This window comes from Styela clava, chromosome 15, assembly GCF_964204865.1.
Source record: "Styela clava chromosome 15, kaStyClav1.hap1.2, whole genome shotgun sequence".
Classification (NCBI taxonomy): domain Eukaryota; kingdom Metazoa; phylum Chordata; class Ascidiacea; order Stolidobranchia; family Styelidae; genus Styela; species Styela clava.
The window spans coordinates 10,580,364-10,644,396 of NC_135264.1; the positions used below are offsets into that span (position 1 = coordinate 10,580,364).

Consider the following 64,033-nt stretch of genomic DNA (forward strand, 5'->3'; position numbering starts at 1 on the left):
CAAACTTGTTTCTCCAATTTTTTCTTCTCAAAATGAATTTCTTTCTTTTTTAATAATATTTGAACTTTTGTGCAAAACCATCTGATATAGGCTACCTACTGTAATCTCAAGTTGACCATGGCCTTGACTTTGGTTCGGTCGGCCAGTAGGCCTCTATTTTTTTCACCAAACTAAATTTACACTTGGTACGAACAATAAATATGATTCTGTAATTAGTTTTATTTGGTTTTTATCAATTAATTTATCGCCTTTCATACTGATTATAGAGTCAAAATCTACTTATCCTATGGTATTTCAGGGTGAAGAGAGACGCGAAACACCAATGTTGGTTATCGAGAAGCGACACTAGTGATTAAGTCTAACTTTGATTCAGGAGTAACAGAAAAAAGTCGAACGATGTAAATTTAAAAACTATTGTCAAAGAACCTAATCCGTTACAAAATAAAAACTCTGAGCACCGGCAAGTACCGATTCCCATTTCTTTTTGTCTTATTTAATGTATAACTAACCATTCAGGTTTGAACACACGATGTGCCAATTAGTACCTATTTCCTGTCATGGTTTCATCAAACGTTAATCATTGGCAAGTTTATGTCCCGATCAAATCTTCAGTTCAATTATGTTTATTGTAAAATTATCAATTGGCGATTTACACCCCACTCCCATCAGTTTTACATCGGACGCTGGAACATGTACCTGCCATAAACATATCGTTGTTGTGCCATAATAGGAGAAATTGTACCAACGTTTTACTCTCGTTATTTCATTATGTTTAACAATAATAACGTAGCAGTTGTATAGCTGTGTCTTGGGCCAGTAAGGTTTTATACATATACATTTTTATTTTATACATTTTATGTTTCTTAAAAATCGATTTGTGTTGATATTTGGACACTATAACATATGCTGATTTTGGTACTTTATCTTCTTACTGCCACATACTTCACAATGATAAGTAGTATCATACATTTCGACAGTCATTAAACATCTAATGACATGTGAAGTACCATCACACCGAAATCAAACGATAAACAACCATTCACATTCACAAAATAAATATGATATTATATGACTTCAAATAAACTGAGTGAAATTGACAAAATTTGATTGTAATTAAGTTAATTTGCGAAAGTTGTAACAACTTTTAAACCACACATACAATTGCTTACTTAGATGTGATTCCTTTTTTAATCAAATATTATCGAAAATATTATGTATTATAACAATGAAGGCATTTCCAACCTTAAAGGGTAATTTTTTTTTATCTTATTCTATTTCTAATAAATAATGTCGTACATACCACGTAAACAATATGATACTTATTGCGTTAAATATGCGAGAATTAGATACCAGGGATGAAATGTTTGAAGGACTGTATTACTATCAACCCGAAAAATGGCACCAAGACGTCAAATGTGGGAAGTGAATGCAGATTTGTTGGAAATGCAAAAAGGTAGGTCACAGTTTTAATGGCTTTTTATACTGTATATATCAAAATAGACATACATAGCACTTTTCGTAATGCGAAATATCAGATTCTTTTATAACTTACCATCAGTTGATTTTTCCAGTCGCTAGGCTGGTCGATGATTTCAAATATATATATATAGATGGATAAAATGAATTACTTGCTTACTTTCAAGTTTATTTCAGGAAAACTAATTCCGTAATAAATTTGAAGATTTTTGACTTGCGCTTAATTCGAAAATTTGTCAACTTCGAAATAAATAGTCTACATATTATGTTACATTACATTTTTCATCAACCGCATTTTCCTGATGATAAATTTGATTGATATGCGAGTAGTACACTATTTTTACATCTATACTAATACGCTACCTACTGATCGTGATTTTATTATTTGCAGAACCCATTCTTTGTTAATGTAACCGGTATATATAAATAAAACATCATAAATGAGTAGAAAACTTCTCTATTTGAATTTCAGACGTAAAATAATAGGAATCGTCATCATTTCTTTTATAATTTTTTTGGTACTCCAACCAAGATGTCGCATAATCTTAACCCTAACCTGGTAAACAACCTGAGTTCAGGTTGTGCGCCATCTTGGTGCGCATACTTTAGGGCAGGGGTTCCCAAACTTTATTGGCCGCGGGCCAAAATTAGAATCGGAAGGATGTTTGCGGGCCGGAAGAATGTAGCGCCCAAAAGTGGATTCACTTTCATTTGACATTTTTTGAAACATGTTGTATTCCTCAATGTTGTATTCCTTCAGAACTGGAATAGTTCGTTGGCAAAGTAGACAAATCTCTAAAGTTTGATACTTTTCAATGGAGAAATACGAACAGTACCATTTATTCAAGAAACGTCAGTTTTCTGAGTCTAGTTTTTGTTTGATTTCTGACATCTTTAAGCTTTCCTATATGGCTGATAACTAAATTACTGCCCTATTTAATCCTAACACCTATAATTGATTTCCTGGTTTAATTGAATTGTTACGATAAACACGTGCTTGACCTCTGATAATGACATAAATTAGCGGTATCTAGATCGCAAAAAGGTAGAAATGAAATCTGTCGAACACTATTTCACTTAAGCTCGTCGGGCCATTTTAAATTGTTACGCTGGCCGGATTTGGCCCGCGGGCCGCGGTTTGGGAACCCCTGCTTTAGGGGGTCCATTTTTTTTCTAACGATGCGACAAGTTATTACTTGTAACTAAACCGAAGGCACTTCCATCAAATGTTGGAAAACAGTAAAACTTAGACAAAGATCAATGTAATTTGGATTGTTTTATCAGGTTTAGCGTAACTCGCAATAAGACCTTAATTTTCTTTTGTTATAGAAAATCACTGCCGGTATATTTTGGCAAGAAACAGTCTGCCTTTAGCGCCACGAGTGACAGCAAGTAACTGTTACATCAATACTTTGCTTCAAATGCTTATTTTCTTTCTATCGCCATAGTAACCGTTCGTAATTCTTAATGAAGCATTATACGGTTAGGCTGACAACCTCTTACACACTTTTGAACTACTTAACAACTGTCTTCAACATTTCAAAATATTCGCGACGATTAGGCGAAGGACTTGTTAAGAGTCGAGTTGTAGGCACTTGGGAAACTCATCCTATTCATTTTGACTGCGGTGGTTTTGCTTTCTGTGAACTGTTACCGAGATCAGTGGGATAAGTGAAAACTGTTTTCAGATTAATCGAGTTCCAAGGAATTCGTTTTCCTAGTTTATAGTTTGTGACTGTAAAAGATGAGCATATTATATACACGTTCTTTTAAAATTTCAATGTATTTTTGTGTACTCGATTAAGAATTTACTAAAGACAAGCAACGGAGTCGACAGGTATGCTGGAAAGAGAAAACAAATAATGATCGAAGCGGAATCAATAAGGTATGTAACTTATGATGTTTTGATTTAAGGAGAACATTATTTGGAAATTTACTAAATTATTGTATTGTTCATATCTCAATCCTGAGTAAATAGATTGAATATTATCATTTTTCTGCATGGAAAGCATCATTATTACCAGGTTCAGATCAGCAATTTTCAGAGCCAGAGAAAACGGATTTGGAATAATTGAATCGCAGATGTCAAAACCTGAAAATCCTATTTCGTTTTTGCTATGCACAAGTTTACTTTTTTGCTAAGACATTTTCAATAATATTCAAACAAGCTTCTTTATATATTTCAGCCTTACACATAACTTGAGTTAAAACATATACATGCAATGACTTGAAAAAATTAATGAAACTGAACACTTGTTTCGATCCGACAGAACTTTTCGATTTAAATTACGAATGTCCCAGATTCAAGGCATCCTGATCGTTTTTCTTATTTAATCCGCGCAACTAATTTATGTGTCCCATTTTTAGCAACACTTCATATTTTAAGGAGTTGCTTATTATTTGTAAATTTGGAGTGACAAGACACTAGAATAAATGTACAACATTGAACCTGACTTAGATGACAATATTTGTTTATTTATTTCAGGAATTTATAGGATTCCAGAGAAACAGTCCACATCTGAGTAATAACCAGAAGAGATATTCAAACACAAGCAATAAATGTCCGATAATTTCTGAAATAGCCAGAAAGAAAACAACTGAATTCAAAAAATGCAAGAAAAGCTCAGACGGAAGACAAAGCTCCCTTAATTTATTAGAGTCAGTATCGCCTGTTGCTAGCTTCAAGCTACGACAACGATCAAAATCGGACAATATCTTATTGAAAACAAACAAAAATGAAAAATTCAAAATAATCAAAAGTGTAGAAGTAAAAACTACACGCAGTATAGCAAAAGAATCCCACTATATTATTCGTGAGGCTACAAAGGACACAGCTCCGACACATAATACGTCATCTACTAAACGGACAAGTGTTGTTGAAAAATCGACAAGACGAGGAAAAATGATTGTATGTCAAAAGGTTAATAAAACGATCACTAAGTCGGTTATCACCGATGGCAGTTCTCAGCAGAATCTGTACGATAAATCCAAAAAAATAAATGAAATCGACAAGACTGAAAATCGTTTTTCGCCAAAACTAAAACCAGACAAACAACACGAAGAAGAGAACAATAGACAAATTGTAAAACAAAACCATCGAAAATCGATAGTCAAAACTTCATCTGACGAACGAAAAAGCATCGAGAAAGATGACAAAAATGACATTGCTTTCAATTGGAAACGACGAACCAAAAAACCTCAAATAGAAAATTTCGACATTGATGCGTTTTTCATTGCAACAAAGTTACGAAGGGGAAGCTACCAGAGTGACGCCATTATGAAAGAACTGAAAGAAAAAGACAAGTCTTCTAGCCAACGACGACAATCTAATGCATCAAGAATAAAGTTAGATGAATGTATATCGCGGAATGCAAACCGTAGGAGAGGTGAAAGCAATGAAAAGGACACGACAAGACGCAGAAGAACTAATACCTTGGACATGACGGTGAGTACATATTTCATTTGGCTTTTCATCATTCGATGCCCAGTATGAATTACCATTGTGTAAATTTATTTTTTCTCAAAAGCTTTTTGAAACTGCATCCTACGACGTTTCAAATTCGTCTCCGGCACAGGAGAAATCAAACAAGTCTCGTCGTACAAGAAAAAGATCGGAATGCCGGTAAGATATTGTTATTGGTGAATCTAGTCAGTAGCAAGATGCTTGTATTCCATTTTATATTTATTCGGCTGAAGATTTGGTGCTTCAGATTCTGTTTTTTTTAGGAATCCAGCCTCTGATGATCCTTTTGCAATCAAAATGCGAACCTTCAACAGCAATACTAAATCCCCAAGAGGAGCAAAACCGCAGATGTCGACAACAACTAAAGAGTTTGACGTAAAATCAACAACAAAACGTCGCGAAGGGAAAAGAAGTGATTCTGGAAGCATAATGACTTCTGACCCAGTCACACCCAATGATTCGGAGAATAGTTATGATGCTTTGACATTAGCATCATCCAATTCAAGGACAAGGCTTCAAAAACACATGGATGACGCTACATATCAAATTGGTGACAATAGTGGACAAAACATGGATGTTATCGACCTCATAACCGGTTCGGATAACATCAGGCATAAAAAGGAGTCAATATCAGAGTCTCACAAATCCGGAACTTTCTCTTCGAATTATAGTATAGAAGATAGTACAAATTCCAAAAAGCTTCAACGACCAACTGAAGTGTTAAATACGGAAAAACATAACTGTGATAAATTGAAAACGTCTATCGAGGAAAGCATTTTGAGGAAATCGAAAACGAACATGTTAACTAAAACTAAAGTAAGCTCAACCGACACGCTGCAGAAGTCAAAAACAGAAACTATGCTACCAAACATTTGTACAGCCAATGAGAAAGACTCCATGAGAAAAATTAACGTCCCCATGTTTAGTGTTAAAAAATTGGAACCTCTAGCAATCAAAAGTTCAGTAGAAAATGAATCAAAGTTATATAGTTCCACAAAAAATCATCAAAAAGGCATCAAAGAATATACCGAAAAGAATGAATCACGACAAGCATGGAATATGTTTGAAATTAAGTCGTCCGAGAATAAAATAATCTTGGAAAATCCAAAAATTTTACCAGATATTGAAGATCATACCTTCAGAATTACGAAGCAACCTGAAATATTTTCTGTTGCACAAGCGAGAGAATCTGAATTTACTGTCGACAATGATGCCACGTCACTTTTAGCGAAAGGCAAATTTTTGACTCCGTGTGGTAGACGAAAAAATTCAGTTGCTAATTGGATTGACGAAAGTGCACCGGGAAACCTAATTGCACAGATCATACAAATTGCAGAGCAGGGTCAAAACGATACTCATATCCAGGACAACACTATTTCAAACGAATCAGACAGTTGTGAAATGACTACAGAAAGCAGTTTCAACACAGTTCTGCATGAACTTCGAGGATCATCGTCTACCGAGTGTACATCCGAATTTTATACAGAACAAGCATTAGATGAAACAATATCAAATACAAGCGATTGTATTGTTCAATTTGATTCTAGTTCAGACTCTAATTTTGTTTCAATCTGTTCAAACAACCTACAAAGTAAAACGGATGAAATTTATTCCGTATCGTCGACTTGGTCAGAAGCAAAGGTATCCGATGAAGGTAGTATTTTCACTTTACAGAACTATTTGGTAAAAACCCCGCCTATATTTACACCACCAAATACTGTGTGCTCTGTAATCACTTTGACATCTAAAGAATTTGATAGTTCTGAAAATACAAGGTCTAAAACAACTTTATTTACTAACGATAAAGATAATAAAAGTGAAACATCTTCCGATAAAAGTAACATTTCAAATAATGAAGAGAACTGTGCATCTTCACTACAATCAATTGTATTGATTCAGCCACACAATACTCCGATAACCTCAACAGAAAGTCAAAATTCCGTGTACAAAAATGATGTGGTGGAAAATGTCCAGGATGGTGACAAAGTAATGCAATTAAATCAAAATTCCTATTTATTACAAGTCAAAGAACGAAGTCAAGTCTCATCGCATGATTATATGGATGAAAACCGGAAAAGAATATTAAAACCTGACTCTAACTTAATTAGTCATGACCAGTCGTCTCAATCTGGAATTTGTGAGCCAGAGCATTCGGACCATACTAATGCTATTTTTTCAGAAATTCCAGCGGACATAATTCCCGAAATTCGTCCAAAAACATCCTTATCTGAAGTTTCCTACGATAATCCAACACAATTTCGTTCTTTCACGGAACCTAATATATTAACAAACCGTACAAATGAAGACCCATTCGCCAATTCAGTGCACTCACATTCACAAAATCAACGGGATAAAAATTTATCTGTCAACGAACTTGTTACATTTCCCGATAAAGGTGAGGCTTTCAGAACTATTGAACCTGATGATAGATATAATTTGGAAATTAAGCAATTGTCTTGTGGGGAATCTGAGCAAACGTTGGAAAGTCGACAGAAGGATGTAAATGACGTAACAATGCAAAGTTTAGCAATAGGGAAAAATGGCCTCGAACATCCACCAAAGGGAGACGATGACGGTGGAGAACAGAAATTGGCCGCCTCAGAGAATATGTCCATTAACGAAATAATAACTGAACAAATAACTCACAAAATAGAGCCCAAAAATATGGCGCCGAATGAACCACTACAAAACGATCCAACATCGACGAAAAATAGACTATCGGAAGATTTGAGCAATCCTGTGAACATTTGCATATGCAGTCCACAAGAAGATGACCTGACAGAAAATGTGACGTCAACGGTACAAGCAAGTTCGACGACACCATTATCAAATGTCGAAAAAGAAGGCTGCTGTTCAAAATGTTGGAGATATGATAAAGATGTTTCGTGGTACATGTGCAGTGGAAAGGGTTTCTGTTGGAAGGTAGTTTTTGACTATTTTTGTATTTACCATTCAAAAAATGCTCATCGATTAATGATAATATCGTTTTCAGATCCTTTTAGCTCCAATACTTCTCGTCATCGGTCCGTTTGTGTGGATAATTTGCCTCTTCAAGATAAACGACAAGGCATCAGAATGCTGGGGAAATTGCTGGAAATGGGATAACACCGAATATTGGTTTAGTTGCAAGGTAATTTTAAATGAATACAATTTTAAGTCTCGATTTTTTTTTACAGTTTTCAAACTTCTCTATACACTTATTTCTTAGGGAAAAGGGACTGGCTGGATATTTCTACTGATACCAATTTACATTCTTCTTGGTCCTCTAATCATCATCTTCACTATGCTGACTGTATTTGTGTTAGCTTGTTGCGGCGATTCGGTGAAAAAGAAGTCAGCTTCGACCAGAAATAGAAACTCTATGCACAGAACTGTCAACGCACCGAGTCCCGTAAGGATACAGCAGCCGTCAACTCGTCTCTATGGCAATGATCCAACGTTAAGGGTCCAAGCCCACGACAGGTCAAGTCGGAATTTACCACCAAGAAAAAGCAATTCTCGAAATGCACAAAGTCCACGGACATTTTAGGCTTCATTATCTATATATTTTAATCATCTAACACTACAGCATTGATATTTTAACCTAAGCGCTTGATTCTCGTTCCTGGCAGAGATGAATACATTTCAAACCACAGAACTGCTCTATTCAAGATCAGCTGGAAATAGTGGACTGCAAAAACCAACTTTAGACTACGCTCAACGAGGAGGTTTTGCCTATGTAGCATCCCTGATTATATTCAACGTTTCTAACGTGTTTTTTCATGAAAAGGTGTATCTTAGGGCATATAAAAATAAATATATATATATACCAAAACTAGCAATTATTCAACTTTCAAAATGTGTTGAATGTGATCACACTGATGTCGCTAGCAAATGTTGTGCAGTCATCGTTTCGATACTACTGTACTTTTACTGTAGTCTCGCAGAAGCCTCGTTCCTCACTGTTTTATGATGCCCAGGGCCAATTTTTGATAATGATGCCCCTCTCATCTAACTTCTAAAATAATTCGAGGGTCGAGGGATGAACAAATTATAGATGTAGGTAGGCTATATATATATATACATGAATGAATAAGTAATGGTCAATTAATAGTGAAATCAATCAGTTACAGGCTATACACGTATTGTCAGTTTTTACTTAAAAAAAAACATGTGTAATAACGCGAGCTACACAAATTGGGTCTGTTGCCCCTTACAACATGCTGCTTTGTCTGGCTACCCTTATGGCCCTCCACTGCCTAACAGGCCACGAGTCTATGGACAAAGCTTATATTTTAGAAGGCAAAAACAGCGTACTCGACATTCGCTAACAAGTTTACTCTGCAATCTCAATCACTTGCTTAAAAAATAACACACGGAGCGGATGGTTGAACTTATCATTTTCGAGAGATAAAAATCAGTATCACAAGTAAACTGATGAGTGTAGAATTAATTTGAGATTTTCGCTCAACTAGATAGCCTTGCACATAATATTCAGAACTCGAACATTCAAATAAATTGATGTAACATGAATTCTTTCGTATTGATTCTGTCTGATGGAAGGGATTCGAAACTGGGGGGACACGGGTCGTCAACCTTTAGCATTAAAAGAGCCATTCGGCATCATTTCCACCATACTTAAACCTACTGGGAGCCACAACATCCACTCTAATGTGGCCGTCAAAACCCTCGGAAACCACTTATCATGCAATAATGGGACCTCTTGAAGTATGTGCATCAAGATGGCGCACAACCTGAACATAGCATGTGTACCAGGTTAGGGTTCGGATTGTGCGCCATCATCTATTTGACGGACTTGTATCGCCTTAATGGGATCCATTTTTATCGCTCCCGGCTTATACTTTGATAAGTATTTAGCCCTACGCCCCTCTTTTTATTTAATCCGCTGTTAACAAAAAATGCTGTAACCACTTTGATTCACGGGAGCCAGAACTACGAGAACAAAGGGCCGCAGGTTGCCGGGCAGCGCCCTAAAACAAGACTGACCGACCACAGCATTTGCGATAGCAGTCGGCCTTAGACCACAACTCAATAATAGCACCCCGGATCTGGGCATTGGTCACAACCCGTCCTACCTCGAAGCAGCCCTATTTGAAAGCATTTTATAAGCAGAAAATTTTATTCACAGCTATAAATTTGTGAAAAAGAGTCATCGGCGTGTGAATAAGCAAAGTATTTCGAAACAAACCAGTCACAAGAAATACAGAAAAATAATGTCGGAATACAGCCATCGGCAGTCACGGTTAAGAAAATTCCACTGTGTAAAAAACCAATTTTAGTTAATTTTCAAAATTGCAGACCATAAGACTTCTACAAAATATGCAACAACACAAATAATTATTATTAGAACTCGAACAAGATTGCGCAATACCATACAAAAATGAATCAAGAATTAGAAAAGACCATCCATTGATCAGAGCTAGTAACAGATGGCACTGTACATTATTATTTGAGCTTACCATTCTCAATATAGGAGACAAAACAAGGGGGATTGTTACAAAATGGAGCACATTCCTGCCATTACCGAACTGCCCATTGGGATTTTTATCATGTCATGTTATTTTTCTTCAAATTTTAAACAATAACAAAAAATTATGTCACAATTTTTTTTCTACATTTTGATGGAAAATGATAAATATTTCACATTAGATATTCATTCTGCTAATTTCAGCAAAGGATGAATTAAATAATTCCATATATTGTCATAACAACAATCCAAAATTTTTTTTCATCAACAGCACTATGTCGGAAGTGTTATGATTTACATGATGTATTTAGCAGTAATTTACCATTTGGAGAAACTGAAAAAATATCAATTGTACCTAATTTTTCGTTCTAATCAAACCATGATGGCAAATTAACATCAAAAGGTAGTGTTTTGATTAAAACAGATGACTATCAACACCAAAGTTTAAATATTATATTATCAGTATGGCCAAAACAAAAAATGGATGCCATATGATATTTTTATAAAAGTAGACACACTCAGAATTAGTAAGAACCAGCGAATCATAGGACAGAAAATCGCTTTTTCACTTTATAGTAAATCAAACAGACCATTTATAACAAATAAATGCATTTTTGTATAACAAATGCTGTTGAGAAGAACAAAATTAAGTAAAATTTACCTGTTAAGCTGCGGTAATCGCGTACAGCAAAAAAGAAAATTGATGCGGCAGAGAATTTAAAAATGAAAAAGCAAAAAAAACAACGAAAGCGACATTCAAAATATGTATTAGAACTTTCAGTGTTAGCTAAAGACGAGGGTGACAGCAAAAACGCGAAGGAACAAGATCGTAGAAAAATATATTTTTGTACCAATGGGGGTGATGACGTGTAACTGCCTCATCAATAGCGATGTTATAGATATAGATAATGGCACGCGCACCCACAATAAATAATAGGAATGGATGAAATCGTTGCGACAAAATTCTCCGCTATAATTTTTTGGCAATGATGGAAATAATACAGTAAAAATAAGAACTTTGTACTCAACTAGATGAAATTAATATCATTGCATATTGCACTTTTAAGGGGATAAATTTACAACGTGATTGAACACGGTCCAAACAAAATCCGAACAACATCTATGGAACTCGACTGAATAGATCCCCTAGTTTCACACAGAATTACTACAACACATAGAACTAATCATTATTCACACAAAAGGCAGGAAAAATACCATATACGGGTAGGTAGCGATGTTTTTGACGACACCAAAAATAGGCGCATATTTCCGCTGCTGGGCTTTTTTATTGTCCAGCGAGCGAGAACATTTGCCACGTGATTAGCTAACACTGTTTTTGCGAGAATAATTCGAAAAAATATACAATATCAAAAAACAGATCTCGATTTTTTCTTTTGTGAGTATTTTTATTTATTCAGTCATATTGTGCCATAAAGACAGATCGAAAAACCAAATTTCGACTTCGAAAACAACCAAATATGCAACATTGTGAACTTGAAATCCACAATTTCATATTAGGTAAAAGCAATTACCAATACAAGCATTATGCTTCGTACTGTTATGCTATATCATCATTTCACCTTCTGAACACATTCACCCGATATGATTTCATTTACATTTTCATTTTTTAAGTCTTCTTCTGGCTTGTCTTACACGTCTACCCCCGGGGGTGGCACCAGATGGTGCAGCATTGAATGGGTTTGCGTTTGGCGTACTTCCGGTGAACGCTGCGTTTGGCGCACTTCCGGTGAACGCGTTCTGAGATGCAGCCGGTTGAGAACCACTAAAACAAAAAAAACTTAAATTTACCATTGTTACTGAAACTAAGTTGGCATGACGGCTAAAAATCTGGGGTTCAAAACCTATGCCCTTCACCCCAACCCGGGTGTAATAAATTGGGTAGGTAATGTCGGAATGGGAAAACTTCCAAAATTAGTAGCTCACAACTTTCTTGCGTACAGCCTTTGTTCAGAGTGAGAAGGACCACTGGAAGAGGTGAATAATTAAAATTCAATCTCGTTATTACGCAATGCCGGATGAGAAGGCCTCATTTACTCCAAAATATAGTAGCCTTATACCCCGACATGTACCAAATCCGGCTCGCTGGGCAATTCAATCCGGCCCGCCTGATGCCGGCACAACCAAACTAAATCCAAATTTTGATGTTTTAGCTAAAAATAGCTCAAAGAATTTGTTGAGTTTGCGATTAAATTTTGTTTTGGCTTGAGGCTTATTGTTTTCCACTTTTGCTTTTGTAACAATGTAAATATTGTTCCGAAAATGCAACTTTTTACTTCGCACATGGCCTGCCAGTCCAGGTGGGCAAAATTGTTGGCCCTTGGTTCAGAAACCTTGCTCACCCCTGTTCATACCTATCAGTGATTGCTTCTGTAAAGCCCAGTTCACAGGAAAAGACGTACATACGAATATGTCCTATTTTAGAGGTGAAGGTGAATAAAAAAAATTGCATAAAAAACTATTCAACTTACGAAAAATTGAAAGACGATGGGGCTGTAGAAGCTCCAAAATTAAAACCAGTTGATTGTTGCTGTTGTGTGTTATTGCTTGCTGGATTATTTCCACCAAAAACAAACATTCCTGACTTGTTTTCAGCAGGTTGTTCTGGTTTCGACTGGTTAGATCCGGCTCCAAACTGGAACATGCCATTGCTTTGATTGGATGAAGAGTTGCCAAACTGAAATCCTGCTGCTGGGGCAGCCGAGGCTGGTTATTTTAAAAAAAGTTTTTGAGAGTTAAATTTGAAAATCTTATGATCAGACTGGGGTATCAGCAAATTTGGTCAATATTTCATTGCGCTCTGGTGAAGATTAACATGGCGCCCTTGTCAGTCTTTGCGTTTACTTGACCCCTTGACCTGAGTTCGCGAATAAATTTTTACATAATTACAACCAAGCTTTATAAATTGCTTAGATTCTGCAAAGCCAAAAAGTTACAATACATTAAACTAGATAGCGATCAGAGACCGCCGACTTATCGATCTTGCGGTTTTGATTCCTTCGCTCAGACTTCCTTCGCGACACTGCATGTCCCATCAATAATTAATTAATAACTCGCTAATTATACGACATAATTCATCCAAAACCTCGCTTTCGTGAGATATCGCGTAACATACGAAAGTGGAACAAACAGACAAATACCTATCAATATACTTAGCGATTGATCGAGATCGATAAGTGATGAAAATCTACTTACTGGCATTAAAAGCTGGCGGAGGTTTATTAGGCGTTCCTCCAAACACAGGGGCTGCACTGCTCGCACCAAAATTGAAGCCGCTTTGTTGTGCAGGTGCAGCGTTCTGTTCGTTGTTTCCTCCGAATTGAAATCCACCAAAAGCTGAAGTAGGAGGAAAAAGATTTAGGGAGAGAAGATTTGTTAAACTTAGCCTGTGAAATTATAAAGTTTAAAAAAGCAAAACTTAAAAAGCTCGATTTCAAAGTATTTATGAGGGTTCACAGTGCTTCGAAAAGGTTGGAAATTACTGTTATAAAAAGGGTCGTTGAGTCGTGAGTTTGGCAACTTCTCATTGATTCTAGAGTCCGAGTCATATTTTTAAACTCTTCCAGTCAAGGGTCAAAGTTGAGGTAAAAATTTCAGATTTTTCAAGAGTCATACCTTCAGACGAAGCCAAAAATACTGCGAAAAAATGAGTAAAGTTAACTAAGCATTCGCAGAAAGCAATTGAAACTGGATCAGAGCTTGTCGAGACGTTTGAAGACGAAGATATATTGACGCCCCTAACAAAAGAATTTAAGAATCGGACTACCTGGCGTTTTTTGTTGTGATGGCTCATTATTAGAAGATGCACCGAAAGCAAATGAAGGTTTTGGTATTCCAGGATTTGCGTTGTTTGTCAACTGAGCTCCGAACGGAGGCGGCGGATTACGGTTGGTGCCAAACATTCCGGTAGATTCTGTAGAGCTAGTCTGTCCGAACGGAGACGGCTGTACAGACGCCGAATTAGAACTTCCAAAAGGCTGAGAATTACTTGACGCTGTACTCGCCCCGAACGGGGTACTTCCAAAAACCCCACCTAAAAAAACAAACGAACACTAAGAAAACTATCATTTACTTTACCCTACATTTTAATGTAATTTTCAAATACCTGATGGTAATGAAACTGCAGGAGCAGGAGATCCGAAACCGAAACCCCCAAATGTCGATTTTGGCGGTTCAGCTGCTGGTGCGTTAGTCTGTTGGTTGGTGGCACCGAATCCAGAAAAGGTGGATGGCTTGTTTGCATCATTAGCTGAAAATGGTTATTTTCATTTTAGTGAGTAACTAACATAAAGAGAGAATGTGATATTTAAATTTTGTCAAAATGACAGAAATCTATCAATTATTATTAACACCTGGAGCATAACAAATTGGATGATATAGCCTACGAAACGGAGAGTAAAAATGACGGACACATTCTCAAACATTACAAAAATTTCATCACACTCTATACTCCTCTCCAAATGGAGAGTATAATAAATTGTATCGGCCGTTTTAGGATTAAAATTTTTCAAAGTAGAAACCGGAATTTCGCTGCTGAGTGCAAGCTCCCACATTGCGAGCCATTAGCTATTCGAATCTCGAGTCACCGACTCCAGTCTTCTCAACATTGCAGAGAGTGCTTTCTTAAGTTTTATGTGAGGTATTGGCAATCTTAATTCAATAAGAAAAAACAAAATACCTCCAGTAGATTGATTTCCAAAACCTGTGAATCCGGTTGAGACAGGTTTATCCTGTTGTTTTCCGAAGCTAAAAGTTGGCTTTGATTCTTGAGCAGAAGCCGATTGTGCTAATCCAAATAATGTCTTGTTGGCAGCTGCATTAGAACTGCAAGTCGGATTTGCAGGTTCTGTTGCATTGGAACCACTGAACTGGAAAGTTCCGCCAGACTGTGCTGGCTTGTTTTGTCCAAATGAGAAAGTCGATGCTGCGGATTTCTGTTCTTCTGGTTTAGTAGGTGCTTCAGAAAAATAAAAAAATTTAAAAACTAAAATTATAATTTTTTTTATATATTTTTTTCTTGATTGATACATACCTTGAACAGTAGGGGCTTTGAAACCACCAAACCCTCCTAAACTTGAATTAGCTAGCGTTGTTTGCGATAACGGATTGGTAGACACCCCGAATGTAGGTATTGTAGCAGTATTTGACACTGTTTGAAATAGAACAATTATTAGTTAACAATTACTAGTTTTGTTAGTGTTTGATATGCGAGTGTAAAAAGATGAGTGATATTCTAAAAAATGGGAAATACCAGTACCTGGAGCAGTGCTCAGAGTAGGCTGTGCCGAGAAAGCAGTTGATGATGGCTTTGTTTCATTTCCTAGTGGAGGGGTAGATGATGCAGGTGCTTGAACACCAAATTTAAAACCAGATGATTCTGGTGCAGAAGACGTTGGTTGCTGGGCACCAAAAGTAAATCCAGGTTGTTTGACATCTTTTGCAACTGGTTCTGTACAATGAGATAAATATGATTCAAATTTTGGGAAAACATACACACGGTAGTACTAAAACTGCTGGATGTATATGTGAGGTTACCCCCCTTAAACGAAGTATAGGGTGACCCCAAAAAAACTGAACCCAGTCCATTTATAACATATTGTATGGGTTCGGTTTTTTGGGGCTAGCCTGTATAACTGACAACATTTATGATTCAGTAACATTATGATAGTTTGTTTACCGATTAAATGTGGGCATGGTGGTTGAAGCGTTAAACTAAACCAGTGGTCGGCAAACTGCGCCTGCGGGCCAAATATGGCCCGCAAACAAATTTTTCGCGGCCCTCAATCGACGTCAGAAATAGCAGGGTGGTCATAATTACGTGGCAATCGTTTAAAAATAGAAACTGCTGCCGCGTGCTGCCATCAATTTGCATATTTGTCCCAGTAGTACACAAAGTTTGTCGACCACTACTAAACTCACACGGCAAGTTAAAAACTTTGGTTCAAATCCTAGGTCCGTCACCTCACCCAGGGCGTAATAAATTGGGTAGGCATTAGGCAATGTCCGACCAGAAAAATTCTGCCCTGTCCAAACTGTGCTAGATTCGTACCCAGAAGTGACTGCTTGCGCAGAGCCTTGTTCAGAGCAAAAGTATGCCATATGAAAAGCGTTTATATCATAAAACAAAATTTAATGTGGAATTTTCATTCAGTAAATGAGTTGTGAGTTTGAATGAAAAGTTTAGAAACCTCGAGTTACCATCAAATACCACAAAACACCAAAATTTTAATAGATTACGACTAACCAGAAGACGCGTTATTCGTTTTTGGAACTCCAAAACTGAACAAGCCTGTAGTTTTCGGTTTCTCGGGTTCAGTTGAGCACGGTTGTTCAGTTGAGACGGGCGGTTTCACCCCAAACGTAGGAGCCGATATTCCAGGTTTTTGTTCAGTAGAACCAAAAGTGGGTGCAGATGCAGCAGCGGGGGCTCCGAATTGAAATGAGGGATTTGATGAAGCAGGCGGCTCTGAAACCAAATAAAGATTTGCAACCTGTTATGGTCAAACCATAAAACCGGCAAATGTAAATTTGCCAATTTTATTAGAGAAAGGATGATAGCCTCTCTGCCTATCTTTTCTATACACACCTGCGTTAGTTTGTGAGATTGTTGGATCCTGTTTTGGTTTTTCTTCGTTCTTGTTTTCAATTGTGATTTTGCTAGTTTCCACTTGAGCTTTTACGTCGGGTATTCCGAATTTTATTATTCCAGCCGACGCATCTCCGAATTTGAAGGAAGTGTTCAGCTCTTTTTTAGTTCCTGGTATTGAAAATAACCCTTATCATAGGATTCACAAAAAGTGTCTTTTATCGAACATAGGCCATATATAGACCATGTCTAAACAGCATGTTTCATCACACAAAAATAGAGTTTGTAGGGCACAAGCCACATATGTAAATGGATTATATCTATACAGCGCACTTATCAATGGCACATACTTAGACTAGCATATATTTAGTGTTGAAATTTCGAAGTATCGCAAGTCTAAGAACTTGAGTTCAAGAATTGACTCAAACCCTCTGAATATTATAATAAATATAACTTGAAAAATGTGAAGAAATGAGTAGATAAAGAGTAGTAAAAACATGAGTGAGTGTTTTGTTCGAATGAGTATGTGTAACATTAAAGAAAACCAAAACTCAATTTTCATATAAAATTTTCTTACCAGGATGTAAATTTAAATTGGTTTATAGTTTTACCTGGTTTAGGACTTTCACACGCCTCGCATGTTTTCCGCTCTGGATTATTTTTGACCATACAGACTTCACATTCCCACGACCCAGGAGCTTTTTTGAATAAAGATCCTAAACTAGGCTTGGTGGTACTATCCGCAGCACTAAAACAATAGCATATGAATAATATTTCGCAATAGAGCGTAGCGTGTTGTACATTCAACAACTTTTAATTAGCGATTTATGCTTGTGTTTTATTCCATACAGTCAGGGTTATGAAGTCGTAGTTTCGTATGTTCATATTGATGTTGGGGTCGAAGGTCAAGTTGAAATTTAAAACTCTCTCAGGGCCAGAACTTTACACTTTTATTGGCAATAATCAAATGTAATATTTCCAACAGAAACTCAATAAATATTCGAACGGAATAAGCATTTTCAGCAGACAAATAAAAAAAGAATGTATTTTCGTTACTCAAATTTAGCCTTCTTGGAATTCGAAACAACAAGAAAGTTTGATTCGATCATATTCATATTTCAAAGTATTCGTAAATTAATTGATCGCCTTTTTGGTCATATTTTGTGAAATCAATTTTCAAAACGATCATAAAAACATAATAGTACACAGAAAAATGACACTCACCTTTTTGATGGCATTCCGAATTTAAACGTTGGGGCTTTTTCTGATGTATTGGAAGAAACGTTGTTTGGCAAACTTGCTGAAGCCCCAGATTTTGGGGTTTGACAAGCTTCGCATGTCGAATTAGAAGCGTCATTACGCAGAAAACAGGACTCGCAATTCCACGACCCTGTCGGTTTTTTAAACATCGAACCAAGACTTTTTTGGTCGTTATTATCCGATTCTTTATTCGGTTTGATACCAAAAGAAAATTTAGGGTTCGTTGGGGCGATATTGGTGTTACCAGAACCAAAAAGACCCCCGCTGAGTTTTTTCGGTGCGTTCGTGACAGCGGAGCCAGGTTTTGGTGTTTCACATGCCTCGCATTTTCCGTTTTCAGCGTCATTCTGTACCATGCATATGTCACACCTCCATCCCTTATTGTTAGATGTTAAGGCTTGCAGTGGTTTTATGGCACCGCCAGGTTTTGGAGTCGCGCATGCCACACAACTACTTGTGGCATCATCGTTTTGTAGCATACAGACGTCACACCTCCATCCGGATTTATTTTGTGTTAGAGGTGGCAAACTTGATGATCCACTTGTTAATGGACTTGAGGTAGAGTCTGCCTTTGTTTTCTTTCCACCTGTATATGATTAAGAAGTAATAACGACAAGAAATGAGTGGAGGAAGAGTAGCTTAATTTGTGAGTGACTTTTTAGAGAAGACAAAATAAAAACCTTAGGAGCTCAAACAATTCTGAATAATATTGTAAAAAGATACCATAATGGAAATAATTGTCGTTTTGAATAGATTATAAAAAAAATGTTGAATATGCACAAGTCAATATACAGCTTGCCCAATAGAAAGTCAAATGATAAAATTTTTGAATCATCGAAACTTAATGGACATGAAAGTGACATGTATGTATGCATATTCACAGAGATAGTATTTTACAACATGAAATATTAGGATTAAAATTTGATGTTATAATTTTGCTAAAAATTAAATGAAATTGGAATAATCAACTAAAATGAACAATTCTGTATTCCTAACTATTTGTTAACAATTGATGTGTATTTGTGTCGCCTGTCACTGCCTAGTCTAGTTGGACCTATGTTAGTAATACATGATAAAATTTTCGGGCACACATTGTATGTCCATTACCTCACGGTAGACACTGGAGCAGGGGTAGGCAAGGTTTCTGGACCGGGGTCCACAAATTATGCCGACCCAGACTGGCGGGCCATGTAAGTGTGACATAAAAAGTCTCGTTACATGAACAATATTTAAAATTGTTACAAATGCAAAAGTAGAAAACAATAGGCTTGTGCCAAAACTAAATTTAATCGCCATCTCAACAAATTTTTTTGCTAAAACATCAAAAATTGGTTTTAGTTGGTTGTGACAGCATCAAGGCGGGCCGGATTGATTTTTCTGACAGGTCGAGTCTAGCCCACGGGCCGTAATGCACTAGGCAATGTCAAAACCAATAGTTTCCAAAATAGTAGCAATCTTATCAGAGCCTTGTTAAGAGAGAAGAGTAAAAAATCCCATACTCTTACCTAAGATATCCATTACACTGCCAGCTTTGAGCGCTTCAGATGAAGTAACAATACCATCTGACGACGAATTGGCTGCGTTGTTTGGAGTAGCTAACGGTGAAGATCTTCTCTTAGTTGCTTTCACAGCCGAGACAATTTTAGGATCAGGTGCGAACATCAATGTTGGTGTGCTATTTTTGCTACCGGAATTAAAATTGGAACCGGGACGAGCTTTGGGGGTTTCTGGGAAAAATGAAGTCGTTTAAAGTTATATGAATACTGAAACTGAAAGACCTAGAGTTTGGGATCCAAATTCCGAATTTTCTGGCAGATTTGCAGCCTATTGAAGTCAAAATTGTTAGGACAAACTCAAGAAAATACACGAAAATAGTCGTCCATAGCGCACAGGCAATTACCCGAGATCGAGCAAGCGTTTTCTCCTCCAAATTTTAAATGAAGACTCACAACCTTACTTTGAGCGAACATTTACAACATAACACCTATGTTCTGATCTTCTTTATATAGCAAATTTGTAAGAATTATTATTAAACACCAAGCTGTCTGATACATACGGTAAATGAAGTATTTAGTAATTATATTTTCTTACCCTGCTCATCTCCGATTGATGAACTCTTTGTAGGTGGAGAACTAAATTGAAACTTTGGCTGAAAAAATAAAATACAAGAATAAGAATGTTATTAACTTATTGTATTAAATATTATGACAAAGAGAGTGCACTTTCTTTACTTCTGAGTGAGTGCATTAGACCTTACTTTGAGCGAGATGCGAGTTCTTTGGAAAAACATTCAATGCATCAAAAAATAATTGTAAAAAATATTCAAAAAAGGATATCTAAAAATTCGAAATATTTCTGCACATTCAAAACATGTCGAAAAAAATAAGTAAAACAATTATTTTCCTGGAATTCGGCACAAATAATATGAAACAGTTAGTTAGTAAAACATCAAACAATATCCCAACTTACTGTATTAGTAGTAGATGATTGTACTTTCCCATTATCTGTGTTCGTGGTTTTCACTAAAGGTGACGCGAAGTTAAATTCAGGCTGATTCGATTCCTAAAACAAATAAAAAATAAGAAAAATTTTAAAATCAAGCATGTGCCATGGTTGGATTGTGCCGACAAGGCACGGCCCATCCATGGCACATACTTAATAAAAAGACACTCCCGAGCACGATTAATTACCAATTGACTCTTTTTCTTCTCCGCTGGTCTTATCGTGGGAGTAGACGTCATCATCGATTTACCAAAATTAAACGACGGCAGATTGGAAAGTGGAAGAGGTACGTTGGGAAGATCTGGGACCTCAGACTGAAAAAGAAAAAAATGGCTGAAAACTAGAAAAATACATGAAAATTGCAAATAAGAAACCTTACAATAGGGGTGGCTTGAATAGTTTTTTTTTTCGAATCAAATAATTCGAATATCTTTAACGAATACCGAGTTACAAGTAATTTTAATATACAAGAAGCCAGAACGCCGGAGGTTGATACTCCCTTTGAAAATTACTAGAAGACTGAAAAGGTTGTAACAAGACATTGTTTTTTACTGGTTAAGCCTTTTTTGAAGAAAATAACCTGAGCTGCCCAATAAGTCAACACCAGAAAATCACGCCGAAGATTTGGTCCAGAAATCTGGTTGGAAATTGATCAGTTATTCTACTCCAAACAAGAGGAGCAAACGCTAAGATTATTTTAAAAATTGATGAAGTTAAAAACATAGCATTACCATTTCCTCTTCATCATTTTGTGTTGATGAATAATGTGCAGATGTTCTTTTTTGTGATTTCATTTTGCCGCCTCCGCCACCACCGTATCCCTCATTACCAAATGATGATCGTGAATTTCTTTTTGGCATAGATGCTGTTACAATTTTTGTTTTAAATAGTTAATTTTTTGGTTAGAAAATTGCTACCTAACTCACAATATTTACTAAATTAAGTATGCAGAAAGAAAATGATCCCGACTTTTCTATCGAAAATCTAATACAGGGATCGTGAAATTGGGCCCTCGTCTCCTCCTAGGGAACCACAAAGTGATTCCTCAGGTACAAAAAGGGCTTAAGCAAAGTACTACACTCCGTTATCACCGATTTACCAAAATTGAATGACAGAAAATTAGAGTGGAAGACGTTCGTTGGGAAGATGGTGCATAAAATACCCGATAGGAAGATGTTAAAAGCAAAACTACGTTTCATAAAGTCGAGGGCCACAAGTGTTAATAGTGTGTAGAATTGGGCCACCGGTCATAAAAGTTTGACAAATATCTAATTATAAATACAGAAGTGCAAATCTTTTCAGATTTTTGAAGTAAAAGTGGAAATAGAGTATTGCAATTCTGAAATCAAAAATAATTCTCCAATAAGAATATGATAATTTGAGTTTTCAACTGTATCTTAAATCTTGTTTTCAAATTAGAGTGAAATAAAATTGAATTGTCGAAAGTTTTTAGTTTTCCCTTTTCTATATCTTTCCAATACAATAACGTAAATTCATTCATATATTAGAAAAACAGCCTCAAGCAAGTACTGAGTACACTATAGAGTCATGGACTCAACTTGAGTCATTTTTTTCGGTACTCACGGCATCGACTCAACTCGAGTAACTTTTTTTTAATATTCACAACATCGACTCAACTCGAGTGACCTTATTTGAATACTCTTAACATCTAAACAAAATTACTTGATTTATCAACTAATAATCGAGCATACCTGATGAGGTCATTGATGATATAGGACCTGGCAATCCTCTAACTGAAATTGATTTCGAATCAGGAATTGCAATTGTAGATGGCCCTGGATCATCTCTGAAAAAATAGGTAAATTTAATCAACAATTTATATGTTAACAGAAGAAAACCTTGACACGTTAATTAAGAAATCTTAGATTAGAACGCTGATAAGCCCAAAATGGAATATACCAAAAATAATAAGGAGAATGATAATTGTTGGAATTTGGAGTCTCTCGTACAAAAAGCGGCCTTATCTAATTGCTTATTTGCTCCGAGTCTTATTCGATAGTAAAACAAATGAAAAAAAAAACAATGCATTAATTTTGCCTCAGATATTACGTTAAAAAAATCATTATACTCGTATTTAAAAACTAAATACAAGCATCAAACAATGTAGGCTGATCATCATAGGCAATTTTTTTTTTTTCCAAATTGTATTCCAAACAACAAACAATTAGTCATAGATGTTCACGATGGTCGAAGGTCAACAAAATTCCAGTAAAATGGTACAAGTACCGTGTGCCCAGGGATGGCCAATACCGAATAGTTCACTATTTCGAATACATTCGAAATTATTTTTTTCGAATATGAAATTTCGAATACTTCGGAAATAAAAACCACTAATTGAAGCTTATCTAAATGTATGTAGGAATTTCCATACAATAAGCAATGGAATAACTGCTATCTACAAGTTACAACCAGTGGCGCAACCAGCGGGGGGGTTACGGGGGTCGTGTCCACCCCGTTTGAAATTCGTTTTTTTTTTATTATCGTTCTACGTTCAAACAACGTCGTTCCACGGTCATAACAATCCGGTGAAAACTACTTTTTTCCAGTGCTTTATCACCTCGACGTAATTTAACACCGCCCGACTTCAATCATACCTTTTTGCTGTTAGTTACGTAACAATCGCTATCCCCGCGTATATGTTTGTATTCGAAAATGAGATATGTTACCTCAAAAAGGTAGAAATCGCGCGCTGTCGATGCGCATTGAAAGCGACAATAGCATAATGCTATCTCTCTCTCTCTTGTGACGAATACTCTCGTGCTTCATCATCTTGACGCAATGTAACGCCGCCCGTCTTCATGTTATAATAATGCAGTAGTAACTCTCAAAATCTGGATACGAAAATTATTTTCGGAAAAATATTGCTTCGATTAATCTAAGATTTTCTACATATGAAAGACCGAAAACCGAAAACGCCGTACACATCCTACCGCCCCAGTCCACGTTCTGATTTAAAAACATTTCACAAATATTTCATTTTTTATCGCAATCGAAAGCAGCCATGTGTGGCACGGCAATAACTAACAGTCGTCGTGAAAGGTTTTCAATAAACTCCGACTTGAAGTGCTTATAAGACGTCGAGGACGTTTTTGGTTGAAAATTTTTTACATTTGTTATCGTATATTTCAATTTAGTCAAGATATGTTGTGCGCCTCGGCAATAAACTTAAAAGCAAATCCTGCCCTAATTAATTGTTTTCATCCTCAGTTTTGATAGTTATCGAACTTACCGGGAAATTTTTTAATTTCTTGCACTCTATAAAATAGCTTCTAAATATTATTTGGTTTCTATCGGAGATTTTATCGTTATCCCGACGTCGTTAATAACAATATCGTTTATTTTAAGTTGGAGGTATTGGTTTATGATAAAAAAAATTATAACACATAACATGAAAAATTTAAATCAACGCCGACTCAAAAAGTAAAACACGTTTTTCCATCTTTATTCTCCATTATTGGCGGACGGAAATTTGGGAATCGGGTTTAACTAATTTGATTATGATGACGATGGTAAACAAAAGTACACAAACATAGCATACCATTCTTAGTTTTTAGTCGTTATTTCTCTGTCCTTTCTTCTTTCTAAGTGCATATTAAGACCATAAAACGTGTTTTATTTTTGAACTCTGCGCTGATTTGAATATTTCATGTCGGCTGTTATGTATTTTTGTTTGTAAATGAATACCGCTAACTTAAACTGAACGATGTTGTCAATAACGCCGGATGCCGTCGAAATCCGCGATAGATATTAAATACTATTTAAGAGCTATTTTATACGCGCTAAATTACAAGAAATGAAAAAATTTCCCGTTATGTTCGGTCACTATCGAAACTGAGGATGAAAACAACTAATTAAGACACAATTTGCCGAGGACGCCTGAACCATCTCGACTAAGTTAAAATACACGATAAGAAAATATTTTCAATCAAAAACGTCCTCGAAGTCTTATAAGTTCTTCATGTCGGCGTTTATCGAAATTCTTTCATGTCAGCTGTAATCTATTGCCGAACCACACATGGACGACGACGCTAGGATATGTGCGCCATATTCGGGACACAAAAAACGGTATTTGAAGTTTGCGATATTTGAATTTAAATTCGATTTGGACATCCCTGCATTAAATTAGTCAGTTTTTAGTTGTGTTTCCAAAAGTTAGTTGTAAATCAATTATTTTAATTGTCATTATGTCTTCCGGTGAGCTTCAGTTTAGTTTAGAATTTTTCTGGGGTTAGGGTCGGGAAAAGGTCCATTCGCAAGAAGTGCATTTTGTTTTTAGTCTTGACGAATTCACCCAACGAGCAAGGCGCGGCACTAGGGAAACACTGGAATTTATTTAAGCCGTGTTTCACTATCCACGAGGCGCAAAGCGAGGGAAACGTTGAAAATAATTAACAGCTTTTCGTTAGCAATTCGCTGGAATGTAATGAACGGCGTTTTGCTATCCACGAAGTGCAAGACATAGCGAAGCGCCGTTAATGAACGAGTGCAAGGTAAGCGAAAGGCTGGGATTTGATCGATGGCGTTTCCCTTTTAACCACGAGCAATTTATCGCGTTTCAGCGGGGCGACACCTAGTGGCATTGCGACTTACGTCGTGGTTGCACTGTGTAAATTCCGGTCGGACCCCCCCCGTTGAAAACGGTCTGGTTGCGCCACTGGTTACAACCTAGCTATATTACCAGGAATTTCATATTTGCAGATTATTGTGATATATATTTAGTGGTATCGGTGATGAATTTGAATATTTGCGCTCAACACAAAATCATCATAGTAAAACGCCCATACTTTTAAATACCAACCATTATCCAAATTATTTGTCAAAAAGCGGGATATAGTATGAGTTATTTTTCCGACTTGTGACAATTTTTTCGTGAGTACAAAAATACGAATCAAAAATTAATTATATTCGGGAACTTTACCACACATTTCAAGTCCGCAGGTCGCCGTTGTATGTTTGAGTAATAATACTTTTATTAATTTATAAATATGAAAATAGGAATCAAAACTATTTATAATCGGGTAGTTTACCACACATTCTAAGTCCACAGATCGCCGTTGTATTTTGTAAATACGGAAATAGGAATCACAAATAAATATTTATCGCGAGTTTGCCACACAATTTATGCCCACAGATTGCCGTGATATTGTGCCGAATATAATTAGTTTTTGATTCTTATTTTCGTACTTTTCGTACTATTATCGTCACAAGTCGGAAAAATAATTTATACTTTATCCCGCATTTTGAGAACTAATTTGGATAATGGTTGCCATTGATTTGTATTTAAAAGTATGGACTTTTTACTAGGATGATTTTGTGCTGCGCAAAATATTCGAATCCATGACCGACACCACTAATTAAAATGCCTTATCGTGTTAATTTAATTCTATTATCATAACTCAAATGTTGGTAAATCGGGCAGTTTACCGCACATTTTCAGGCCACAGATCGCCGTTGCGTTTTAGAATTATAATAGTTTTAATATTTTGTAAATACGAATCCGAAATTAATTATAATTGGGCAGTTTACCACATATTTCATGTCCACAAATACCCGTGGTATTTGGTATTAATACTTTCATTACTTCATCAATATGAAGATAGGAATCAATATTTAATAATATCGGTCAGTTTACCACACATTTTATGTCCACAGATAGTCGATACAACCATGAGTTACGTTGAACAGAATTAAATTAATACAGCATGACATTTTTAAATGCTGGTAACCAGTCATGGATTGGATTATTTTGCGCCACAAAAATCATCCTGGTACGATACTTTTAACTATCGTTATCAAAATTATTTGCCAGAAATTATTTTCTAATAAATCGAATTGTTGTTCCAACTTGTGACAATTTATTGGATATCGTAACAATTACGTCTATAAATACCGTATTTCTCGGCTAATAAGTCCACATGGCAAATAGGACGATGTCTATTTTTAGCACTCCAAAAAAGGGGTTTTCTATATAGGCCTCCAATAACAATAGGACTGGTAGAAAAATTGTGTCCCAGTTGTTCAGCTATGCTAATATGCGCTAATAATTTTATATGTTGAGAACCAGATCATGTTAGTTTGGTAGAATCATACTCACAGAATTAACTATATTTAACAATTGAGCGGTAAATTTAAGTTGAAAAGCGGCAATCATTTTGGACAACCTATCAACCCGAATGTTGAAATAATTTTGAAATGTGATAAGTACTACACTGTACGTCCACGGGTTATTTCACAGCTGTGTTTTCCTGTCCCTGTCGTGTTCTGCTGAATCGGCAAAACGAAAGGGTCACAAATCACTTTATCTCGGTGGCCGTGTTTCTCTTTAAAGTAACGATAACCGCCTGCGATTAAATTGGCAGACCCTAAGACCCAAATATGAGGTTACACAAATCATGCTTGAGAAGACTCATGCGAATAATAAGCAGGCCACTTAGAAATAAAATAAACACTTTCTCAATTAGACGCCTCCCCAAAAAAAAATAAAAAATCAGGCCGAAAAATTGGGCCTAGAAAAGCGACTTATTAGGCGGGAAATACGGTAATTGTCAATTTTTCGACGTAATGAAAATGAATTTGTAAATTAAAAGTCTCGTAGACGAATGTCGGCAATGTCCACCCACGTAAACGTGCAAATGTGTCGCAACACTGTGCGACGTACGGTCGCACAGAGTATAAACAATCAAATTGCCGATTCTATTTCATCGTCATTACAATACGTGAGACAGCGTAAAAAGTCATTTGAAGATTCCCGTAAAACGAAACACCACGTTTACAGCAAAAAGTGGCTACTATTCGGAATTATTCGAAAATCAGCCGAAAAGGTATTCGAATACTTTGATATTCGAATACATTCGAATATTCGATTCGTTTTGGACAACCCTGCGTGTGCCATATGAAAACAGAAAAATTCGAGAGCGAGCGACAGAAAAAATAGAGACTCATTCCATTTTTAATAATTACAAATAATTTGTAATTAATTAGTCCATGGTTGTAGAGAAGAGCAACAACAATCTCCGCAACAACAACAACTGTATAAAACAATCTTCGTGTTAAAAAAACATACCTAGTGTCATCCATTTCCCTCCTTTCAGAGAACTGTGGTTGTTTTCTCACAAGTAAACTATTATTCATAGGCATATGACTTCTGCGCCGTAACCGTGCAGTAGAAGGACTTGAGATTCCGACAGTCGGTGGAGGCTGAATGATATAGAAAATAAACTAAAATTGGAACACGAGAATATCGGTCAGAGGCCGAAAAACTTATTGATCAAAAGTTAGGGGATCCCCCAAAACAGCGCTCTTACTCCATAGTGACACCCTGTGCCCCATCACTAATTAATTAATAACTCGCTAATTATACGACATAATTCGCCCAAAATCAATAGGCTTCTGGTCCGAGATAAGATGAAAGCACATGCAAAATCTGGAGCAGATTCAATCTCGCTTTCGTGAGATATCGCCTGCATCTAACAGACAAACAGACATACAAATACCTTAATTAAATCGATAAGTTATGATTAGAAAATATTATTACCATTGTATCATGCTAGATATGACTGTAATATGATAGAGAAGTTCTGATTTTTTTTCACAAATTGAAATTGATTGGGTTTTGGGATGAAATCATTAAATCAATAATTTGATATTTTATAAAAAAAATTAATTTTGTACTAAAAACAATCATTTTTGTAATTTTAAAATACATTATTTTTCATACAGTCAAGCAGTAATTTCTAATTATATTCAAAATAAGTATTCTTGTACAGAAGAGAAAATTGCAATTATCTCGAAATGACATTTTCTCATTACTATAAATTCGATTGAGAGCGTAATTATAAATTTTAAGTTGAAATTACATATTAGATCCTTTATCTCTATAATTAGTGAAAAGTCATTATTATAAAGATTTTATATTAATCAAGCTACGCAACAAGGACACAAATCAATGACTATCTTATATGAAGTATTTTGAAGACATACGGTACATTTCCTTCCATCATATTTTGGTGATATCTTTTTCTAGCGAACATTTTCATGAAGAACAAACTTTTTTAAATATTAATGTAAAAAACATTTTTAGTAACTTTGATTTTTTGATCAAAATAGAAAAATTAACTTTCCTAAAAGTATCTCATGTTCAGAGATTTGTAATTTGATGAATTTATTTAGCTTTATTTATTCAGAGTATAAATATTTTTTGGTAGGGTAGATTCTGAAATAAGTTTTGAAAAGCAACAATACATTTTTTTGTATTTTAAAGTGGATGAAATAAATATATACCTGAAGCATGGAAGTTCCCAGCCTTGAAGATCCACCAATAGTTCGACGTTTTTGTCGATCAGCCATGAACGAAGATGGTGTTCTTGTCATAGGTATTCTTCTGGCATCCTGGTATAAAGAAGATAAAAACTTAGTAAACTTTACAGTAACAGTATTATGGAAAAAACGAAAATTACTGGCTCAAACATCCAACATTCTATATACCGTAAAAAAAAGTTTTCAAACTGAGGGGTTGGCTTATACGTGCATAATTCTGATAACACTAAAAATTCGACTTATACGCTCATATCTCTGATTGCACTCAAACGAAATGACATTATGCTAACAACTCGAACCATGCTAAGTTCTCACGACAAGAGCGTGAAAGGTGTGTACGGCGTGTTATGAATTGTTAAGTCAGCTTATATGCGAAATTTTTATAAATTCACCATTTTAGGGCTATTTTCATGGGATCATCTTATATGCGAGAATATACGATAACTAAAAGTTGATTATAAAACCATTATTACAACTCGAAATCTTTAGAATCTTACGTTTAGAGGACTTGACATCTTTTCTAAAGTCTGCAAGATTTTTTTCGCCGTTGAACTCATACCAGTTGCAGATGATTCTTCTAATTCACTTTTTGTGTTTCGTGTCGAGTGCATGGATGAGCGAACAGGCGTTCGCTGATGATTGATATGACGAACTTTGACCTTAGTAACGGAAGGTATCTGGAAAAGAAAATGACAGCAGAGTCACTTTACAATTTATTTCATCCTAACCATAGATAAATTTAAATAGTTCATTCTTTATTTACACGGCAGCAATTTTCAAACTACTATCGACTATCAGGCAAAAAGTAATGACGTAACAATTGGCGGTATCTAGAACGCAAAAGGGTATAATCATAAAGTGTTATTAAACGGCTCACTTAAGTTCGACGGGCCATATTAAATCGTTACAAGGGCCGTAATTTTCCTGCGGGTCAGTTTGGGAGCCACTGATATGAAATATTGATAAATATCCTGATATACCTTATATGGTGTTGCAAAATGACCTGATCTTCCAGATGCATTGGCACCACCGAATTGAACTGGACCATTATAAAATGAACTTTGGTTGAGATCAGGAGCACTGGATGAACCCTGTTAAAAATGACAAAATGTTGAGTTTCATTCTGCTATCATTTGTACATGAAGTTTTCCTATCTTTCCCATCATAAATAGTCAGAAGAATAATATGGTGTGTAATTAATCGAACCGCACTAAGAGCAGTCCGAACTGTTCGAGAGAAAAATTTTGGCCTTGTTAGTTTGCCAACAATCCAGCGTGTTAAAGATCTTTGGCGAATACCGATTTTCGGTGAAATGTGAGAAGAAGGCACTTTCAAGACGTCTGATTTGGCTCGAAAAAAATTTTCGTAGAAGAATTTCTCATGAATATTTACTATACTTCGTGAATACCAATTTTGCTTTTTACAAAAAAGTTGGTGCTTTACTAATACGTTAAATGATAAAAAAGTTTGGTGAATGGGGCCCAGTTTACTGAGTCGCATCGGTATACTAATGCTAACTTACTACAGCAGGCATTCCAAATATAGCAGGATTAAATCTTGGACGCTTATGACTGGTCATCGTAGGTTGTTGGTGAGATGAAGATGTTCTACTTGAAGCTAGAGAATCCATGGATGAAGTCCATAGATTTTTCTGGCTTCCAGTCCCTTCATTGTCTGCTAGATTGATATTGTTAAAAATTATGATAAAAAGAGGGTATTTGGTTGTATTAAAATGTAGAATCATTCGAAACAAGAGAGCTATGTTCAAATATAGGAATACATGAGTGGAATTAATTTTACCGAATGTATTGTACTTGAGTCTGTGAATTCTCATAGCAGAAAAACTTAGGGTCAAAATTTGGGGGCCCTTCGAAATATTTGAAAAAAAGTGATCATGTATTGAAAATTTGAGAGAGATTAGGTAGTAAATTTTCAAGCGAACAATAACAATTTCTTACAAAACGATCAATTCGTAGACTTCGTGCCGCCTTTTTTGATTACCTCAGATTTTTACAGTAAATTGAAATCATTGTCAACTCTAGTTTAAAAACTAAACTGAAGTATCAAACAATGTAGGCTGATCATCATAGGTAATGGTATTTGGTATTTCCGAATACAGAAGAAAATTGAGAAAAAAAAAATTTCTAGAGGCTTCAATCACCTTCTTTCTACTACTGAAAATTTAAAACAAATCGGCCCATTAGTTTTGAAAAAATAAATTTTTTTTTTGCAAAACGATCTATTATATACACTTATTTCCCGCTAATGAAACTCAATGTACCTGAAGTGTTTGTTCTTTGACTAGCTTGCATTGATGAAGAACAACCACTCGATGAGGCCACTGATGCATTGTCTGGAAAATTAAGAAAATTTGGTCAATGTGAATTCTATAATAAAATGATTTTATAAGGTTTTCGTCAACATAACATTCCATGCTACGAAGTGCAATCGTTTGTAAGTTTCAGCATTGACTATCCGTCTATCTTAGCCGAGCCTATTAAATTCTAGCAAGTTTCAAGCCTGTATACAGGCTAAATTGAATGATTGAAAATACATTGGTAAAATATTATAATAGTGACAGTTTCCATTATTCAAAATTAGTTTCCAGTAAAAACTGTTCGCTGCAGAAATGATAGAGATACTCTTGATTATATCGTTAGGATTTCAGAATTCTGTTTTGTATTACGAGCCTAAACCAAATGATACGGTTTTATAAAAAAAAATCATTCCATAAAAAAATTGACAAATCATGATATTACTGAAAATTTTGGGGAAAAAGGTTGAAAACTATTAAATTAATTCTTAAAAAAATGTCTTTTTTGGGTAATAATATCAGGCATGGAAAAAGTACAGGATTCTCCAGGCCTGATATATCTGCAATAATAATTTGAAAATTTCATAAAAAAAAAAAAAAAAAATTCATATATACCATTAGCAGAAAGATATTTCATTTCTTTTCTCAAAAAAGAAGATTCGCTTTCGATTGGAGATTCTGAATCAATTTTCACTCGTTTGCTGCTCATGGTGTTAAGATGCTTTAAAAGGTCCTCTTTTCCTGCTTTTCTACTACCGCCACTCCGCGAGAGTGAGGTAGATGCTGAGGGAGTGAGATTTTGCTGAGAAACAGGCGGCGTCTGTGAAATGAAGTGAATTAGATAATAAGAAAGCAATGGCGTATATCGCGAGTGCAGAATTCTAAAAAAAAAGAAACTAAACCGAAATTATTGCCTCAGATATTACGTTAAATAAAAAATCATTATACTCGTATTTAAAAACTAAATACGAGTATCAAACAATGTAGGCTGATCATCATAGGCAAAATTAATTTGAGCTGGGCAGCAATATCCCTATCCAAAAAGTAGGATTATACGATTTGTATCATACCAAATCATTATTTTTACACGTTCCACTCTAACAGAGTTCTGTATAAGCAGCCATTCAAAAATAAAGAACTACCAGATTAGGAAAGATCCTTGTCAGTTTCGTGTAACTCCAAATTCACTCAGATTTTTAGTAATAGACCGAGCTAGGCTAGAATAATAGATTGACCAGTTCTCAAAAAACAGATCATTGTACCAAAATGCCATACAGATAGACACAATTTAGTGTAATGACAATGATGGAAAATTTTTAATCAAAATAATAGTATCACATTCTTGTAAATATGATAAATTTAGAATTTTTTCATTTTTCCATAATATGTATAGTATTTTTAGCATTAGCATATTGGGATTATGTTCTTTATTTACGGTATTTCCTGAATATTATAAAGGAAACCATACTGAAATGATTCAGCATTAAAATGAATTATATGACCTAACCAAAATTAGAAAATCAAGCATGAAAAATACAAAGGACACACAGTATGAATCACATACATTTTATGGTACACCAATGTATAATTTGATTGGTCGAATTTTTTCAAAAAATGGATTTATATTTTGTGAGAAACTCAAAATTATCTCAAACAGCAACAGTGTGCCATAACACACAATTTGGAAACCACTGGTGTAGTAAGTAACCCATAAGACATGTGGCTACGGCTGTTTCATTTCGGCGCAGTTAATCACAAAATATATGCCTATATGCTTAGTAATTAATTAAAACTTCGGCACTTACGTCAGGTGGAGTTACAAAACACTGCACAGACGACGATGATATTTTCGAAGAGAACAAAGGTGGTCGTGGTTGTATAGGTGATCCCCGATTGGAATTGGTACAACTGTGTGTTTCCTGGTGATTAGAGGAGGTCGAAGGACGATCATCACGATCAACTGTAATATAAAAAAATGTGAGAAAAGGGCAAAATATTGAATGGTTGAAAGGAAAATTTTCAGCCAAGAATCTGAAATGAATCATAAGGCAAAAAGAGCCATCTATTATCTATCCACAATCAAATAAGGGCCATCTTCAGATAATCCATTTTTGACTAAAGTAAAATCAACCTATTTCTCGAAAATGTACATTCCATGAATAGTCAGATCACCAGAATTGGGAACGAAAATAGTCACATTAGAACGATTTTTTCATACCTTGATTTTGCCTTGTTGAAGGAGATCCTTGATCATCTGTTTCATGGTTCATTCGATTCGTGAGCCATTTTGGCGTAAAAGGATTCAAAAGATTTTTGAATGTATCCGTAACACGACTGAATAAAGTCTAGAAAGAGAGAACATGATACGATTAAGTTACTAACCTTCAAAGAATTTATTTTATATGCACCCTAGACAAAGTCGTCGCACGAACATATTATAGTATGCCATATTGAAACTCCCAGTATAAACTAGTATTTAAAATGTACAAAAATTTATTTTGAAGGAGTTTGCAATAATTGATTTTCTTATTATTATAAAGCTTTTCGCAACTCAATTAATTTTAAAGGTCTAGAATGCCTGTACAAACAAACAGGAGTTAAATAACCTTTTTCTGAGATGAAGCTCGGCTGTATGGTTTCCTGGACGAAGCTGCACGTCTTGAACGGATCTTACCACCCCCTGTGTTGGGAATATCCGCCATCGTGCAGCTAAGCTAAACAAAGTACTTAGCTACAAATCAGTTACAATGTCGATAATATTTATCGCCACAAATGCTAGGATAAACAATAATTTATAATAATATGAACCTGGAAATATATAGTAGATAATAAGATTTGAATTTGTCATAATTTATATTTTGCAAAGGGTAGTGAAACGACTCGAATCCAGTACTGCACAATTCTCCGATCCTGAGAATAGCAGACATCGATTATAACAGTGAATGCAACCCCCTCATTTACGAAATAGTTTGGGGCTCCATATCGGGACAAATCAGCACTGAGCAATAAACTAAAAAGTGCAATCTAAAATGTCACCATTGGATTCCTCGGGGAAAAATGATCATATTCTCCGAAAGAAAATACATTATTATCGAGACAAAAAGGGCATGATCTGCCGCCATGCCAGATGCCCTTCGGTCTCACTACTTACTGAATAGAGCGCAGAAGAGAGGGAAAGAGCGCGAAACAGCGCAGAAGAGATGGAAACATTTTTCTTTTGTTATTTATTAGTGTCTATGAAATTTTAAACAATTTGATGGGAAGCAGCATACAGTAGTAGGGAATGATCACGAGTATACACAGTATGTGTACCAGGTTAGGGTGCGTCATGAAGTATGTGCATCAAGATGACGCACAACCTGAACACAGTATGTGTACCAGGTTAGGGTGCGTCATGTTTGGTTATTTAAAGATGTTGAAGATTACTGATATAAACTCGTGATCATTCCCTACCACTATATAGTGTTTCCCATCAAATTGTTTAAAATTTCACGACTGTTAATAAATAATGAAAGAAAAATGTTCCCATCTCTCCTGCGCTCTTTCCCTCTCTCCTGGGCTCTTTCCCTCTCTTCTGCGCTGTTTCGCGCTCTATTCAGTAAGTAGTGAGAACCGGTGCCCTTGTTCCAGCGACAAATAGCAGAATAGAGTGCTTGTTTTACTGAGACACATCTTGGAATAGAAGACCCGTGCCTTACAGACAAACACTTGCTTTTTGAGATTTTCACTCATGTTACACCCTATTATCATTTTCTTGAAAAATGGAGCATTTGTTTTGTATATCCAAATACAGTACTGCAGTAGGGCACAATTCTCCAATTCCGAGATGTCCCGGCATTTGGTTCAATGAAACACTGTTTTTGTCTCTTAAACGAAGGCGTCGGGCACCATGCTTGTTTCGATAATAAGTATAAGTATATTTTGATTTTCCCGCAAAAAAAGCATACACAAAACATAAACAATGAACACACAGAAGATTGAGAAAATCGGGTAAACTGGCAAAACCTTTATAAAGGTTTAATACATGTAAATATACATGCGCCAGTTTACCCACATTCAACACACATACATATATTCAAAATATTAAACAGCATTGAGCGAACAAAAACAAAATTAAACAGGCAAACAAACAAAAATCGAAACCAAAAATAATATATCTAAGTTAAGTATTTTGAAACAAACAATAACTTTATATATCCTCTTCCAGACCTAATTTTTCAGAAGTTACTGCACTGCCAGACTGTGTGAATTCAGTAGGTAATCCTGTAATCAGTGACTGACTGAAGTTTTCATACAATTGAATACTGATCAGCTGGAGGAATAGGATTTTAGTGGGGATTTTTACAAGCTCTGTGGCGTCTATAATACAGGCACCGCACCTTACATCATACTACACTGTACTAGTCAGTCTATTTTTTCTTTCCAACAGTTTAAAGTAAATCCGATCCTAAATCCTTAGTAGTGAAAAATATAGTTAACTACACAAATGTTCTAATGTTACATAAGATAATAATATTCAACGTTTTTCAATCAATTCATAACTCGTTTACAACCTGTCATATTCAGTAAAGATAATAGTAAATTGAGAAAGCGTTTCGTACCACAGTACCACGAGAAGGCATCTACCACACACAGGGACGGCCCGATCTCAAGAATATGGCACAAGGTATAGCCCGCCATTTCATTGGTTAAGATTAATCACGTGATGATCCATGACCTTCTATCGTCTGACGTTTTATCGCAAAATGAAATCTTGCGATATGAAAACATATTGTTTTTGTTTTATAAAAGTAATAAAAAACTAAAAAAATTTAAGTTTCTACGTCTAAAAGAACTACTGTAGTGGACTCTTTTTATATCCAAACTGGACTGGTAGCTAGGCTGAAATTATCGGTCCGCAATTCGATTGGATTGTCTTATTGGTATTTCTCTTTTGTATACTATTAAATTTACATTATCATTTTATTTTCATTAAAAAATCTTAACGAGGTATCTAATTAAAACTAATTAAATTTGAAATAATTTCAACATCTTTTTTTTCCGGGTTTTAGTACGACTTTAAAAACAGCCACGTGACAAATAGAACGCAAAAACTCTTTTCCGTCAATCGGTCCATTCTTCGATTGATCCGCTTTTTTTTATCTAAAAATATGTCTGGTGATGCCAAAACCGCGCAGGGAGTAGTTAGATTCTTTAATGACGACAAAGGATACGGTTTTATATGTATAGATCAAGAAAATAATACGGATGTTTTCGTTCACCATAGCACAATTGATATGAAAGGCCGAAGGACGCTTATACAAGACCAGCCATGCGAAGTTGAATATTACAGCGAAGAGAGGGGGCTGAAGGCGAAGTCTGTGAGACCAGACTTGAAATGGGCATTGGAAAACAAGGACAAAGGCGACTATGGTGATGATAGACGGGGCGGTGGTGGCTACGGTGGAGGAGGTAGAAACAACGATCGTGGGTATGGAGGTGGCCGCAACGATGGATATGGTGGGGGTGATAGATATGATGGTGGTGGTGGCGGATATCGCAGTGGTTATGGAGGAGGCGGCGGTGGCGGGTATGGTGGTGGAAGAGGCGGATATGGTGGTGGAGGGGGTGGATACCACGGTGGTGGAGGTGGATATAGCCACCATTAGCTTCCAAAGCTAAGTTGTGACTTTTGATGTTTTTAGCGAGTAGGTAGGGTTCGGTTTCCACCCAACTGCCAGAAGAAAGCAGGCACCTACTACATTGATATCCTCACAATCCTCTGCTTGTGCAAACAGATTCAATACCATGATATGCCCTGCATTTTACATCAAATTTTGCGACTCAAAACAATTCAAACTTATCTCTAAATTTGTACATTTTATTATGATATTGTGTGTGTAAATTGTCCCAATGCTGCACAAAAATTCTAATACTTGGTTATGTGTTTTGATTTGGCAAATGTGAATAATATTTCAAAGACTTTCCAAGGTTTTCAGGCGTTGTAACTTGCCGAAATTAAACAGTAATAATTGTGTGTGAATCAGTATTTTTAGTGAAATTAATTTCAAACATTCATCATATGTAAGTTATCATACGGTCATGTTTTGCAATCATTCTAGTCTGCTTACCATTTTGTCTAGTATCATATTTTATTATAACTGCAGTTGAAGTAGTGCAATGCACAATTAACATCAAAGGAACGAAAACTTTCCAAATATGGTCAATCCGTATCAATATTTTTGTTGCTTCTAATATTCTTGCCAATATTAAGCATAGCAGTATCGATTTAATGATTGACTATCTTGTATTAACTACCAGTGTTAATTTACAAGTAGGATCACCTCATTTCATTTTTAAATCTGCCAATATTATATTATGTAATTTATTGCGCCTTTTGTGCAATTCTTTGCTTGCTCACACTGACAATTTTTTAATCCATGACTGAATAGCAATATTGTGTTTCATCTCCAGATATCAGAATCACCATTTTTTACAATAATTGTTTGTCTGCGTCTTTTATTCTATGGTTATATGATAATGGGTTTCAAGTGAAAGACAGTATTCTATAAAGCGGTAGGCCTATCTATATGCGTTGGAAAAATCGTTTTAAATTGGTAAATCAAGATGAGAATTAACATAGCAACTAGACATCTGTCAATTTTTTCACATAGCATTATCTTCATCCTTAATTTTGAATGTTTAAAGATGTGTTTCTGATTTTGAAATTTTGTTTATGACTCGCTGTGAAGTGAATTACTGATTTTGGCTGTCCAAAGTTCAGTTAGGTCATTGAATTCTTTGGAAGGAAATTAACATGAGATAAAATAGTTTGAGATGACCACTAAAACAATATTTTTTAAACGAGTAACAACTAGATTTGTTCGTAGTATCTGATTGTGTTAAAATTTGAGAGGGAGTGATCACTTTTTTGTGGCTTTGGGGCCAGGCCACTGAAATGGGGCCAGGCCACTGAAATGGGGCCAGGCCACGGAGAAATTGGGGCCAGGCCACGGAGAAATTTGGGCCAGGCCACAGAGAAATTGAGGCCGGGCCACGGAGAAATCGGGGCCAGGCCAGGCCATGGTGCTATGCAGTAATACGGAGCCACACTCAAATTCTGGTATGAAAAGTGGATTAGTCCTATTTTTTGTGTGTTCAACAGGTTAGTAATGATCTTGAAGGTACAGACAAACCTTATTAGTGAAAATAATACGCTTGAATCACATTTAACCGAGAATTTATTGCCTGGAAATACTGGATAGAAAATGGAGCCACAGACTTGAGCAGTGCAGTATCATGGAGCCACACTCAAATTCGTTTTGAGAAGTGGATTAGTCTTATTCCTTGTGTGTTTAACAGGTTAGTGATGATCTTGAAGGTACAGGCAAACCTAATTAGTGAAAAGAATACGCTTGAATCACATTTAACCGAGAATTTACTGCCTGGAAATACAGGATAGAAAATGGAGCCACAGACTAGAGCAGTTCAGTAATATAGAGCCACACTCAAATTCGTTTTGAGATGTGGATTAGTCTTATTTTTTGTGTGTTTAACAGGTTAGTGATGATCTTGAAGGTACAGGCAAACCTAATTAGTGAAAAGAATACGCTTGAATCACATTTAACCGAGAATTTATTGCCTGGAAATACAGGATAGAAAATGGAGCCACAGACTAGAGCAGTTCAGTAATATAGAGCCACACTCAAATTCGTTTTGAGAAGTGGATTAGTCTTATTTTTTGTGTGTTTAACAGGTTAGTAATGATCTTGAAGGTACAGGCAAACCTTATTAGTGAAAAGAATACGCTTGAATCACATTTAACCGAGAATTTATTGCCTGGAAATACAGGATAGAAAATGGAGCCACAGACTAGAGCAGTTCAGTAATATGGAGCCACACTCAAATTCGTTTTTAGAAGTGGATTAGTCTTATTTTTTGTGTGTTTAACAGGTTAGTGATGATCTTGAAGGTACAGGCAAACCTAATTAGTGAAAAGAATACGCTTGAATCACATTTAACCGAGAATTTATTGCCTGGAAATACAGGATAGAAAATGGAGCCACAGACTAGAGCAGTTCAGTAATATGGAGCCACACTCAAATTCGTTTTGAGAAGTGGATTAGTCTTATTTTTTGTGTGCTTAACAGGTTAGTGATGATCTTGAAGGTACAGACAAACCTTATTAGTGAAAAGAATATGCTTGAATCACATTTTACCGAGAATTTATTGCCTGGAAATACAGGATAGAAAATGGAGCCACAGACTTGAGCAGTTCAGTAATAAGGAGCCACACTCAAATTCGTTTTGAGAAGTGGATTAGTCTTATTTTTTGTGTGCTTAACAGGTTAGTGATGATCTTGAAGGTACAGACAAACCTTATTAGTGAAAAGAATATGCTTGAATCGCATTTTACCGAGAATTTATTGCCTGGAAATACAGGATAGAAAATGGAGCCACAGACTTGAGCAGTTCAGTAATATGGAGCCACACTCAAATTCGTTTTGAGAAGTGGATTAGTCTTATTTTTTGTGTGCTTAACAGGTTAGTGATGATCTTGAAGGTACAGACAAACCTTATTAGTGAAAAGAATATGCTTGAATCGCATTTTACCGAGAATTTATTGCCTGGAAATACAGGATAGAAAATGGAGCCACAGACTTGAGCAGTTCAGTAATATGGAGCCACACTCAAATTCGTTTTGAGAAGTGGATTAGTCTTATTTTTTGTGTGCTTAACAGGTTAGTGATGATCTTGAAGGTACAGACAAACCTCATTAGTGAAAAGAATATGCTTGAATCGCATTTTACCGAGAATTTATTGCCTGGAAATACAGGATAGAAAATGGAGCCACAGACTTGAGCAGTTCAGTAATATGGAGCCACACTCAAATTCTGTTATGAGGTGTGGATTAGTCTTATTTTTTGTGTGTTTAACAGGTTATACAGGCAAACCTTATTAGTGAAAAGAATTCGCTTGAATCACATTTAACCGAGGTTCATATATAGGTTATAATATATATAGGTTCATAGTTTGTAGATTTGAAAATCTCGTAATTCTCTACTTTTTAAGTTTGTTTTTAATAAATAAAAATATAAGATATCCCCCGAAAATAAGCCCTAGTGTTATTTTTCGGAAGAAAATTGAAATGAGACCCAGTCTTATTTTTGGGGAAACATGGTATATCTGTATATGGAGCCATACTTGATTTCTGTTATGGAGATGATTTTGTATTTTTTTTTTTCCATGGTTTTCAACAGGTTAGTAAAGATCTTCAAGTTACAGGTAACCATAATAGTATGAAATCATGTTTGACTGTCTGAAAAGTAAATACTTTGAAATTTGTTGCCGGGAAGTGCAGTTTAAAAAGTGGATTCATACAGCGAGGTGATTCGGGGACGCAATGTCTGAATGTTGTCGGAAGTGGAATAGTCATAGTTTTTATTTCATATAACAGGTTTGTAATGATGGTTAAGTTACTTTACAACAATAGTACCATAAGATTTGTTTCACTTTTTGGGGAATTAATGTTTTTTGTTCAGAATATATGCTGATATGAGTAATGATCGCAGTGAAACAGATACTATACGATAACTGAGGAATGTATACAAGAATTAGGCTGTAAGAAGCTGGTATCATATCAATTTGATCATAGATTATGAATATGAAAGCTAATTTGTAGTTTACATTTACCAGGTTGGGAAAAATATTTCAAGCTTATCTTACTCAAACTATTTATAAGTAATACTCTTATCAGACTATATATTTAGCCTAATATTACAATGTATATTATTTATTAGATAACATTAGCTGGCGCACTGGATTTTTCATTTGAGACTGGTTTTGGGGGAAGCTTTGATTCACACTTTTATATTCGTTAGTCATTCAAATGGTTTGAGTGGAGATTTAAGTATATATTTGTTTTTGAGATTGTTCTGCAATGTTTTACGGTTGTGACAAAGCTAGAAATACTTATTAATATTCCTTATATTTTTATATCCACCTGAAGCATGCATAACATATTTGTATTATATTCTTGTGATGATTACTACTACATACATAATTGGATCTGCTTTCAGGGATTGTTTAAATTGATAATGAAAACAGGAATCAAGCGAAAAAGTTTTTCCGAGAAGAACTATATTCCGAACAAGATTCCACTACAAAGATTAAATACTAAAATAGATGGAATAGTATAATGGTAAGATTTGGTATTATTTGCCTTGATCACATCATTGTAACAATAACTGTACAGATGAGACCTGAATACAATCTCCATGGTTAAATTTTTTTGTTCCAGTCAAGATTGTGTCTAATAGTCAAGTCTGAATTTTGTACATTTGTTTTCCTAAAATAACATTTGCAAGTTCTTTCACAATTTTTCTTGACTATTTGCTATTTTTATGCTGTATTTGGAAAAATTTCATTGTCAAGAGATGTTCTCGCAAGATGTTTTTTGCAAATGGTGTTCCCTATTAAGCACTCTTTTTTTTATAAAAGTGTAAGATGTGAATTTTTTGCCACTATTGGTTTCATTTTTAAATATTGCCTCAATCACTAAGCATTGTAAAGAAATACATGTAATGCCTAATATGTATTAATTGTATTACATGATAAAAAATTGTTCAGTATGGCTTTAACAAATAACATAATCTCAGGTGCTCACGTCATAACGACATGCAAACAGTTGTCGCAGTTTCCATGTTATTGATTTTGCTTCTTCAAAACATCGCGTACATAAAACAATAGAATGACGTGGAATTGGCAAGTGTGGTATTATGATTGCTCGAAGATTTATTCAGATTCTACGTACCTCAATGTGAGTTTGACGTATTGTTTGTACTGAGCTTTATAGCAGGACATAGGCAACAATAAGTAAAAACAGAATAGAATATAAAAATTGGCCCATTCCATTTGTTTCCTAGCTTAATGAGTTTTTGATAATGAAGTGATCTGCGATGTATACAAATCAGGGATGGACCAAGCAGTCTTTAGTCCAGGGGTTCTCAACCTGGGGTTCGCGAAAAGATTTCAGGGGGTACTTGGATGGCAGTCGAGTTTTTGCGTGTTGCTGTTTTTAATATCCTTCATTACTACCAGAGGAAAATGCGTGCCGATTGAAACTGGATGCCAATTGAAACATAGATTTTCCCTGATCTTGCGTTGTTGTGATTGTGACGTAAACAATGTGAAATTCACAGAAAATACAGCGTGCTGCGAGCACTGGAGAAAGTGATATCCTTATTGAAACTTGAAAGGGATTTCAAGAATTTATTAGTTAGGGCAATATTAGTAACAGGGAAATTAAATTTAGTTTTATCTGATCAATAAATTGTTGTTTCAACAAATTGTTAATCGATATATCACAACTTTGTTCGGTGTCACATTACTGGGGGTTCACGTTGATTGTTTCGTGCCTTGGGGGTATTTTGCAGAAAAAAGGTTGAGAACCCCTGGTCTAGTCGAATAAACACCATGTTTTATTGAATCTTCGTTAGATTTGGATTGAATAGTTGACAATGATAAATAAAAATGATGTAATAATTCTATATGAAACCTACATACTTCCTTCTGTTAGATAAATTTCATCCCATATTGTTGCTAACAACCGTGCCATAAAACCCCACTCCCTAATATCACTACCATTTAATTTTACGTTTTACCTGTATTCTCAAAATGGTGTGCAGGATTAAAAAGTATTTATTGGTGAAATAGGTATTTTGATTCCCAGTACTGTAAAATAATAAACCACTCAAGTCATCAAGAATTTTAACATAATTTTTTTGTTTTATAGCTTGGAGAGAAGAAATTATATCATGGTGTCTGCTATGATGACAACAATACGGACTCTATATAATTTTGGTTTTATATTGTGTAGGAGGAGATACTCAACCTTACCAGTGTGGTTGCTAAAAACAAATTTGAAAAAATACCAAATTGAATTTTGCGAATTTTCCCTTGAATCTCTAAACCAGTTCCAGTCAAAAGAGTCTTACAATTTCCTTGCTTATGATTATCTAATATGCGTTTGTACTACTGTTACTTTTCCGATATATCTATGATGACTTATATTGAAAAAACAGTCTTATGATTGAACATTTATCCCTGATATTCATTACGCTGAATATAATTGAAGTAATTATCGGTAATAGGAAAGTCTTAAGATGCTAACAAAAAGGACTCCCTCGGAGATGAATCTTATTTTAAAAAAGAGTATGTTGGAATCCTGCCAATCTGGTGTTTGCAATTTTTTTTTGCATATTTTTCAATAAATGAAACAGTTAATCAACTGGTATGCATGGATCTTGTTTTCTGTTAGGGATAATGTATAACGGAGAAGAGTAGTCTTTTTTGCATGTTGAGTATTGGGATACTAGTGGTTGTGATAGCATATACCAGCTACCGATATGTTGTGCCTGCAATTTGTATTACAAATCTAAAACATCTTAGCGTGTAAACCCCTGTCAATTGCCTATGCAATACAGGTAGAACTACACAATTTATCAGTACGGACTTCATTTAATAATAGCATTTGAGTCACTGGTGGAATTATTCACTGATCTATTAACCATGTATTGTATGAAAATAATTAAATAACAACACATATTCGCTAAAAAAAATTAACAATCACAAAAAGGTATGCAACAAGCAATAAATATAACTTATTTCACTGAGTTTTTTTTAACATATAGGCACCAGTTCACGCTACAGTAAAAAGACAATGAATGCGGTGAGGAATATAAATGTATAGATACGGTGACCAGTAGAAACACTACAATAATGTATCGCTCGCAATATACCCCCTCACATAAGTAATACATTGGGTGAGCGAACACGTACTACTTCTTTTATCAATACCTTTCCATCTGAAATATGTAGGCTTCAAACTTTACTTGAGGTTTTGTTTGCTTTCCCGATTCTATAATCAGTTACTTTATCATTTGTTTTTATCTATTATTTTATCGTCTATTGCTGATTATGGAGTCGAAATAAACTTATACCTCTACATTTGTAATGAGTAAGTGTTCGAATACAGCATTTTCCCTGGTTGTAACATACGATACGGTTCAATTGTACAAGTACCGTACATGTCTTAACATTACCAGTTTCCACATTACTTATAAACAAAAATATAACTAAACAAATACGGATGTCTTAACATTACCATTGCGCTGGCCTGGCCCCAAATATTCTGAGGCCTGGCCCCATTTTCTCCGTGGCCTGGCCCCATTTTCTCCGTGGCCTGGCCCCTTTTGTGTGGCCTGGCTCCAAAGCCACAAAAAAGTTATCACCCCTGTTGTAAAATTTAGGTCCAAAATTTCCACTGTAGCGACATGTTACAATGTATGATCAGCGTGATGACCTAGCGATTAAAGTGTTAGGGTTAACTATGATGGCACCACACATCTTTGCTTCATATTTACACGCCCCTTGTGTATTAAATTGGGTGGCCAATGTCGAACAGGAGAAATTCCAGTACGGATAAAAGTAGCTCCTTGGATATCAGTGGCTGCTTATGTAGGGCCTCGTTCGGAGTGGAAGCCCTGTAAAAAAACGGTTATGTGATGCCAACCGGTGACTGGTTTTTTATTATTGAGAATTTTCTCAAAGCGATTTCACTCACACAAAAGGAAAGTGGGACTCCTCTCTGAGCAAACGCTGAATGAATTGTGACGAAGCGGCTTCAGTTGCCATCTACCTGAGCCATATTTATTTTTTGATATAGAGAGTAGTTAGTTTCATTCGATATTCAGCAGAGAATACTCTGCGCTGCGCTAATATATGTCTGAGCTAGTATTTGTACAAGTTGTAGTTCCCTGAAAAGAAGTGAAGAGTTCCTTTGAACCCAGTTGCCAAATAACCCATTCTCACGACCCCATTTAAACACAGTGAGAAAAGAATTGCTGGACTCCTCAACGTTGCTATTTTCTTCTTATCTGCCCAGGTCAGATAAAAAAACTACGTCGTTGTAGCAAATGCGGACTTCGATTGTGGCTAGAGCCGAACTTTGCCAGTGGAACCACCCTTAAAATGTTGGGAGTAACTGCCTTCAATCCTTTCTCTCCCAGTTTAATATGATTATAGCCCAGCCCTAGAACCATTTCCCCAACGGAAGTCGCAAGTAAACACATTGGTTAAAGGTTGTTACAAAATTTAAGCATGTTTGATTTTTTTTGCCTTACATGAAAAAAATCGTCTGCCGTTATAAGACACTGACAACAAGTTCACCCTTTAGCCCTTGGGTTATTCGGAGTATAAAAAAAAGTTGAAACTTAGAATGAACCCAAAACTACCAGCTTGAGTGAAGATGCGGTTGTCTAAATTTCAATACTGAACGTGATAAGTAAATCATCGTTATCGTTCGAGGTTTCAACTTTAGATTTCAAATTTAAAAACCATTACGTCACGACAGCAAATTCAGAAGTTGGCCAATCCAATATCCATACTTTAGAAGCGAACTAGAAGCTGAATTGTTTAGCTGCACAGTAAATACCGACTTGCATAGGACATGTTTCGGCGTCAGACCAAGATTGCTCGCTTGAGCGGAGATGACAGTGAACAATCACTTAGCCAAGGAAGTTCAAAGAGCAAGGTAATGTGACATTTAGATAAAATAAAATGCATTAAAACTACAAATACAGATCTATGATAACTTGAGTTAGCAAGTGTATATCCTATATATATATAGTATAATTTTGCAGTCTCACTCCTTGGATTCCAGTGAAGATCTTTCAAAATCGAGTTCATTGTCAAGTCCAGAGGCTGGTTCGAAAAGGGCAGGCAGCATTTCTTCAGCTGTAAGCTCAGGTTGGCATTACTAAATACAATAATCATGTCAGTGTGTGGAAAGGTTTACTAAAATGCATTATGAGGCTGAATTACAAGCGAGTTACACACACTGTTGTGCCCTAAGTTGGAGATCTGTAATTTGAATATGTGGCTATTTATTTCACTGCCCAAGCATCTGAAACCAATAACTTATCCCACACTGCATACACTATTCGTATTGGTAACAAAAAGAGAGGCCATGGTTTGCCATATGATTGAGCTGGGTTATCCTCATTCCCCGGGATAATGTTTGAAAATCCTTTCGCTTAAATGAACTGAAATAAGTCATCCCAATATTTAGTGGTGTTATCCGATGGCAATGAAACTGACTTTCCAGTTCGAATCGTTGGATGCTTGGAAAATGTTTCTGGTGCAGGATGTGGGCCACTGGATGTTATAAATCTGATTGATATTGCTCAGGTATGCAAGATCATCTGATTGTATTCTTTATGATTTCTAAAAAGATCATCCGAACTGGTTAATAATTAATGTATATTTACAAAGGCAAACTTTTATCTGACAATAACCTAGATACATTTCAAATAATACGAATACATGTTCATTATCCAATACCATATTTTGGAAATTCATGTTTTTATAATTCATAACAGCCAGGGGTATTTAAACCCTTCAGAAGCTAAGTTTTGTAGTAGCGAAACAATAATCATGTAATATAGGTCTTCAAAATGGGGACCCAAAATATACTTCACTTCTCATTCCATTATTTTTTAGCAAGAAAATGAGCTACCATTTGTGGCGACAAATGAAGAAGCAGTTATATCTCTCACAGTACATGGGATAAAACTGACAAAAGCCAGCAACAGCGTAAGTATTGAACTGATGTGTTGTAATTGATATGAATTTTATTTTAAAATTCAACTTATCATTCTCAGATGCTATACACAAATCTAATATAGTGCAGAGCACTGTCATTTATCAAATGCATTAGTACTGGTAATAGGATTAAATTGGGGCATTGTGGCTTTGATGTGGTGAAAATCTCAAATCTTGTGTCTATCAACTTGCCCAGGGTATAATAAATGTAGATGTGAGTAAGCAATGCGATTTGGAAAGGTACTGGTCCTTGTAAACTATAGTGGCTGCGTTGGAGTGAAATGCATGATTTGAAAAAAAAAATCATAATTTCACAAGCTATGTTTTTTTTCACTAGAACCAGCTTAGTGGCAATGATTTATTGCGTTATATTTCGGAATACTAATTTTCCCCAAAACACGGATATGGTACTACCATATAAGATCGACAAACTTTAGTAAATACTGACAGGCATGGTTTTGCGTAAGCAGGGTTTCGAATTTCAAACTATGCAAATTTAATATTACTTATGATCATTGTTATCTCATTACGCAGACTGTTCTATATCGTATTCCTCTTCACAAGATAGAAAGAATTGTTATCTTCGATGATGGACTTATTGGTAATACAATGTTAGCTGTAAAATGTGCCAGAGATTTTGAAAACAGCAACAAGGAAGCGATGTTCAATATTCATGCTTATCAATGCGAAAGCAAGGTAATCTTCATTGCTTTTCTAAAGTACAATTATACTTATTACAATATATTTTCGGTTGCATTTCTGTGCGAGCCATTCAGCATTTTTCTTTCCTCCATGTCTCAAATTTTTACTCAAAAGTCAACACATACAATGTCTCAATATACATTTATTGTGACTTCTGATACTGCATATTGCCGCTGAGGGCCTTGAACGACTGCTCACATATGTTGAAATCGATGATACTCATCGCCTTTATTTCTATTAGGCATCCCGGTAGGGCTAAATATTACAAATAAACAGACGGGCGGCTTTTCTTTATTGCTCCCAACTCTATCGCTTCGTGATGTCACAAAATATGTTCCAGAATCCCCTAGTTTTGTCACAATGTCTCTGGTACTTCTCTTAAAACAAAATAGGCAGCTATTGAGCGCATGTTCTGCCAATTTGACAATAACTTTATAGTTTGAGATCAGGTAACAATAGTAAGTTTAGCCTTGGTATGTCGTCACCAAAAGAGCCATATATGGCTCGGGAGCCATGGGTTTCCCACCACTGCGCTAGAGTGTTAGAAAAACGAGTAACTACTAGCATCAAGAAAATACACATAATTGTAAAATTTTTTTAATTTTTATGCTTTTCAGGGCATGTGACAATCTAACTCACTGTATAAATTCAATTTATTATACTCACTATTTGCAAATATACACAATAGTGATATCCTGTAGCTCTCATTCATTTTTTTCTTTATAAACTCTGTTTTTCTATTTTAGGAGCTAGCGCAAGAGGTTTGTAGAAGTTTCAGTCACATTCTTGATACAGCAATTGGTGCTACTTTTCCAGGAAAAACCGTCCAATCAGTAACATGAAAACGAGAGGAAGAATTGTTTTTCATCACGAAAAGCTGCAATGTTCCCAGGCATAGATGAGAACTCAACATTTGATTAAGCTGTCCTAAGCTTCTTCAACCGACCGTAATAGATTTAGAGCAGGGGTCGGCAACATACGACTCGCGACGCTTCATTGAATTATAGTGACAAAATAGCATTTTTGACGATTATATTCTTTACAAAACAGAATTCATTGTGAGACACATGTAGATCAAATTATATTACAACCAATCAAGTATATAATTCACAAATCACAATTACTGGTTTAATGAGCCTATAATTTAATTAGACAACTGCAGAAAAGTTGGTGCTAAGTGCAAGGCTCAATGGCGCAGAAAATATTCAAATGGAATTTTTTGAGATCTGATCTGTGTGAAAAAATGTGATTTGTCGACCATCTGTTCGGTTTTTACCTTTCTAAAAATATGTGCGGCCCATCAATGACTTGCAACACTAAATTTTGGCCCGCGAGCGACAAAGGGTTGCTGACCCCTGATTTAGAGCCTTCTTTATTGAAACTGGCTTGTGGGTCAAATGTCATGTACTTTCTTCACACTACCTTATTTCACTGTGCATACCCTATTTTGTTTTTACATTGAATAAACATTCATCATTATATCATAGTACAGACTATCGTACCATGTTAAAATTCTTGATGGTGACTTGTAGGAAGGAATTTTTCTGGAATTGGGTTTTGAGTAAATACGCATTCAAGAGACATGTGAGGAAGTTTGTAGTCTTGATTGGAATATTTCTTAGCGAGGGTGGGGCTCCATAAGACTGGATCAATTTTTGCTTGGTCGCCAAACACACATCAGGTGGGCAAATTAGTCTGCCGCACAAGATCTGCTCACATGCGGAACCATACAACTAATTTTATTGACATCACCACACAAAACGAATCCCATAGAGTTATGGCCCACTCAAAAAAATAATTGCCCGCCCCTGCTTTAGAGACCAAGATTAATTTTGGTTGGAGAATTCTTTTTTCAGACTGCCCACAGAAACTACAGCTTAGTTATCCACTGCAACTTTCTGCTCCTCGCCAGTTAAGCCGGCTTATTTGAAACTTCACTTGATTGCCTCTTCCTTTCAAAATACCATAACTTACCCTCTATTTCATGTAGAAAACATACATAAATTGGCTGTTAAAAATATCAAGTTCAAAGATATAAAAGCAATAAATATTAGAAGGCGAATTAAAAAGAAGAAATTAACTGCCATATCTACTTGATATGAATCATTTTATGCAACCAACGCAAAAGACATGATTTTATTAAAATAAAAATATTGACTAAGAATTTAGGACCTAGTGGTCTGCTTTGGTGCCACTCCTATATTGTTCTGTTATTTATCGGTACTCCCGAAGTATGTATACCAGGTTAGGGTTAGGCCATAATTTGATTCCAATTTTCCCTATTTTAATTCTATTACGAGTTCGGGGACTAGCCAAGTGACTCCCGTTGTATTTGTACCTGAAATTATGGCCTAACCTGGTACACATACTACGTTTCGGTGTCCGGCATCTTGGTTCACATACTTCGGGAAAACCTATTTATTTCATAATGCATGCATTTTAGAACCCTATTTTGTGAAAAAAAGACTCCCAATGGTGCAGATTAATTTTTGACCAGATAGTTTTACATTGGAATCCACTGTATATATTGAAATTAAATTGATGGCTTATAATATACCACACACAATATCTGTGCAAAAATTTAGGACATGAGGAGATGATGTAGTCATATCCATATTGGCACAATGGCTATCAAAACTATTTTTTTTAGTTCAGTGAAAATAATCAGATATCCAAACAACCATATAAATTTGTTTGAATAAATGGCAAAATAGACTGCCACACACGAATGGCACTGAATTATTTTTTGAAAGGATGATGCCAATTCTGTGGTCAAGTTAATTAAATGAAATATTCAACTCCCGTTACATTTTATGATATGTATCTAGTTTTTGCATGTTGTATATGGTAATGGTCAATTAGTGCTTAATGAGCTGGCTTCGCAAAAATAATTAAACCAAAGTTTCAATTCCATACTATTCAATTTCATACACTAAAAACATTTCATTTCATATAAATGAAAAAAAAAAGCAAATCAGTACAATATTGAAGTAAATCTTAGTAACATTGTGAAGTGATTAAATTTGATGAAAAACGAGAAAAAAAATTGAAAATGATATATATTCGTCGCAAGACAGTTTCGATGTTAAATGACTTTCAGCAGGAATATGCGACCTTCGATAATTGCATTTTAAAATATTGGTAATTGTGCCCAAAGAACTAAACAGTAACAATTTGGGTTCTGATTCTGAGCTAAGATAAATGTATGCTATAGCTACTGAAATGTCTAAAGATTATTGTTCAAGATTAGAAATTCGTCACTCATTCAAATCTTTAGTCAATGATTTTGTGAAACATGAAAATTTCAAGTGATATCATAATTTTTGGAAAGTAAAAATTGGACTGCAACCTAATATACAGTGAAAATATAAATTCCATAATATTGAACTATTCGGACGCAGATATCCAAAAATGATTGCTGTCTATTGTCAAAGTGTGCTTAATCAGTTCTTTTACTGGAATTGAAAATGAAAGAAAATGTCCCATACCCACCCTAATTAGGTAACGCATTCCTATGTGAAACATGACTGCCTGAAGTCTTTATAACATCGCCACTACTTCATCTTTTTTGTGTTTTTTCTTTTTTCTGTGCTCTTTTTGTGGCTTGCTTGGTTGAGTCTTTTTAGGAGAAATTGGGACAGTAGCACCAGGTTCGTTGCCACCCTGCCCTGCGACAGGTGAATTTTTCTCTTTCGATTTGGTAAAAGTCCTTAAGTTTGTATTAGTTAAAGGCATTGTTTGTAAAGTTGTGTCCGATAATGACTTTCGTGTTTCTGTCGATTTACGATCAACTTTTTGGGGAGTACGTGAAAATTCTGTTCCTAATGATTGAGAAGTAGTCTGCAATTGAAAAATATGAAATTAAAGTTCAATAATTTATTGAAGAAAATAAAAAGGAAAAAATATTCGAAAACTTACATGTTGCATTTTTTTAGGTGATAATTTTAGTGACTTCGTATCAGCTGATGCAACGTTTTCTTCTAAAAATATAGAAAAATAACATGAATATTAATTAGAATCTCTTTTATTTAACATAATATTTTGTATTAAACATCAATGAAATCTATATTACTTAACTTTTACCATAAATCTTCCTAATAACTAAATGGCACGCCACAAAGCAACCACCTAAGAGCCGCTCATTTTCAATAATCATTTATTATTAAAGAATATCAAATGTATTAAAAGTAGAAATTACACAGAATAAGTTTTACATAAAAATTTATAAAACAAGCAGACAACCAGCCAAATGTTTCTACTTTCACTACATTGGAAGAATATTTTTCTAAACGGAAACAATGTATATATTACAGAAATTATAAAGTACCCTTAGCATCCTGGAATTCCTCTGGCACAGGCGCAGCTACCGGAGCTACATATGATTTGATGATAGTTTCTTCCGTACAAGAAGGCGGGTCGAGTTCTAGAATGCCAGTCCCAGAAGTCGCCGGCGTCCCATTAACTGAAAACATAGAAATGTTAAATTATGAAAATTCAATTTTGAAAATTAAGAAATGTTAATTCAATAATAATAATTAATGTGTTTGTTGGTGTTATTCCTCATAAGGTCTGTTTACAAAGTTTGAAAATTTGATTTGATGCAACTATTAACTGATATATGTATAACGCACAGATGCTGTATCAAGAGAATGTTCCATGTCATTCAAATGTCCATAACTTCACTCAGACATCAGCCTTCTGAGCGAGTGCACAAAACTCGGCGAGAACAAATTTTGTTACAAAAAAAAAATTACGAATACATGAAATAATTTAGATAAAACTAAAACACACCTGTCTTGAAACTTGCATTCAACTCTCCACCGCCAGATGAATCTGTACTTGGATATATTCCAAATTTCTCAATATTACCTAGAACATCTTTCCATTCACCACTATCGTCGTTAGAAACTATGGATGTTGATGCTCGTTCTGATCCACTGGATGAAACAGAAACGGCTGAATATAAAAATAATGAGTCATATGAAATTAGGTAAAAGCAAAAACCACCAAAGTCTGGAATATTGAATAGAATAAGGAAAGATATCAAAATTTATTCCCGGGGGAAAGAGACTGATAAAATGGCTTCAACATCAAGTCAAGATGCAAGTCAAAAATCTTGTCAATCTGGATTTAGCTCTTAGTTGGAGCTAGTTTCCAAAAGCTCAAAGTTTCAGTCAAAAGTACACTTTCCTCTATTCTCAGCCCTTGTGCTAACAATGTAAAAGACATGACCAATTTCAAAGTGAAATAAATATAAACACCTGTTACATTTCCTGTAGTCACAGACGTTGAAGCAGTACTCTCCTCCGTTTCTGATAATGTTCGAGGAGTAACGCGGGGTGCCTGTGCCCACCAGCTGTCAAGAAGATAATTTCATATATAATCATTATCAATTTGATAGTAAGAAAAAAATGTTATGGTAGAAACGCCAGTTACCTTTCTGTTGCAGAATCAGCGGAAATGTCTTCAACGTTATTGTCTTTCAAAAATTTGTTAAAAAATGTCAAATCACTAGCATTCGGAATAAAATGTCTCATACCTGAAAAAAAAAAGAAATAACAATAAAAAATCTTTGAAAATTATTAATTGTATATCCATACAGAGAGGAATATGGATTTTTTCATGGTCATGATGGCCCAGTCAATAAGTGTAAGCTAGTATACAGTGGGATTTCAACCTATAGAAATAAATGAATTTGTAATTTGTGAAATATTATTCTTTATTGCATGTGCAAATCTGCGTTGAAGATGGCCAAAACCAAATAATTTTATATTCTGAATACATTCTGTTTCTCAAGTAATATTTATGAATGCCGAAGATAGAATATAATTTAAATTGTGGCATCTTCAACAGGTAATTTCCTATAAATCATCGGTAATTGATAAAAATTATATTTAACAATCCTGAATAGTTGAAATAAATATTGTTTTGATTAATTGTCACTTTAACAGCGTCCGAGTTGCAGCAGCACATGTACTCACTCACTCACAAATAAAAAAACTCATGTCTCAGCAAACTTATGGACCACTATGCCCAATGCGAATACAAAAAAACTTAAAAACAGTTATGTAGGGGGAAAAAAACTGATGTGTATTTACTCACCTAAAAGAAGATGTTTTCTTTCCTCTGTGTACATTTGTAAAAGTTGATTAGAAAAATCTTGAATTAAAATTCCGCCAGTACGAAATTGATTTAATAACTTGGCAAATTCCTTGAGTTCAATATTTGTCAGTTGCTCTTTTAGCTGAATAGAATAACAGATTCTGAGGAGATTATGTACAACAAGTATCTATTTGCAAGAATCTCAAGTTTTTATAAATTGTCATTCCACAATGAAATTAGAGAATTATTTGGTTTCTGCAAGACTAACTACCTAACTTCTTCTATGCTTTGGGGCGGTGTATCCGTATGCATATAATGCAAGGATGCTGTAGCGAGAAAAAAGATAACATCTCAAGTGATTCAAGAGTCTTGCTGCACACTAACACAAATATATTCCTATATGAAACATTCCAGAAATACATTTGTGTTAGTGTGCAGCTACAACAGCTATACTATCTCTATATCTGACATAGGCAAAGGCGGCCCGTGGGCCAAATCCAGATTTTTGGGTAATTATTGTTTTTTTCACTTTTGTGACACTGTGAATATTGTTCATAAAACTTTTTACCCAACACTTACATGGCCCGCCAGTCTGGATGGGCAAAATTTTTGTCCCCTGGTTCAAACCCATACCCACCCCCGCTCTATACCCATATATATCCAGCATTACCCTCTTAGGTCTATATTCCAACATTCATAAAGTGACAGGAAAAACGGCTCACACTTACCACCGTAATATAATCATGAAGTTGCAGGGCGTTGTGTACAGGAAAAGTCTGTGTTGAAGTGACAGGGCTAGTGAGTGTGAGAGTGCTAGCATGTGTGATAGGTGGTATATTGTTGTTGCTCGATGATCCACTGCTACCAGACCTACGATGATATCGAGAATGGCGAATCGGTTGAGGCAGGGTGGAACTGGATCCTTTGCCTTCAATGCTGTGAAAAAAGAGTTGGATATTATAGATAGTTGTTCATTAAAACCAATCCGATTGGCTACACTTTATATGTGTAAAAAATTGAATATAAAGGGGATATTTTAATTTTTAGAAATCAAAAATCATGCTTACCAGATTTACTGATAATTGATAGTTAATTTATATTAATATGTTTAATAATTATGTGGTAGATAAGACAGTCCATGAAAATTCTGGTCGGTTACGACTCTCTACAGTACCGAAGTCCATCCTTACAGAAAAATTTAACAGTTACCGGTAAATATTACTACCATTTCTGACATGGACTGAGGATTGAACAACAGGCCAGTATATATTCAGAATTTATCCGTCGGAAAAACAAAATTTTGCTTTATTAAACATTGTTCAAAAGTGATTAAAACATTGCTTGTTTGAAAAAACCTGCCTCGATCAGAGGACTCATTCTTCACTCTTGCAAATAATAAAATATATTGCACGCTGTTGATGCTAACTTACATTTGTCCTGCACTCATCCGTTTGAAGGCTGTGGGTTGAGTTCCTGTGTAACCATTAGTACTTTTCGAGGTAGTTGATAGAATGAGTGAGTCTGCACTCTTATTTAAGGAGCTGAAAGATGAAAGAGATAATAAGCTGTCATGACACTATGCTGAACATTTGAATAGAAGACTATTTATGAAAAATTTTTCTATGATTCAACTTACTATTGAGCATAGTCCCTGGAGCTTACAGTAACAGTGTCTTTTTTATCTGAATCATCTGTAAAAAGAACGAGGAAGATAAGGTGATGGTAATTTTAAAATATGTGCCAACACGATGACCAAATTATTACTTATATAAATTTAGGGACGCTCCAGAAATATGTGTAACAATATGGAGGTAACTAATTTTGTTCAACTATTTTACATCAAGTTGTGTAAAGGGACTGAAACCAATGGGCAGGGGTATATTCACTTGGCTAATACAGACAGACATCGAAATAAAATCATGGCCTAACCCTAACCTGGTACACATGTTACAGTGAGTGAGTGAAAGAGTATATAATAGGCCGTGATATAGGAAAATGCACACATCAAGCATCGCAAAGTAATATTACTTCGTGACAACAAGAGCCTTGTTTAGAGAGTAAACAACAAACATCCTAAGAATTGGTGAATCAAAGATAGTATGATGTTTAATCACTGTTCCGTGATATGCCTTATATAGATTTAAAATTTGTGATCTCTAATAACAGTGTCACTTGTTTCAATATTTGTCTATGGTGTCGATGACAAATTAAAAATAGAGATCTGTTAACGTTTAATTGCGAAACAATATTTGAATACAGCAGAATGTAACAAGAGTGGAAGTGCTCGAAAAAAACATTGATAACTCGGGAAATATTGCGTTACGTGACCATTTTATTTCTTGACCCTTAAGATGAATTTTTTATTAATACATACCAAAATTTGACCCAAAATTTATTTTGGTTGGGGAATAAAGATTTTGACATTTAAAAATATATTTTTATCAACAAAATTTGGTTTAATATCGTGAAATTATCGCTGATCTTCAAACACGAATCTAACTCACCAGTGCTGTAAGAATGATTTTTGGGAGTTATAGCACCATCCATTATGGACTTGTCGAGAAAATCTATTGTTGAATCAGTGTAAACTAACTGAAACACTTGCTGTGCCAGAGAGCACACTTCTTCTGCCGCTGTCTGAAACGTAAATTGAGAATTTTTGTTAAACATGGCTCTAAAGAAGTATTCAATAATACAAGAGGATGATTATATGATAAATAAATGTAACATTAAATCAAACTGAAGGCGAGACGAAAGTATTTTGCGACGCAAACTCGCAACACACATATAAACTAATTTTAAGGAACTGAATTTCAAATATTCAGCAGTCACATTCTCTCAGTTTTATTTTCAAAATTTCCCCATCGGACCAAATCCTCATTCACTACCAACTTATTCAAATTACCCAATTTCGCAATATATTTCATTGAAAATTTAAGGCGTGCCGTCACAACCAAATGAATCATGGGATAATTAATGTTTTTTCTCATAAAAAATCTAACTATTATTAATTCAACATTCACAAATACAAATAACTGACCAATAAGATGCCATCGTTATTATGATGTAATAATAAGCAAGTACTTTCTTTGTTTACAAAGACGTCTTGTAATATATTTTGATTACAGAACCACGAATAAAACAAACAAGAGAAAATTTATTAATTTTTCTCTATAGCTATTTATAGAAAAGTAACAAATTAATGTGCCAAGCGTAAAAAATAAATATATACATAGGGCATATACGAATGATATAACCCTAAAAATTTAAAAATGACAAAATATACATTTTTCAAGAAATGAATCTCAATTCAATAACAGTCTTTTGATTTACAAAGTTTTCATACGTCCATAGAACTACATTTTTAGTTTTTACGTTATAGACGACTACACAACATATAATAAAGAAATCTAATTATGCAGTCCAATTGTCTCAATTGCAGTCCAATTGTCTCAATTGTCATGTTACATTTCTATCAATTTTGACCAAGAAATATTACGCTAGTCATGTGACTTGAGTTTCCAGTCAGACGAGTATCATGTCATGTACGGAGTGACTGCTGGTATAAAAATAGTAGGGAATTATCAGGTCAGTGGAGTTCGTTCAAAAAATTGGACATTATGATCTGACATTATAACCACAAATAATTGGTTCTACAGACTACATATAGCAAGCTTTTTGCATTAATAAAGCACATCTTCATTACATTGTATTAGTGTGATGTGCCTTACTTGGCCATGATAAATTTTACCTGTACCTTGAAAGTATTCTACCTTTCGAATATTTAATGCATCATAAATTATGGGATTCCATTAATGAGGAGAATAATTAGAGATTTATGTTGTGATATATTTAAAAATACTGACATCATGGCGCTTGAAAAATGAATCGAACGCAATGTATTTATCATAAAAAATTCTGATTTTCAGAACCTATTTGGATCATAGCCTGATAAAATTAGAAAATATTAAACTACTTTCGCAATTCAGTGATCTGTCAACTTGTTCATTCTAAACACGCTTCTAATTAGAATACCCAGATTTGACTTGATTTGAAAGTATTTATTGATATTTCAGAACATTTCAGAATAGCGAATTATCCAATTTTAGATTGGTCTTCAGTACTATTATGGTCACATCAGCCTATTCCTGCAATGCCAACATGGTCAAAGAGTCCCAATGTTATGCTATTTTACTTTAAATATGAGTGGTAATTTCAGATTATGGAACAAATCAGTATGGTATATAAGTAGGACAAAATTGAATAAATAATACTGAATAGACACAGTTTAACATGATATTAATATTTGTGTCTCAAGTTGTTCACAACAATAGTCATTACTTGAAATCAAATTTTTCAAATTTTAACACAAATATGAGAACAGGCTAAAGATGGATCGCGCCGTTACCTTTGGGCCGTACTCGGTGAAATTTAATTTAAGACCCGGACCGAACACGATATGAATATAAATACATAGTGTATAATATTAGTATAATACTGTTTACACAGTACGCTATCTTACAATTCATACATCCACTCTCTCTCAGAGAGAGTACGGCAATAAATGAATCCAAAAATGAATGAGAGAGTATATATAGGCCGTGGTTTATGTGACGTCACCCATCCAACGTGGGATAGCTAACAAAGCACACTAAAGCGTATAAACGGGTGTTCTGTATTGGCGTCTCCGCGGCGATTAAGATATGGTCTACTGACCGACAAAGTGTATAATGACAAATAAGATTGATGTGAAATTTAACACTGTTTCAAGTAGGGCCAATTCAAATAACCTATAAATCATGCATGGCCATGCTTATACACATATCTAATTTTGTGAATGATTTAAAATAATAAGTGATTATTAATACACTTGACTATATATTCAAAATAATCCCTCAGATTTTAATTTGTATGTAATGCTGAAAGCCTTATAATACGATTACCTAAATGTTGTGAAATATTACGAGTGAGGGTAAAAAACATGTTTTGCGAGAACAAGTCAGATATTATATTAATCGAGAATAAGACATAGATAATAATTTTTTTTAAATATTCCAACTATATCCTTATTTACCATTGAAAACCACAATTTTCATTTTAGTGCGTCTTGAAAACTTTCCCTCCATCTTTTCGTTAAAAACTAAAACTAGTGTTATGTGCAAGTTGCACTCATTTCAAGTAAATTATAAAGCGTGAAAAAAAAATATTATAATAATAATAAAGAAACAAAGAATATTAATAAAACCACAGCAAATGCAAAAAAAATTTCTCCCTTGTTGGGGACTGTGATTTTAGACAGAAAACCTACTTAATCACGTTCAAAATAGAGTCAATATTTCAAAAACTTTTATGACTTATTTCTATAATTAGTTCGGACATGAATGATAGGACTAGAAAAGGTCTGTTTCCTGTTCTAATACTAATTCGAACTGATTTTGAATGTCAAATCAATAAATTTTATTTAAAATTCTTACCTTAGTATCACAGCAGAGAATTGATAAATTGCACATTTTGGGATTCAATTCCGACGCTAAATAAAGAAAAAAATCATATTAGATCAAGATTGTTTCACTAATGAACCAGAGGTAACCATGAAATTGATATTGATTCAAAAAAATTCTCGATTAAAAATGATTTAGGAGACAACAAGTAAATACTTTATTTAATTTGAATGGCATTAGTCTCGTAAACAATGAAGGAACTGCCGAGACCTAACATTACAGATATAAATATATATTAACAATAGGAATCAAAATTTTCATAAAACAAAGGAATCGTGAGGTATCAACGTCATCTGGCTTCTTTTGTATGAATTGAAAACTATGATTTGTTTATGACTGTTGAAACAGACAATGATAACAATAAGAAAAGAAGGGATAGAATGAATCTGAAAATATGTTTCCGAGTCTTTCCAAAGTTTCCGAGTTTTTATATTATAAGTAGGTTGAAAAAGGATTGGCCATATGAATTAAAATTAATTGGTATAACTCATCACCTGAGAGATTTAAGTCATTTACTCAGCTCAGAGACACAATTTATCAAAGACTCAAAAGTGAGTTGAGTCATATAAATGAGATGACTCGGACTCGTATTCAACTAACCATCAGCAAAACTGAGTGATATACTCGACTCGAGATTCAAATGACCAGTGACTCTGGGCATGAGGCCTTTTACAAAACACTGGTAAAACCTAGCTTAGAGCACACACAAACTAGCATCATACCCAATTTCAAATCAATTTAATCAAAAGTTTGAGCTTATAAAATAAATAATCAGTAATTTCTCAAATTTTTCAAAAAAATTCAACAATAGCTCACAGATAATTTTAAAATAACGTGAGACCAAATCTTGTATAATGTTACAGACATTTTGTAATGTTGTAACAAAGAACAAACGCAATATGATTAAGTATTCCCAACTGACCGAATTTAATAAACACTAAATGTTGGTTGTCGTCTCTCACGTAACCGACAGCTGCTATCTTGTGAGTTTGTATCCTGTGAATCATTTTCTCTCCTGAAGATAGAAAATATTGTTAAGAAAATGTAGAAATTGAAACAAAAAAATTTCTGAAATTTTTTCTGTTTCTGGCTACTGTGTTGGTGTCGCATGCTAAAGATATTCGGTTACGAACCCCATACCCGCCACCCCACCCAGTGCGTCATTAATTACCTAAGGGTCCTTATAGCCAGTGTTAGCTTTTTTCACACACATGGCGTCTGCTTATTCAGGGCCTTTTTGGAGTGGAAACGTGGAAATAAATAAATATAAATAAAACGTGAAACTTATAAATCAAGGCCACCTTCAAGTGTTAGTGTTACATAAATATTAAAATATTTCAAAAAATTGAGGCAACATGTGTTTTAATTTGAAACATTGGGCTTTATACAAAAATCAGTTTAAATCAAGTACTTTTGTTGGTATATAGTAGAAAATTTGATATAATCTTAATACTCATCAACACTAATAATGATTTATATTAGAATATTACAAAATCTAAAACTTATAAACAGTGAAAATCAATTTACCATCCCTCCGTAGAAGCTTGATATTATGGACTGAAAAACTGACGATAATGTCATTTTCATATGATGGAACACATGGCATCAAATCGAGAGCCTGAAAAACGGTAATTATAGAAGAAATTTGATAATTATAGCAACTTTAAGAACTGTAACAAATGAGGAACATCAGGATTTATTGATCTATAATATATTCATCCCCCCCCTCGAATAAAATTATTTTGTAATTAGTTGGGTACTATCAAATTTTTGACTGTCAATAATCACCAAGATATGCATTAATTTGAAAAAAACATATTGGCTAGTGCCTTCAAGTATGGTGTGATAACAAAAAATTTTCATCAATAAATATTTATAACAAGAAATTTCCAATTCTCAAAAATTTACCTTTTTGCGGAAAATAAAACCGTTTATAGGAAATTATCAATTACCTGCTGTTCATCGACAATCTTTAGTAATGAAGCTCGATCCGTGGCATCAAAATTACAATCCAGGTCTGAGATGGTTCCTAAGTACTGGAATATAATATGAAGTATATTTGAACTCAACCAAGCATGAGTTATAGATGAAACATATATAATATACCATTAAATTAAATATGATTTATGTATGGGAAAAAACAATTTATGACAAAACTGTATAAAATTGAATGCATTAATAATGCATAACAATATGATATAATGGTACTGTATCGATGACATGTAAAGGCTGAATGTGGAATATATTTCTTATTAAATATTCTACTTGAAATAAATGACATATTGCCAATTATTATTGAGAATAGTCATGAATTCAATATGGGTTGGTCATCTAAAAATGCTTACATTGTTGATATCCCCGTTTCGAGGTTACTAGAGATGCCAAAAGAAAATTCAAACTAATCATTATTAAAACATCATGTCTAAGTAACAAAGATAGTTGCCATTTTTATTTTTAGGCTTCGATATAAAGCAGGGGTGTGCCACTTTGGGCCAAATGCGCCTACAAGAAAAAATTGTGCGGCCCTGGGTAAATGCAAATGTTTAATGGTCTGCAGCCAGCGAAATAAGTATTTAATTCAGCTTAAACTGACGGGTAATTCTAATTCCTTTGTGTTGCAAAGCCTATACCTAAGTCCAATTTATTATCTATGACGTTACAAGGCTTTTTTGTACATGCAACCACTAGAAGGTTAACTGGTTTAACCCAGTTATTTGTAACGGGCCCTCCGCTGATTTAAAGCATTAATTACTACACTATGAATACAAAGATTAACGACTTTTACATGTCCAACCATAGTTCCATTACCCAGAACATTATCTTGTATCAAAAATAGAAAAAATCATAGTGAAGGAAACTAATAAAAACATGATATAAATTGAGGGTGTCACGTACTTTAACTTCTTTTTCCACAAATTCGGTAACTAATATCTCTGGTTCGACTCGATAATGTGGACCCACGAGGGGCACAGATCGCAGAGGTCGCCTTTCCGTGGGAGGATATAATTCTCTTGAACTTGAATGTCCTGAACGACGACGTCCAGGGCCAGGAGGTGAGGGACGACTACTACGACCTGTTACCCACTTGAACAAACTCGACTAAAAATGAAAAATAAATGTTTTTTAGACAGAGCAAATATTAATAAATCTAAGTACTCAAACTTAAGTTACAACTCTAAATCTTAGATATAGTGCAGTACAGTAGCCTACCCTCGGCAAAATTGGAATCTGCATCATGAAATGAAAACAGGGAATTCAAGTCTCAGAGCATGTATTTATTTTATAACTCACACAACTCGGGAGTAGAAATTTGAATTTTCAGTCGCGAGGTCGAGTCAGTAGTTATTACTTTCATTGGTAATAACAATCGAAGTTTCCAAGAAGAAATCAAAGTATCAAGTCCTCAATGTTAACGTATCAAGAGTGGGTTTACTTAGAATCGGAGGCAAAACTTTTGTCAACTCAAGAGCTGTTTTCAATAATGCTTGGCGCTCAGGTCAGGTATAAATTTTCTAACACTTTACAGCCTTAGAAACAACAAAATTAAACTGACAAATATCATAGTTCGGCTAAGTTTTAAAACAATTTTACCACACTGTATCCTAAATCATAATAGAAAAAAACAAAGTGTGTATTAAACCTTTTTGCTGCTCCTGCGTCCATCGTCTTCCATTTCAGTGAAAGCAAAAATCAACATATCCTTTCGTTGGAGTGCTTTGAATAGTGGAAGCCATGACCATCATTTTCATATACGAGTACATTCATGACAAATTTAATGCTAACTTGAAATTAAAAAAATAAGAATGAAAGCGAATACTCTTAGATGTTAAATTTTCATCCATATGACCATTTGAAGTGATAAATCCAGATGCTACAGGATTCCTACCAAAGCAAAAAAAAAAAAAATTAACTTGGGAGGATTTTGAACACAGTGACATAATATTTACATCTTCATACTGAGGGAGAGGAGTCGATGAGACAGCTCAATCATATGGCAAATCACTGAATCACGGTCTTTCATTCGGTTATGGGATTAGTAATTACCGTAGTTAGCCAGTTATTATGTTTCAGATACATGGACTTGATGGAGAGAGAGAGAGAGAGTTTTTATTTTCGCCAACCAGAAAAAAAAACAATAAATAATGGTAACAAAAAATACACTTTTTTCGGTATAGACTGGAAGGAGCGATACGACCATGTGGTCATCGGAGTCAGCTCCCTCCAAGTTTACGCTGATAAGTTCACAGTAAAATATGACTATTTGAACTGGTTAAAATTCATGAAACAAAATTTGAAAAAAAAAACGAACAAAACAAAAATGGTGAAGGAAGCCATAACCGAATAGCAATTACATAAACCATCCCAGAGCGGTGGGGATCCAGCAATCGTCTCATAATCATCGTATATATTGCACATTATTATACCCCACAGGATTCAAACCTGCGGAATAGAGTTAGAATATCAATTAGCTCTCTTGAAATAATATTAGACATACAACTTTATAATGGTCATGAAAGTGTGAAAGGGTTTCGTTCTTTGCTGGGATGATTTTACGATTTATACGAATCTATCACGAATATGAACGCATAAATGCAGACTGCGGAGCTTATCAACTTTTCTCCTATACAGCAGGGCGCAATTCTCAGATTTTAAAAATAGCCCC

At 35.0% G+C, this 64,033-nt stretch overlaps 4 protein-coding genes and 1 long non-coding RNA gene across 9 annotated transcripts; 3 read left to right on the forward strand and 2 right to left on the reverse strand.

The window, feature by feature from the left end:
• The first annotated feature begins 3,756 nt into the window (after window positions 1-3,756).
• On the forward strand, window positions 3,757-8,892 carry LOC144432432 (uncharacterized). Its single transcript, XM_078120567.1, has 5 exons — window positions 3,757-4,921; window positions 5,004-5,098; window positions 5,203-7,861; window positions 7,932-8,069; window positions 8,148-8,892. Exons 1-5 carry the CDS (start codon window positions 3,935-3,937, stop codon window positions 8,466-8,468), a joined length of 4,200 nt encoding a protein of 1,399 aa, XP_077976693.1. The 5' UTR covers window positions 3,757-3,934; the 3' UTR covers window positions 8,469-8,892.
• Window positions 8,893-10,039: 1,147 nt separating this feature from the next.
• LOC120333756 (uncharacterized) lies at window positions 10,040-34,227 on the reverse strand. Of its 2 annotated transcripts, none has more exons than XM_039401114.2 (28): window positions 34,030-34,227; window positions 33,642-33,768; window positions 33,229-33,383; window positions 32,039-32,243; window positions 31,391-31,462; window positions 30,632-30,783; window positions 30,090-30,200; window positions 29,607-29,786; window positions 29,074-29,181; window positions 27,857-27,990; window positions 22,485-22,579; window positions 21,504-21,637; window positions 20,961-21,086; window positions 20,740-20,832; window positions 20,362-20,419; window positions 19,776-19,997; window positions 18,235-18,856; window positions 17,622-17,758; window positions 17,011-17,181; window positions 16,669-16,890; window positions 15,682-15,873; window positions 15,457-15,573; window positions 15,103-15,381; window positions 14,530-14,673; window positions 14,191-14,457; window positions 13,620-13,760; window positions 12,896-13,130; window positions 10,040-12,189 (listed from the first exon to the last, which is right to left on the reverse strand). In XM_039401114.2, exons 1-28 carry the CDS (start codon window positions 34,123-34,125, stop codon window positions 12,027-12,029), a joined length of 4,758 nt encoding a protein of 1,585 aa, XP_039257048.2. In that variant the 5' UTR covers window positions 34,126-34,227; the 3' UTR covers window positions 10,040-12,026. The 2 variants fall into 2 exon arrangements, with proteins under 2 accessions (XP_039257048.2, XP_039257047.2); XM_039401113.2 differs by having other exon boundaries at window positions 30,632-30,786.
• A 4,194-nt stretch (window positions 34,228-38,421) lies between these two features.
• Window positions 38,422-43,697, forward strand: LOC120342381 (uncharacterized). 3 transcript variants are annotated; one of them, XR_013480570.1, is made up of 5 exons: window positions 38,422-38,525; window positions 40,663-40,859; window positions 41,482-41,603; window positions 42,061-42,221; window positions 43,197-43,697. It is a non-coding gene; the product is annotated as an uncharacterized LOC120342381 (long non-coding RNA). The 3 variants fall into 3 exon arrangements; XR_013480569.1 differs by lacking the exon at window positions 38,422-38,525 and adding an exon at window positions 40,191-40,306; XR_013480568.1 differs by lacking the exon at window positions 38,422-38,525 and having other exon boundaries at window positions 40,367-40,859.
• Window positions 43,698-44,743: 1,046 nt separating this feature from the next.
• On the forward strand, window positions 44,744-49,253 carry LOC120334386 (integrin beta-1-binding protein 1-like). Its single transcript, XM_039401891.2, has 6 exons — window positions 44,744-45,995; window positions 46,105-46,210; window positions 46,533-46,651; window positions 46,964-47,056; window positions 47,600-47,761; window positions 48,514-49,253. Exons 1-6 carry the CDS (start codon window positions 45,912-45,914, stop codon window positions 48,607-48,609), a joined length of 660 nt encoding a protein of 219 aa, XP_039257825.1. The 5' UTR covers window positions 44,744-45,911; the 3' UTR covers window positions 48,610-49,253.
• Window positions 49,254-49,771: 518 nt separating this feature from the next.
• Window positions 49,772-63,170, reverse strand: LOC120334390 (cerebral cavernous malformations 2 protein-like). Of its 2 annotated transcripts, XM_078120397.1 has the most exons (17): window positions 63,011-63,170; window positions 62,266-62,469; window positions 61,323-61,406; window positions 60,898-60,988; window positions 60,293-60,385; window positions 59,344-59,399; window positions 56,374-56,506; window positions 55,506-55,560; window positions 55,300-55,410; window positions 54,598-54,805; window positions 53,870-54,011; window positions 53,204-53,306; window positions 53,029-53,123; window positions 52,559-52,723; window positions 52,095-52,229; window positions 51,686-51,747; window positions 49,772-51,607 (listed from the first exon to the last, which is right to left on the reverse strand). In XM_078120397.1, exons 1-17 carry the CDS (start codon window positions 63,065-63,067, stop codon window positions 51,308-51,310), a joined length of 2,094 nt encoding a protein of 697 aa, XP_077976523.1. In that variant the 5' UTR covers window positions 63,068-63,170; the 3' UTR covers window positions 49,772-51,307. The 2 variants fall into 2 exon arrangements, with proteins under 2 accessions (XP_077976523.1, XP_077976524.1); XM_078120398.1 differs by lacking the exon at window positions 55,300-55,410.
• Window positions 63,171-64,033: the final 863 nt, after the last annotated feature.

Excerpts from the sequence above, each read along its gene's own strand:
- LOC144432432 (XM_078120567.1), top strand. The coding sequence starts at position 3,935 with ATGACAATATTTGTTTATTTATTTCAGGAATTTATAGGATTCCAGAGA. Across the intron at positions 5,099-5,202 it reads AGAAAAAGATCGGAATGCCG|GAATCCAGCCTCTGATGATC; the intron begins GTAAGATATTGT and ends TGTTTTTTTTAG. Across the intron at positions 7,862-7,931 it reads GAAAGGGTTTCTGTTGGAAG|ATCCTTTTAGCTCCAATACT; the intron begins GTAGTTTTTGAC and ends TATCGTTTTCAG.
- LOC120334386 (XM_039401891.2), top strand. The coding sequence starts at position 45,912 with ATGTTTCGGCGTCAGACCAAGATTGCTCGCTTGAGCGGAGATGACAGT. Across the intron at positions 46,652-46,963 it reads ATCTGATTGATATTGCTCAG|CAAGAAAATGAGCTACCATT; the intron begins GTATGCAAGATC and ends ATTATTTTTTAG. Across the intron at positions 47,057-47,599 it reads TGACAAAAGCCAGCAACAGC|ACTGTTCTATATCGTATTCC; the intron begins GTAAGTATTGAA and ends CTCATTACGCAG.
- LOC120334390 (XM_078120397.1), bottom strand. The coding sequence starts at position 63,067 with ATGTTGATTTTTGCTTTCACTGAAATGGAAGACGATGGACGCAGGAGC. Across the intron at positions 56,507-59,343 it reads TTCTCTGCTGTGATACTAAG|ACAGCGGCAGAAGAAGTGTG; the intron begins GTAAGAATTTTA and ends TTTACGTTTCAG. Across the intron at positions 52,724-53,028 it reads GACTACAGGAAATGTAACAG|CCGTTTCTGTTTCATCCAGT; the intron begins GTGTTTATATTT and ends TTTTATATTCAG.
- LOC120333756 (XM_039401113.2), bottom strand. The coding sequence starts at position 34,125 with ATGGCGGATATTCCCAACACAGGGGGTGGTAAGATCCGTTCAAGACGT. Across the intron at positions 16,891-17,010 it reads AATCTCACAAACTAACGCAG|AGCCGCCTGCTTCATCAAAT; the intron begins GTGTGTATAGAA and ends ATTTGGTTTCAG. Across the intron at positions 14,674-15,102 it reads TGGAAATCAATCTACTGGAG|CTAATGATGCAAACAAGCCA; the intron begins GTATTTTGTTTT and ends AACCATTTTCAG.